The 58,446-nt window shown below is 44.2% G+C and overlaps 3 protein-coding genes across 3 annotated transcripts; all 3 read right to left on the bottom strand.

Annotated features, from left to right (window-relative positions):
* Nucleotides 1-5,073: 5,073 nt before the first annotated feature.
* Nucleotides 5,074-15,445, bottom strand: LOC129326632 (matrix metalloproteinase-27-like). The gene is made up of 11 exons (XM_054974897.1): nucleotides 15,388-15,445; nucleotides 14,076-14,311; nucleotides 13,550-13,698; nucleotides 13,331-13,459; nucleotides 12,771-12,800; nucleotides 12,449-12,610; nucleotides 11,452-11,572; nucleotides 9,495-9,625; nucleotides 8,575-8,734; nucleotides 7,485-7,588; nucleotides 5,074-5,974 (listed from the first exon to the last, which is right to left on the bottom strand). Exons 2-11 carry the CDS (start codon nucleotides 14,270-14,272, stop codon nucleotides 5,874-5,876), a joined length of 1,284 nt encoding a protein of 427 aa, XP_054830872.1. The 5' UTR covers nucleotides 14,273-14,311; nucleotides 15,388-15,445; the 3' UTR covers nucleotides 5,074-5,873.
* Nucleotides 15,446-26,699: 11,254 nt separating this feature from the next.
* LOC129326633 (interstitial collagenase-like) lies at nucleotides 26,700-39,747 on the bottom strand. The gene is made up of 10 exons (XM_054974898.1): nucleotides 39,643-39,747; nucleotides 36,817-37,061; nucleotides 35,856-36,004; nucleotides 35,625-35,753; nucleotides 33,549-33,710; nucleotides 31,755-31,872; nucleotides 30,513-30,646; nucleotides 27,824-27,983; nucleotides 27,164-27,267; nucleotides 26,700-26,925 (listed from the first exon to the last, which is right to left on the bottom strand). Exons 1-10 carry the CDS (start codon nucleotides 39,745-39,747, stop codon nucleotides 26,822-26,824), a joined length of 1,410 nt encoding a protein of 469 aa, XP_054830873.1. The 3' UTR covers nucleotides 26,700-26,821.
* A 4,091-nt stretch (nucleotides 39,748-43,838) lies between these two features.
* LOC129325647 (interstitial collagenase-like) lies at nucleotides 43,839-57,559 on the bottom strand. The gene is made up of 10 exons (XM_054973449.1): nucleotides 57,455-57,559; nucleotides 55,546-55,790; nucleotides 54,997-55,145; nucleotides 54,783-54,911; nucleotides 52,567-52,728; nucleotides 51,192-51,309; nucleotides 49,208-49,341; nucleotides 47,002-47,161; nucleotides 46,172-46,275; nucleotides 43,839-43,942 (listed from the first exon to the last, which is right to left on the bottom strand). Exons 1-10 carry the CDS (start codon nucleotides 57,557-57,559, stop codon nucleotides 43,839-43,841), a joined length of 1,410 nt encoding a protein of 469 aa, XP_054829424.1.
* Nucleotides 57,560-58,446: the final 887 nt, after the last annotated feature.

The following is a 58,446-nucleotide window of genomic DNA, read 5'->3' as shown; positions in this document are numbered from 1 at the left end:
AAAAGTTTATCAGTCCTGAACAGCTGGGTAACTCTCTCTAGCCTTTGAAATAATATACCCATAATATTCTGGTGAAGGGAAAGAGAGAGAGATCACTCAAAGTGCTTGAATTTGAAAGAGAAAGACACAGCAAGAGCTACCTAAAACTGGGATGTAACTGATATGTGCACATGCAGCTACTGCTATTTAGTAAATTAGTGCAGGATGAGCAATTGTGCTGTTTGCTTTGAGAGCCTCGTTTGCTTCTAATATCCTTTACTGTATATTCCTAAATACAGACCATCTGGTGTTCTTTTCTATTACACAAAGGTAAATTTTGACCTGGATGGCTCAGACTAGCCAGATCTCATCAGATCTCAGAAGCAAAGCAGGGTCAAGTTGTGGTTAGCACTAGGATGGGAGACCACCAAGGAAATTATGCACTACTATGCAGAGGCCAGAAATGGCAAACCACCTTGGTTCGTCTCTTTCCTTGAAAACCGTATGAAGTCGCCATGAGCCAGCTGTGATGTGATGGCACCCACACATTTCCATCTGACTTTGTCCCTGACAGGTTGGCTGAATACATATTTGATGCATTTTTTCACTTAACTGCACTCACCCTGAGACACACAAAACTTTATGCATAGAGATCATCTTTCAGTTTTATGTATTTATTTTACAGAATTTATACCCTGCATTTCTGCCCACACAAGGGCAACCAAGGTGGCTGACAAATTAAAAACATACATAGTAATATCAAATAACAACATCAGATCTCAAAAACCATTAAAACCAACCAACACATAATTAAAGCAATTAAAACCTAAAATACACATAGAAAGAACGTAAGAGCAACAATTAAAACATTGAGCAAGAAGCAGGGATCGCTCAGGGAATACCAACAATTTTTTTTCACCCATTGGTGGATGATGGCAACAGAAGGGGGCAGGTGAATCTCCCTGGGGAGAGGGTTCCAGAGTTTTTGTACAACTACTGAGAAGGGCCTCTCATGAGTTACCACCCACCTAATCTCAGAAAGCAGGGGCACTCAAAGCAAGACCTTCAAAGATGATTGTAGCAGACAGGTAGGTTCATTAGGGAGTAGGTGGTACCTTGAATTATGCCAGAAATAGCTTAGGGCAAAGATAACTTCACTCCCTGTGCTACTAAAAGGGGCATCAGCATGCCTCAGTCATGCTCTAGCATTTGGGCAAAACTCTATGGTTAAACCACAGAATTTTGCCCAAATGTTAAAGTGATCCTGGTGATGTGCTGATGTCAGGTCTGGTCACATGGAGAGTGACATCAGCATATCCTTGGTGATGTCATTATGTCACCAGTGAGGCCCCTCCATCCAGTGAGTGTCCTGCAAATTGCCAGCTATGTGCTGGCAACCTTATACTGTTACCAGAACTGCTATTTTATGGGGAAATTAGCGCACAGACTGGGTTTAATTAGTGTGGATCTTAACCAACTATACCAGAGTCTGTCTTCCAGATTGCTCGTGCAATAAAGAGGCAATGGCTAATAAGTATAAAACGTGTTTCACTAAGAATGCTGAGTATGCCTACAATAGCACATTCACGCAGAGTACATACAAGAACTAGGAAATAAAGACTAGGAACAATAGAGCCGTTTGCGTTAGCAGGGAAACCACTTGAGATCGAAGAAGCGGGGTGATACATACCTGGTCATGGCGAGAGGCAAAGACGTAGCAGCGAAGTGGGGCGATATCTAATGCCTGCACTAGACACGCAGAGTGACGGCTGGGGTTCAAGATAGGAATGGCTCGCCCGGTCGGGGTTGGGAGAGAAATGACGTGCTCCTCGTGGCAGGCAGAGCCTGCTTAAGTACCCAAAAATGTACCCTGAGGCAAGGGCCTTCCATGTGGTTCTCAGGGGGGAAACAAAAGCTTGATGGTTCTACAACTACAGCTAATGGGCCACTTTAGGGTCTGAATGTATGAGTGTGACACCTTAAGAAGAGGGGACAAAGGAGGGGAAGGGAGCGCTGGGCGGGTTGATTGAATCTGCCAGGAAGCTGGAGTTGTCCTGATGGCATCAGCTCTGGAATGTGGTGGTTGTATTGACATGCGTCCATTAGGTGTTCTGGGCAGCCGGCACATAGCTTCCATCTCAGGGCGGCTTCCAGAGATATGCACAGCAGGGTGAGGCTGGGCTCCGTGAACGTGACAGGAGCCTGGTTTTGCAATGGCAGTTTCGGATCGAACTGTCTTTGCTGCCTGGGAACATGGCTTCTCTCCTGGCACTCTTCACGGGCTGGCTAGCAGGCTGCCCAGTGGTGAGGGCAGGCCCAGTGACTGTCCTGCAAGGGGCTCCCCATGGGAACTGACCAGGGGGTGCCTGGCCAGGCTCGTGGAGGGTCCCTCCGGCTGGCACTGTGCTGCTAGTGGCATGGCTCTGGGCCCAGGTGAGGTAGGTGTCCAAGGGGGCAGGAAACAGGCATAGGTAACACAGTCCATAACAGCAGAGAGGCAGGAAGCAGGCATGGGCACTGCTGCCCCTAACAGAGTCTTTTGGCAAAGTCCCAAACAGCAAGGCAGGAAACTGGCACAGTTCAGAGTGGGTGCCAGAACAGGAAAAAAAGGGGGAGGGAGGTCCCTGGCAACAACACCACGGTGCCCTGGTAGTTTCTACTTAGGAAGTGTTGCAGCTGGCTAATCAGATGAAGCTGGCAAAGGCACTCTTGGCCATAGCTGCCATCTGCTTATCCAGCGGTAGTCCCAAGTCCAAGAACATTCCCAGACTACAGACCTGTTTCTTTTAGACAGAGGATGTGTTTGGCTAATCAAACACAGTGCTTGGGTTGGAGCTGGAACAGTCTTTCCAAATGCCTCCTCCCACTTGAAAGCCTTATAGGTGAAAATGTCTAGGATTGAGCCTGGGACCTTCTAGATGCAAAGCACTGTGCTCCAGCCCCTCCTTGAGCCGCATCAGCTGAGAAACCTCTACATGTCTGCCATGGAACCTGCAGAGTAGTCTGTCCACTACACTGTTGCGGCCCAAAGGTCTTAGGGAGAGAAGAGTATTTCTCAGTACCTGCTCTTCCTACCTGGCAATGGCAGGGATTGAACTTGGGGCCTTCTGTATGCAAAGGAAATGCTCCACCCTGATTCATGCCCCCCCAAGCCATGTTAAGCAATATATAGCTGCTTGTCCCCATTTTTAGACTGTAATCTGATTTGAGCATCCTGCTTGAATAGAAAGGTGAAGTTGCTGTAGCATAGTGGTTAAGTGGCTGGGATGCGAATCAGCACTCTGCTAGTTCAAATCCCAACACTGCCATGAGCTCAGCAGGCAGCCTTGGGTCAACCTCTCCTCCCAGCCCTAGCACCCCAGCTTTACTGTGGGGATAATAATGACACCGACTTTGTTTACTTCTCTGAGTGGGGCACAAATCTGTCTAGAAGACTGGTATATAAGTGCAGTTATTATTATCTGAATACATACAAAATGTGAAAACAGGAAAACTGGTGCAAACCCTTTAGACAGCTATGAGTACGTGTGAGTGGGTTCCCACAAACATGTATATCGTACTCCAATCACTTATTTTGGCTGCGATGGTTCCAAACTATGCCTTCACTGTTCCTCTTCCTTTTCCTTTGGTCTCCTCTTCCTCTCTAATGCAACTTCTCTGATATCTTTTTCATTCTTCCCCTTTCTTAATGCCCCCTCCCCCCAGAATGTTTCTTATTATACAATTCTTGTAATCTGTGTTGGATGTGTAACACACAAGGAATTGCTTCATAAATTGTTCTGCATTGAAATCAGAGTTGCTTTAGTGCCCCACCTTAAAAGCTCTCAAGAACAGTTATTATCACAGGAAGAAGGTTGTATTGCAAATATTCTTTCAAGAGCATTCATTTAACATATATTCCAAAGAAGATGCAGAAGAGGTATGCTGCTGTTACCCTCCTGCGTTGGCATTTTGTCCAGCTTATTGAGACCCGGATCGACAGAATTTTGTGTACCTCGTCTCTCACTGCCCTTAGCCACATGGCTGAAGCTCTTAGCTCCAGTTTTACTTTTGTGTATACAAGCTGGGGCTCTGCAAGGAATAAGTGAAGGGGGCAATCTGAAGACCTCAACCCACCTCCTAAGATTTCTTCCCTCTTCTTTTTTCTTTATCTGCTACTCAACATCCCACCCCTTATGGAGCATTTTTCATTTTCATCAGTGTCTTAATTTTTTTAGTATGTTTATATGCCACTTTTCTCCTGTGACACAGGATTCAAAGAGGCTTATAAACATTAAACGTCTAGAAAAACAGTCAGCATCAGTGCATGGTGAGGCAGGGCAGCTGCTGGGGCCTGGGGCTTCTGCTGGGGCCCACAGCTGCTGGCTCCCTACTCACGCATCTCCTCTGATGCCTGCATGCACCCCCTTCCCCTGCCTCTTTGTGCATGCTTTGTCACCTCTGCTCCCAGCAGCATATGCTGCCTAGTGCAGCTGAACAAGGGCATGTGGGTGGTGCACAAAGCATCAATGTTCCTGGTGGCCATGGCACTGGCACTCCTAGCTGCATCCACCACCCAGCACCATTGTGGAAAGGGTGTGCAGGCTATGTGGGCAGCTGTGACTGCAGGTGGTAGGAGAGTTCGCAAGTGGGCAAAGGAAAGATGCACAGGCAGGTGGGGGCAGGTGGGTGGGAGGGCACAAAGGGGAGTCCAGTAGGGCACACTGAGGGGCAAGCACTCCCTGTCCAGGGTCCCCCAGAACCTGGATCTTGCCTGTTTGATAATTGACAGTTTTGTTTTTGACCATTCCCGGGAGTGCCCTGAGCACACACAGCCCCCACCATGTCTACAGGTGGCATTTTTTTTGTGACTTTCACAAAAATAGCTAGTTTGCTATTAGTGGATCCAACCAGCTTTTTTGCTGTTGAAAAAAAGAGGAAGGGTCTCCTTTGGTCACTCAAAAAGATAATAAGAAGAGGAACTGAGCAACACCAAGTGAAACATTCGGTTGGATCCATGCCAGCGATATTCTGAATATTAAAAGTAATTTCAGTCTGACAAGGGGAGAAATGTATGAATATATAATCAAATATTTAATTGCTAAAATAGTTTGTAGATATGGAAACATTGATAAAATTAGGGATAAGTAGAAATGATTGCTTTATTAATCAGTTACATAAAGAGATAAGATGAAATAGTGCAGCAATAATGGAATGAGGAGTTTTTCCTTTTTGATTATTAATTTTTGTACTATTAAGTATGGGGAAGGAGGTGGGAGGTGCTAAGTATGCGTAGTATATAGTAATGGGACTTAATAGTTGCAATTTTATTGCTATGTGGATAAATATTGGAAATGATTAGGTTTTTGTGCACTCTGTATTCTAAGAACTCTTGTAGCGATAAGTTGAATTTTTTTTGTCTTTATTAACTTTTCCCTCCCCCCTTCTTTCTTTGTGTATCCCTGTTTAAGTTTTAGAAATCTGAATAAGATTGTATACTGATACATTGCTAAATATTGAATACAAGGCTATGAAAAGATGGAAATGGTCAAATATTAATGATGAGGTAGATTGCATGACGTATTTAGTTTGTGAAGGTAAATGTGAAAATACACAGTAGCTGGAATGGTATATGTATTCTTCACTTTAACATTGATTAACTCTGATTAAGATATGCTTTGTATACTCTGTATTTTAATAACTCTTGTAGTGCAAAATCTTACTGTTCCTTTGACTCTGTATCTCCCCCTCTTCATTCTGTACCTCTCTTATTCTGAAAATAATAATAATAATAAAAAAGTAATTTCAGCTATTCCTATTTTTAAAGCATTTTGTTTTGCAGCTAGGGTACATTAAATAGGTCCTTTAAAATGCACCCTCGGAATACTTTTCTTTCCATATTAAATACCGAGTTGCTAACAATTAAGCCAGCTGTTGCTCTTCGTTACACGAGTCACCCGTTTATCATTTAGGTCAAACTCCCACTGCTTTGACCCATGGAAAAAATAGAAGAATCCTAGAAATAAAGGAAAAGAGATTATTATGGTATATAATGGAGGATCATTGTCAAAGTGTCATCCTACCATGTGTCATCTTACCAAGTACACTTTTGGGAATCCCTTCGATCAACAATTTATTCAGGCAAGATCTAGCCTCCTGTGCTGGCAAGGGAGGAAGTGAAGAAGATCCCGCTGCCTAGCAGCAAGAACATCTAGCTGAGTTTGTTTCTCCTCTGCTTCAGGTATTTAAGGCCCAGCCATGCCCAGAGACAGGAACTGAAGGGCTAGAACCAAAGTGCTCTTGTCCTTTGGCTGTTGTCGGGGCTTTTTTTCAGGATAAAGAGGTGGTGGAACTCAGTGGGTTGCCCTCGGAGAAAATGGTCACATGGCTGGTGGCCCTGCCCCCTGATCTCCAGACAGAGGGGAGTTTAGATTGCCCTTCACGCCACTCAGCAGTGTGGAGGGCAATCTCAACTTCCCTCTGTCTGGAGATCAAGGGGCGGGGCCACCGGCCATGTGACCATTTTCAAGAGGTTCCGGAACTCCGTTCCAGTGCGTTCCTGCTGAAAAAAAGCCCTGGCTGTTATCCTGAGGGTTGTACTCTAGTGTGGAGAGGAAGATCTGCCCACAGAAAGAGAGAGTGCAGGAGACCTGCTCTGCTTTTTGAAGCCATTTAGCCTCTTCTCCTGTTTGTCTTTTTTATTGTACTTTTCTTGGACTATATATATTTATGAGCTGTTTTGGCTCTTCATGGTGAGAAAAGCAGGATATAAATAAATGCACATGCACACAAAGGGGTTACTACAGGACTTAAGAAGACTAAGGCTGATTCCGCACACATTGGATAATGCACTTTCAATGAACTTTATCAATCGTTTGAGGTGGATTTTTTGTTCCACACACGAAAAAATCCATTCCAAATGATCTATAAAGAGGATTGGAAGTGCATTATCCAACGTGTGCAGAATCACTCTAAGTAGATCTACTCAGATGCAAGTCTTGTCCCACTCCCACCCTGTCTCTTTTCCCCCTCTATGTGTAATGTGAAAGATGAAAGATCTGTGCACAGCTTCCACATCTCTGTCCAACCATTTGTCTATACTTTGAAACTTACATGGCTTGAAAGATCAGTGATAATAGACAGGGGAGGTGTGAACATTTCCCATCATTATATAATCATGCAAATGACTGCTTTTAGCAGAGTTGTAAAAATCTAAAGCTATCTCTAGATGGTTGCAACAAAGAAGAATATCAATGCATTTACAATTCCATTTTTTTCCTTCTTCCTTGAATAGTCATGTTTGTACCCACCATGTGAAGGAGTCCAGTCTTAATGGATTTTGATTCCACCGGGTTAAAGCCTATCACACATTGGGGTTTTTCAGAGGATATGGATCTTACCAAACAATATCTTAGATGTTGTGACCCAGTGAGTACGTGTGTGTGTGTGTGTGTGTGGATCATGTGATTCTGTGCTCCAGGTCTTAACAAGTATAAGGTCATGTAGAAAACTCCATTTGCCCTCACCATTATGCTGAAAAGCAGCATCAACCTTTTGGCCAATTCCAGGAAAATCTGCTCTTGTTTTCCTTGGATACTCCTTGTCCATGGCTCGGCTGTTTTCATCGTACCTGAATGATGTAAAGTGATGAGAGGAATTCATTCCCATCAGACACTGGAGCTGCAGAGACTTTTTAAATTGTGAGTTCAGCCCATAGCCCTAAACACTTCCAATGGAAGATACATCTTGTGATGTTTTGGCACGGAGCATCTTGTCTACCTTGTTCATGTTTTGCATCAATAGGAATAAATGGAGAATTCACAGGAATTTTGGGAATAATTGCCTGCTAGAGAGATACTGTTACCAGTAGGTTGCATTCTGAGATGTAATGCAGGATTCCAAAAATCATCCCTTTCACTAGAATCAGACTTGGTAGTGTGACGCTTGTTTGGGAAACAGAAATACATTAGTTCTAGATTACAGAATGTGTTCTAGAACATTAGTTCTAGAGCACAGAATATACAGATATACATATTGGCACATATCTTTCCTCTCTGCTCAGCAGCCTTTGAAGCCTGCTACTCTTTGTGTCTCCCACCTACTCAGTATGAATGGAAAACTCCTTCCACTGGGTCTTGTTTTACACTACCTCCCTTTGTAGAAACCCCACTCCCCTCTGTTGTACTCTTCACTCATCTGAAGAAGTGAGCTCCGACTCATAAAAGCTTTTGCTGAAACAAATTTTGCAAGTCCTGTGTAATTTTTCTCCATCTTAAGCATCTCTTCACCCAGCAGAAAAGCCACTGAATTTGGAGGAAGTCTTGTTAAGGCTGGGGGAAAGCCTTGAACTTTACTGAGCAGCATGGTAGGATACAGGCCAACATACCTCTCAAAATTTCTCAGAACACAAAAAACCCAATTTCTCAGCAAAAACACATACACAGATGATTACCATGAGGTCCAGCGAATCCCTATTTGTCCCCCCATCCATGCTTATATGGGAACATGTGCAACCATTTCACCATGATGGTTCAGTTACTAATATTCACATATCAACATGTTGTGATGATGACTGCGTTTGTTCTCTTGAGAACTAGCATTTCCCAGAGACCTTACCTCCAGTATTGGTTACCAACAAAGAAATATGTTTTCCCAGTATTCTTATCAAAAGCAGCAGCATCAATTTTCTTAATATTCTGTGGGAAACCCAAATGGTCAATAGTTTTGGGGTAGCCAGGCTCCATCTGCAAACCACTTAGAACCCAGAAGCGATTATCTGTTCAAAGGGGGGAAAGGTTTTGTAAAAAAAGTTTTGAGTTCATCTAACACACAGTGAATAGATTAGATTGCTTTATTGCAGTGAAGTTAGACCTAATCCAGTATAAGGTTTTCATCAACCATAGCAATAGTTTTAAAAAAATTCCCTTCAGTGACCACTTTCCACATAGACTAGTTTGAGGAACCTGCTGCAAAGCCACAATATGTTGCAGAGGAATCTGGGATAATAACTTCTAGGGACCGCACACTCAATCACCTCTATCATCCCCTGGAACCAGGGCTTTTTTTCTGAGAAAAGAGGTGGTGGAACTCAGTGGGTTGCCCTTGGAGAAAATGGTCACATGGCTGGTGGCCCCGCCCACTGATCTCCAGACAGAGGGGAGCTTAGATTGTTCTCTGTGCCACCAGCACGGAGGGCAGTCTAAACTCCCCTCTGTCTGGAGATCAGGGGGCAGGGCCACCGGCCATGTGACCATTTTCAAGAGGTTCCAGAACTCTGTTCCATTGCGTTCCAGCTGAAAAAAAGCCCTGCCTAGAACATACCCAGCTATGCATTAGAGGAATATCTTGATGAGGAACTAATTTTCAGAAAAGTTTCTCCATCATTACTGGTCTTCCCTTTGAAGGACTCGAATAAGTTTCTGAGGAACTCCATGTCACCTAAAACACAGCTAAAAGCCAGTGCGGGCACAGAAGTGACCTCTAAAACCCTCTTTATGTCAAATAATACAAGTAAGGATAATACAAAGATGTCTAACCTTTGAAAAAGAGAACTTGATCATTCATGTTTTCATAAGCTGCTTGGATGTTAGATGGTAGAGAAGGCCAAAAGGTGGAAATTAATTCATGACTAACTTCAGAAAGACTAGGATATACTCTCCAGTAGTATCTGAAATTAGTATATTATTATTTGTGTTACAACTTACTAATAAAATTGTCACTGAAATTATTAGAAAAGAGACAGACACTACAATTGCAGAGCTGGAGCAATTAGAGGCCCCAATCCAATGAGGGCAATGTATGCTGAAACAGGTTTTCATGAATATGTCTTCACCTGAATGCAAAGCGTATCACTGAATCAAATTAACCTGAGAGGCACCAGAAAAGCTGTTGGTGGGCACTATTATGCTCACGGGTGCCATGTTGGGGACCTCTGATGCAGGACATTTTCTGAGCTAAAAAATGGAAGTTTTTCTAGAGTTGTGTTAAGCAGAATTATATCCTTCTAAGGATGAGATTCCTAAGTGGTTAAATGTGTGCCAAGAAGTCCTCCCTCAACCTCGAATCCACTTGTCACCATCTGCTCTTCAACAGCCTGCCGTACAGGGAAAATAAAGTTCCTAATACTAGGCTATCTATCCACAAATTTTGGCATGGCTGTCAACTACTATTTTCTACTAGTTGGCTGTAAAATCCATTCTCACTAGGGTTGCCAGTCCCCCATTTGGGGTGGGGAATGCCCCACTCCTACTCTTCAACCCCTCGTCCCGCTTACCTGGCTGGTGTGGGGGGGGAAACGGGGAAACGCCTCCTGGAGCACCCTCCCAGGTGGTGCAGCATGCTCCCACATGCTGTAGTGGGCTGATTTCAACCCCAAATGGCCCTGATTCAGCCCCAAACAGGCCTGATTCAACCCCAAATGGGCCAAAAATGACTCGCTGTGGAGTGCAAGAGCACTCCGGGGCCTATCGCGATGCTCCAGCAGTGCTCCATAGTGGCCCAATTCAGCTCCAAACCGGCCTGATTCAACCCCAAACCAGCCCAATCCAGCCTCTTTTAGGCTGAAATTAGCCTGCTGCGGAGCACAGGAGCACTCCCAGAGGCAGCACATGGCTTGCGTGATGGTGTCACTTACCGGAAGTGACATCATTGTGTAGCCCAGGAGCATGCAGGCACAAGGACAACACTCAGGTGAGTAATAGGTCTCCCACTTCCCACCTGGAAGGTAAGGGGACCTGGCAATCCTAATTCTCACCATAATATTCCCTTCTGACAAAGGGAGCTCTGACTCTCAAAACCTCATTCCCTGGAAATCTAGTTGGTCTTTGAATTGCTACTGGACTTGAATCTTGCTCTCATAATATCGCTTGTAACAGTAAGATAATTCTCAGGCTAATTGTACTTCATTCTTTGTTAATTAACGGAAAAACAGTTCTTTAAACTTAATTTGTATTTGGTAAAGAACAGAACTAGTGACTTTTCTGTTACTGAAAAAGAGAAAAAAAGATGGAGAGTGTCCCCTTTGATCACCCAAAAGGCTATGCTGGGGATTATGGGCCTTGCATGGGCAAAAGTCACATGGGATGGAGGCTGTAGTAAGGTGAGATTGTGCAAAAGAGCTGGCTGGAACCAATCCATAGTATCATCTGGCTCTGGGGGATTTTCTCGCCAGGATGAAAAACTCCCTTGTTACTGACTAGTGTATAAGCAAGTGCTTTTCTAGAAAACTGTGATCATAAAACAGAGAACAGGAATTACTGTGATTACAGGCAGTGAAGAAAATGTAAACCTCCCCTTTTCACAGATATTATTTATTTAAATATTTATATATTACTTTCCGTTGTGGCTCAAGGCAGCTTACAACCTAACTTTAAAACATAGTACAATAAAACCCCAACTAAAAGCCCCTCTACAAACATTCCTTCAGTTGTAGCAAATAAACATTTTAATGTATTAAAATAATAAAGAAATAATAAACCAATCATTTGTGTTTACCTGCCCTTTAGGAACATGACTTCCCTTCTCAGTGTGGTGACAGCATCAAATGATATCTTTGGGTCACAGGCCTTAGGCAATGTTGGTTTAGCTGGCTTCTTTGGTGGGGTAAGTGAAGGTCCTAAAACAAGTTGGGAGGAGGTACATTTCATATTGAATGTGTTCAACAATCAAATTAACCCTATTCGATATCAGATGTGAGCTGATTGCTGGGTCTGTTTGCTTTGGCACTGAATGACTCAAATGTCCATGGAACAGGTTTGCACTGATTTATTTCTACAAAGTTCACATGGGTGAAACCACTGCCTAACAGACTGGCAGCCATTAAGTTCACCAAGGATTGTTTAATATGTACACCGGATGGTAGGATTCCTCTTTTAAAATTCAGCATTTATTTAGGACTGATTTATATGATTTGTTACCAATTTACTTGTCTATTTAAACAGCTACTTGCTGAATAAAGCAGAGGTTCAGGAAGCAGCAGAGTAGTAGAAATCAATTTGACTGTGTGAAAATGTGCGTGCATGAGAAGCTGGTTGTGCTATATCGCACTGTTAGGAAGAAATACAGGGCCAAACTACAAGTGATGCCTGACACAGGTTGGACACTTGTCAGCTTCCCTCAAGTTTTGATGGGAAATGTAGGTGTCCTGGTCTTGCAGCTTGGCTCTCCGACAGCTGTCCAATGCACTTTTCATCTGTCACTTGTTCAACATTCCACCAAGCTGCCTACATTTCCCATCAAAACTTGAGGGAAGCTGACAAGTGTCCAACCTGTGTCAGGCGTCACTTGTAGTTTGGCCCACAGTGTATTAACCTGCTGAACAGCCACACATGTTGATGAACAAATAAATAATCTGTTAAAAATGGTTCCCTGTTCACCAGTGGCCAAACTGGTGAAAGTTTGGGTATCCCTAAAGATAAGCGAAGTAACAGGAAGATTTTAACCTTGATTATTACTTGGTTACCATTCCTTTTAAGAGCTTATTTCTCCTTACCGTAGATGGCTTGAATCCCATCAATATCATCTTGGGTGAGAGGAAAATCAAGAGAGATAGTGGGCTTATAATATGGGAACATCAGTGCTAGTGGGTCACTAGAATGTGCAAGTCCAAGCGCATGGCCAATCTCATGTGCAGCGACAAGGAACAAGTTGAATCCTGAAAAAAATTATACATAAATATAAATATTAAGTAGAAATTAGATAGATAGCCTGTTTCTAATTAAATCCCTGAAGGAAATTCTACTGAATTCCATTGGGATTACTTTTGAGTTAAGTATCGACAAATAAATGACTTACCAACGACATTATTTACTTACTTATTAGATGTGGTGCATCATTCGCTTCCACTGGGGGGGGAAAAACACATCCAAGTTAAATTGCAAAATGTCAGTATATTCAAAAGATTATAAATGGCAATTATTTTATTTATATTGTAAAGCAAGATTATGGAGGTGAGTTGACTGATGGAGAACGCTTCATGATCACAAAGGCAAAAGAGCCAGATTAAGTGGGTAAGGGCTGGACTAAAAATTTTAAGTTGTATTGTGTGGAAAAGTGTCATGAATGATTACTACATGTTAATCTTTGCACAGTGTGGTGTAGTGGTTAACAGTGGCAGGACTGTAATCTGGAGAACTAGGTTTGATTCCCCACTCCTCCACTTGCCCCACCCACCTCCCAGGGTGATTGTCATAAGGATAATAATAATACACTGTAAATCACTCTGAGTGGATTTTAAGTTGTCCTGAAGGGCAGTATATAAATCGAATGTTGTTGTTGTTGTTGTTACTTGTGTGATCAAACATGCTATCTTTTAAAAAATGAAGCCCACATTGAAGTATCATTTCCACAAAGAATATTCCCTCCCCCAACTTACTGACTGAGTCATCAATCCAGTTGTCATCCTCATTGAAGTGGACGTTTCCACGGAAGGGATTGCCTGGTGGGAAAGCATGTGCAATAGCTTTCAGGGGCCCATTAAAGGGCCGAGGACAGCGGCCATGTACTGAGGAAAAGAAAAACCATTCTTGTATGCAGTGTTATAACACACCAGGATGTTAATTAATCTCATTGTGGTGTAGCATTAATATACTACCTCCAGTTGCAAACGCAATCTTTATGTCTGCTGTCCCTTCATGAATCCTTGTGAATGTCAGGGGAGTCACTGAACTCCAGACATTAAATGCCCTTTCAATGGCTGTGTCCACATCAGCTGCCTTCATGTCAGGTGTGTAATTCAAGATCCTAGAATGATAAAATGCAGAAAAATCTTTATCACCATCATCATTATCATCAGGCCAAATTTATGTATTTATTTAGAATTTTATTTATTTATTTAGAATTCCTCATTGAAACTTTCATCATAAGCTGGAATATTTAGGTTCCTGTGTTCTGTGCCTGCACCCAGCAATCATAAATACCCAAAGCATCCATTGGCTGGGCTCTTGCTTTGCGCAAATTCATTCTGACCATGACCATTAATTCATCGCGTCATATATAGTTGTGCAGGTGAATAACATGCAGAAAGAAAAGTTTCTGGGAGCTCTTTTAAACCCACCCTGCAAACATTTTGAACAGAACCCTCTGATTCAACACATTTAATTTTGCACCAAATTATTTACCTGTATGTAAGTTTGGTTTTACTCCATCCAGGAAGAGCCAAAACGAAGCTAGCAATATCAGGCACACCGCATCTTGGTTGCTGCATGAGAGCTAATGTGTCAGCATCTGCTTTTCCAGTCACATTTAGCCCCAAAAATTCTTGCATTTGTTGGATTTTGTCCACTAAGGGATCGCTGCTTTTCCTGGCACGTGGCATCAGTTCATTTTCTAGCTCATAAAATTCTTTTAGGTACTCCTAATTTTTTTTTAAAAAGAGAGAGAGATACATGTAATACAGGATTTAGGGGAGTTTTATAATTAAAAGAAAAACTTCCCTAGGTCTTCCATTGGACTCTGTGTTGCCTTAATGCCCTGACAGAAGTGGCAATAAAAGACTCTGTTAAGAGCTTGCACTGTTCACTTATTGCATCCAAATGTGCATTTCTGCTTGTGTGAGACATGGGCTAAGAATCAGCACTCTGCTGGTTTGAATCCTACTACTGCCACGAGTTTCCAGAGTGTTAGTTGTCAGCAGGGCTTTTTTTCTGGGAAAAGAGGTGGTGGAACTCAGTGGGTTGCCCTTGGAGAAAATGGTCACATGGCTGGTGACCCTGCCCCCTGATCTCCAGACAGAGGGGAGTTTAGATTGCCCTCCATGCCACCAGCACAGAGGGAAATCTAAACTCCCCTCTGTCTGGAGATCAGGGGGCGGGGCCACCGGCCATGTGACCATTTTCAAGAGGTTCCGGAACTCCGTCCTACCACGTTCCAGCTGAAAAAAAGCCCTGGTTGTCAGGTTGGCATCATGTCTGTGTTTTTGCCTGGACATGAAATTGAAGTATTGTACAATGTCACATCTGCCTCTTGCTCCACTTCCAAAGTTCCTTGGGGTACCAGGTAATTGGCCACCTCAAGGCCACCTCTGAGCTCATGGCAGCGGTGGGATTTGAATCAGCAGAGCACTGATTCACAACCCAACTGCTTAAACATTATGCTACACAGCTGATACTCAGGATTTTTGCTGCCTTGGGGGCCCAAACTCCCCAGCCAAAAGAGATGCCGGTACAGCAGAAAGAGGTGTTGATACCGAGGATGGAGGTGGTGGCACGGTATACTCCCAGAGAAAAAGTCCTGCCATGTATACATACATTTAAAACCAGTCATTAAACAAAGCTCCTGCTCACCCAGAAGATTCTTTCCCCTTCCAACAAAAGTCCTCAGAAAAATCTATAGGCTTAGGCTTTACCTGTGGAGAATGGCTCTTGGTCTTAAACACATGCAGACACACAATAAAAGGCTTCAACGTTTTTCAACAAGAATCACTTGAGTTACCTGTACAAGCTGCGTATTTTGTTCTTCACTTCTTTTTTCTGACAGTACCGGGAAGGCGTAAGAAAAGCCAGCAGACAGTAGCAAGAAGAGAAGGCTCTTCATCATAAACCCGAGTTTTCTGTTTTTAAGAGAGGGGATGAGCGAGGAAGACTCTCTGTCTTCTTTCTAAATAATGTTGTTTTCAATCTTCCTTATGTTTTATATTTCATGGAACCAGCTGTTGGTTGACTCATAGTTTATCATGCTCTGATAAGCAAAAGCAGACAGACTCACCAGTGGAAGCTGACACAATAGAAGTGAATGCAAACCCTTGATTTTGTAATAGTTTGCAGCCAATAAATAACATTCTTTAAAAAATACTCTTTAGCTGACTTTTTAAAATGGCCTCTAATTTTGCTTCTCTGCTGTAACTTCAGACCACTTTAAAATAAACAGTGAGGGCTTCTGGTATAGACTGAAATAATTTCTTCCTGTTTGGAAGTGTTAACAAGTGAGCTTATCATTCACATCACTGATAAGCAGTGACAGGTCTAAGTTAACACACTCTCTCCAACATTTTACAGATGAAAACACAGACCTGTCTATGATGCAGAGGAGTTAGCCGTGTTAGTCTGTGGTAGCAAAATCAAAAAGAGTCCAGTAGCACCTTTAAGACTAACCAATTTTATTGTAGCATAAGCTTTCGAGAATCAAGTTCTCTTCGTATCAGGCATCTGACGAAGAGAACTTGATTCTCGAAAGCTTATGCTACAATAAAATTGGTTAGTCTTAAAGGTGCTACTGGACTCTTTTTGATTTTGCAGACCTGTCTATGAATGTGAAAGGAGTGTGAACACACGGCCCCAGTGTTAGCAGTCATACCTCTTCTCTTTACTGAAAGGACAGCATGTGAATATGAACTATCATAAGCCTCTTCCACTTGTGCCTTAAGCCAGGCAGGACAGATGCCAACCCACACTGGAGTTGGCCAAGTGCACCTCTGCCACAGCTGGCTGCTCTCATCCCTTTGAGGTGCCTGCATCTCACAGAGCCCAGGTTCTAGCCTGTGAACATGGGCCGTACTTCCCTCCAGGCTTGCCCCTCCCAGGCTTTTCCAGCTCCTGGCCTGAAGCTGTTGCTGGCTGCCTCTTCCCCCTTGTCTCCAGATTCTTCCCTTCAGGCTCTTTCTGCCTCTTGCTCTCGCTCTCCGCATGTTCCACACTTTCTGCCTCTGCCCACCCTGTTGCAGGCTGCACATCTGCCTTTTGAAGTGCGAGCCTCCTGGCCCTGCCCCTTGTGTGGGGCACCAGGTGCCACTGCATCACACCTTCCTCATCCGTCTTCCCAATCAGGCCTATTCAGGGATCTGAAAAGCCCTTGCCATCTAGCAACTGTGGGACATCAAGCACCCTTCTCACCTATATCCTCCCAGATAAGTACAATCAAGCTTTTCCCACTTTACTGTTTCACCTCCAGACAAGCCATCAAACTATTGTTTCAGAAGCAGAAGATGTAATTCTGCCCCAGGATACATTTTGCCTTACACCTGGGCTGCCCACAGCCATATACTGTGTGTGTGTGTCTTTGGATCCGATGCATGCCCTCAGACATGCGTCTGAACCTCCTTCTTCCTGCTGAGTAGTGCTGGTCACTCAAGTGGCTGTCTCTATGGGCATCCCCTTTCTCTCTCCTAGAATGGTAAATATCACCCTACCCTCTTCCACACTGACTTCCCAGTTAGCCTTGTGCGTATGCAGTGTGTGATTTTCTGTGTGCTTGCCTTTTCTGCTCCATTCTGTTGAACAGCCACCTAGTCCATTCTGAGAGTTCTCTAAGGGAACAATCCTGGTATACAATGATGGAGATATCTCGATTACCCCGTCTCACTGCATCTCCTTGAAATCATACCTGAGGACCATATGCAAACTGAATGGTAATTTAAGAGAAACCCCCAAAATTCTGTCCTATAGACTACACAAGAATACAATGCATAGGAAAGCTGCAAAATTAGAACCTTTTAATTACAATTAGTAACTAGAGTCTAATCCTCTGACTAAACTCCCTTTTAAAACCATCCACTGGTGGTGAATCTCACACTTTAATTGTGATGGGAAGTGCTATCAATTCATAGCTGACTTATGGTGACTGCTGCTAGTTTTTTCAAGGAAAGAGACATCAGAAGTAGTTTGCCATTGCCTGCCTCTGCAAAGTGATCCTTGTCTTTCTTGGAAGTCTCCCATCAAATTACCAATCCTGTTTAGCTTCTGAGATTGGACTTGCCTGGGCTATCCAAGTCAGGAATAATTTAATTACTCAGTAAAGAAGTATTTCCTTCTGTCAGTACCTGTACCTGTTCACTGGGTGCCCCCAAGTGCTAGTGTTATAGAACACGAAGAAAACATTCCCTCCACACACCTTCTTCACCCTGTGAATCTCTATATGTAAAGACAAGTGTCCTGAATGACTCATCAATGCCCAGCACAAACTCCTGGACCTAGAAACATGAAATTTGGGGAGAATATTCCTTTCATGATGTAAACACTCAGTAAGAAGGGATTTTAAGAAATTCACCCCCTAAGGGGTAAAAAGGGGTAAAATGTGTTTTCTCAAAGGGATAGAGCTTCCCTGTGTGGCTAGCAGGCTGCTACCTGCTTGTGCCCCCACCCATTGCCAGCTTGACCACTTGTCCCTGATTAGGCCAGCCTTTCAAGGTCATTTGCATATGCAAATGGTGCTCATAACATTCCACACCTCATCCCCCCCCCCTCCCGAGACAGTTGAAACATAGAGGTAATTTGCATATGCAGCCTGATTGGTCCTCACCCCCTACATTCTAAACAGTATGCAGTTGCTACTGGGAGTCACTGAATGTGCCCTGAAGTAAAATGCACCTCCCAGTCTTCCCCTAAAAGTTCTCTAGGGTTGCTAACTCAAAAAAAACCCCCACAATCCAAAAAATGTTACTTACCCATAAGGATTATAACTGAATTTAGTCATTAAATAGCGTAGCGAGGCATGGGTGTCAAGCTAATAATTGTATAAACCTGTATCATATCTCCCCGATTAGCCTTCATAGCCAACATTTATTGTCTCTGGATAGGCACTTAGGAGGGACTACTGTCAATCAAATTTTGTTCTATTCCCACCCCTCCACCTCTGAAATCAGGACATTGCTTTCCTGCCTTGTTTTTCTTATATCTGTCTTGTGAGGTAGGAGAGGCTTAGGGAGAATAACTGGTCTGAAGTTGCCCAGCAAGTTTCATGGATGAGCAGGGACTTAAATGTCACTTTCAGTCCTAATCTGACACTCTAAGAACTATACCACATTGATTCTCTTCTGTGCTCATCTGTGTGTTTATGTAGACCTGCATTACAATCAAGATATATTTGCCCCCCACTTTCAGAGATTTTCAGTACAATTCTATTCAAATTTACTCAGAATTAAATTTCATTGTAGTCAGTGGGGTTTTCTCCCATATAAATGTGCATAAAATTGCAGTGATAACTCCAAAGGTTTACTTAGTTTTTGTAGCAAAATTAAACAGAAGCCTAGTAGCCCTTTAAAATCCAACACTATTTATTCCAGAAGAATATATATATTTCAAATCTGTAAAGTGCCACTAGACTTCTGGTTAGGATTTCACTGCTACAGTGCAATGGACTTAGACTGGGGTGATGCTGCATAGAATTGCACTGTTGGTTTATGGAAGGAGAAAAGAATCTAAAACCAGAAGAAGTTCATATTGGGAAAATTGCTGAAGGCATCCTCCTAAATCATCTCAAAAGGCAATTAGAGACCAACCTCAGTAAATAGGAAGAATTACAGTTTTGTTATTGTTGTGGAAACTTAACCAGTTTTTTAAGTTTATCCTGGGAACACATCTGAGAATTTCTAATTTGCTCAGAGGAGAGAGAGAGAGAGAGAGAGAGAGAGAGAGAGAGAGAGAGAGAGAGAGAAGGGGACAAAGAGAGAAAACAGAACAGATAAAATAGAGAAAGCAAAATCTGTAAACTTCCGTCATTAACCACAAGAGGATGATATTTCCTCTATTGAGCAACCTTGCAGAATAAGTTTTAGAAATCGTGTACCAGGAATAAAATATTGTCAACAGGATGCATCAGATCCTGTAAGGACCGGGTGCTCTCTGAGTGCTAACAGCATTATGAGGGAAAGAGGACCCTCAGAACCAAAAATGGACAGGAAAAGATTAGAAGAGAGTTCATCCTTTGCAACACAGCCTGTTACAAAACATCCTGGCTCTCTAGGCAGCTTTCATCACTGTGAGGCAATACTTGTTTTTTTTTTTTTAAGTTTTATTTGCCTGGTTGCATGTAATAGGCGAGACTCCACCCCCACTCCCATTTAGCTCTTGTAGCGTAACCATGCAAAACGACAGCCCAACACACTGCTGGTCCAGAACAGAAGGCCTTTCCTTGTCCTGTGGTTTCTCCTTTCTCTCTCTAGCCGAGGTCTTCTCTTAACTGCGCCCCAGACATTTCCTTTTGGTGAATTTCTACCCTTGAGGGGAAAGAGCTACAGATACTCCCTGTGTAAGAATATATCATCCAGTTGCAAGTTCTTCAGATCTGTCTCAGATCAATGATGGCCACTGGTAGGGAAGGGCTAACTCCTAGTGTGGATGAGGCCATATCGTGTGGTCAATGTTTCTATATATGGCCACTTAAGTAGTTTGGTGGGGATTACACCCCCAAATTTTGTTTTGTTCTGGTTTTAGATTTTTCTGCAAGCCTGGGTGGGGGGGCTCCCCAAATATGGAGAAATATCTCCCTTGTGTCAAGTTGCCCCCAATCCATGGATTTAAGTATTCACAGATCAGGGCCACTTGGCTATTAGTGCATAAGAAAAGTAGGGACCTGCAAGGATTTGTCAGGGGCAGCTCATTTTTCCCTCTCCCACCATGTTTTCGTTCCCTTCCCTGCCTCCCCATAGCCTCTTTCCCCTTTCCTGCTTCCTTCCCATCCACCTTTGTCTGTCCCCCGTCTTCACCTTTCCTTCCTCCTCCTTCCAGCAGCTTCTCCCTTATGGCCCAGTTTTGTGGTACCAGTTGAGCTAGGCCCAGTTGCATGATGGGGAAGCTACAAGAACTTGCAGAGGATACTTCACTTTTCCCTATATTTTCTTCCCCATGCTATTTCCTCTTTCCTTCCTCCTGGCATCCTCCATATGCACATTTTTCTCTATGTCCTTCTGTCCTTCAAACCCACTAAACAATTTACCTTTTATCTGCCCCCCATCTTCACATATTTCTTAATTTATTTATTTCACTCCACAAAGCAGTTTACATCATTCTCCTTGCCTATGTATTATCTTCCCAACAACCCTGAGAAGCAGGTTAGGCTGAGAGTGTGTGACTGGATCAAAGTCACCCAATGAGCTTCCACATCACAGTAGGGATTTGAACCCAAGTGTCCCAGATTCTACCATTCTAACCACTTCACCACACTGGATTGAGGCGGGGCTGCTGTTGACCAGTAGCAAGCAGCCATGCAAGTCATGTGCTATCAAGTTACCCAGTGGTTGCTGCCAGGCCTGGCCCCAATTAGCCCCCCCTCAAAGGCCCAAACAGCCCTGAAAAATGCCCTGCCCTCCTGCACTGCCTTTTATTGACAGAAACTAACCCTGGAATTTTGGCTAAATTGTTATGGGTGCCTTGCAACAGTGACTGAGGGCATTTGGTTAAAGCTATGGGCACTCCTTTTATCATTTTGGGTTTTGTTTAACCCCACAAAGTATTTTTTATAGATCTCAGATTTTTCTGCAAACCTGGGGCATTTTTTAGTTGTGTAGGAAGATCTATCTTGTCTGTTTATGGCTCCAGTTTCTGCATTTAAGTATCCTCAGATCAGGGCCAGTTGTCTATTAGTATAAAAGATGATAACCTTGTCTGCTCATGAGAACCAAGAAGGAGATCAGAGGTAACAAAAAATAAAAACTTTATTTACTTCCCTTGAAGAGGAAAGAATTGTTTAGATGTTAAATATTAAACAATATAATATACATTTGTAACTGTGTGCAAAACTTAGAAATAGTTTCACTTAAGAATATTTCATTTCAGAGCGAAAGAGCTAGCCAGAACCTAGTAGTCTACTGTATGAGAGTTGATCAGTCAAGTTTTCCTCATGTTTCCCAAACCTTAGTTAAAGATTACTGGAACTAATAACATATATGCTTCAAGCTGCCGCTTAGCTTCCTACTGCCTAGACAGATTCAGGGCCCATCTAGATGTAACAAGCATCCCCAGGTTTGCCTTAAGGACATGCTGCCATTTCAAAAAGTGGCTTCCCAGTCAGGAACACATTTAAACTTTGTTGTGGATGGCTGATTCTGGTTAGGACCACCATAGCATGGGGAAGGAGGATATCCTGCCTCCTCCCATGCTGTTTTTCTTCTCTGAAATAGCACTGGTGGTCACAGCAGAGCTTGTAACCATGGAATCCTTCTCCAACAGGGGACATGACAGTGGAGGGAGACAGGAACATTTTCAGGAATGTTTTGGCCTCTCAATCTACCACTGCTCCCCCCAATGGCTTTGCTTTACAGAAATCAAGGATTAGAGGGCTTTGCAGTATTTTTGTGGTTGCCTAGCAACCTCCAAAATGGCTGTGAGAGCTCTGAGGTCTTTAGGGCTTCCAAGTTCCTGCTATAGACAGAGAATCTCTTGCCCTCAGTGAGCTGTTCCTACAACAGCTCAGATGAGTGGTGAGAGAAAAGTAAGAGGGAAAGGGGTAAACTAGTGCCAGTATCCTGATGCGCTGACTTCACTTCCAGAGTTACCAGAAATGACATCAGTGTGTTGCCAGTGACATTCTTGCATTCAGTGAAAATTCTATAACCATAGACTTTTGGCTGAATGCTAGAGCATCAGTGATGATGCATTGACATAACTCCAGGTTGTGCCAGAAGTAATGCTAGCACATTGCCAGTGAAATCATTACACATGCACATGGGCACTGAAAGAACCACATGGCTGCTCCAAATGACCCAGTCACCATAAAACATGGCTGGGTTGAAAATGGCACTCCACCACTGTAGGAGGAGCAGGACCCATCCTGGGTGTCAGCTGTCACCTTTCCCCACACTAGGCAGTACAGTGGCAAACTGCCCCAGGCCCAGCTGCAGCAATGGCACAGTGGTGAGCTACCTCAGGCTGGGCTGTGGCAGTGATCCGCCCCAGACTGCAGCAGCAAGCTGTCCCAGTCTTGATGAGCAGCCCTGCTTCTGCCCTTTAAGCTGCTACTGAACACAAATCTTGAGGGCCAAAGAAAGTTGGGGGTAGGGTTGCCAACTCCAGATGCGGGAATTCCTGGAGATTTGAAAGCAGATCCTGTGGATAGACCACAGGGGTATAATGCCACAGAGTTCACCCTCCAATTAGGGTTGCCAGTCCCCCGCCAGGGGCGGGGGATCCCCTGCTCCCACCCTCCACCCCACCCCTGCTTACCTGGCCAGTGGGGAAACATGCCCCCCAGGTTCACTCCTGGGTGGTGCGGTGCACTCCCACACACTGCAGCAGCCTGATTCAGGCTGGATTCAGCCTGATTTGGCCCAAATTCGGCCATATCAGGCTGCTGCGGAGAGCGGCAGCACTCCTGCGCTCTGCAGTGGTCTGAATCGGGTTGGATTCAGGCTGAATTAGGCCTCTGCAGAGCATGGGAGCACTCCCACACTGCATAGTGGTCCAATCTGGCCTGAACTGAGCTGGATTCAGGCTGAATCAGGCGTGAATTGGACCACCGTGGAGTGCAGCAGTTCTCTAATGCTCTGCAGCAGCCTGATCTGGCCCGAAGGGGAGGCTCCTGCTCTGCGTGATGATGTCACTTCCAGGGGAAGAGAAGAGTTAGGGCCAGGTCTCCCACTTCCTGTCGGGAGGGTAGGGAGACCTGGCAATGCTACCGCCAATGCTGCAATTTTCTGCAAGGGTACTGATCTCTAGAGTTTGGAGATCAGTTGTAGGTTTTGGGTGCCTTGTCGAAATCTGAGCATACTTAAATATGGACAATGGAGTTGTGAATGGACAAGCCAGATCTTTCTACAAACATGAAAAATTTCCCAGGTTGGTAGAAAAATCTGAAATATATTTTAAAAAACCCATAGGGTGGGGGTGATTAAAACTCTCCGAAATGATAAAAGGAATGCCTGCAGCTTTACAAAGCATATGCCCACACTGTCCATTGCTAAGCAACCACAACCATATTGTCAAGCCTTGGTTTCTGCCAGGAAGAGGCAGGGGGAGGGTAAGGATCCTTTCTGGGGCTGTCTTGGCTTTGAAGGATGACTCATTGGAACCAGGCCTGGCACTAGGGATGTGCACTTCGGGTTTCAGAAACCCAAAGCAAATCTGAATCAACCCCGATTTGAGTTGATCTGTGATTCCTAAATTTGGGAAACCTGAAGCAGAACAATCAAAAGTGATTTGGGTTGATTCGGGTTGCTCTGTGAAGCCTTTCCCCCTTGTCGCGGCAAGAGGAAAAAAGCTTCAAAGAGCTCTCTTCACGTGGCTTTCAATTGATGGGAGGGGGAAGAGAGGAGTGAGAGAGGCAAGAGAGGAAGGGGGAGAGGGGGATGATCAGGGAAGGGAGATTGGCTAAGGGAAAGAGCCAGTTGCTGAAGCAACAAGCAGCTCTTCCCTCCCCAATTGGGGGATTCTCTGGGAGGACAATATATTTTTTTTTAAAAAAATGTTTCAAGGTGGGACTGTGATTTGAATGTGCTATTATATTAATGCTGTTCCCAGAAATCCAAGAAATGAAATTTTTTTAAAAAATATTTTTGGTGTGTGATTCTCTGGTGAGATGTTAGAAGATGTTTCAAAGTGGGGGACTGTATGTTGTGATTTGAATGTGCTGTTAATGCTGTTCCCAGAAATCCAAGAAATAAAATTTTAAAAAATATGTTTTTGGTGCGTTTTTGGTTCTCTGGTGTGATGGTGGGGTTGATTTAATCTAGAACTGTACGTTCTGATTTAACCGTGATGTGATGTTTTTAATGTATTGCTGTTACAAAGAAATAATTTTTTTAATTGATTTGTGTGTGGGTGTGAATCTCTGTTGAAATGGTTGGCCCCATAGGGAAGCATGGAGAATGGCTGGCCAGCCAACTCTTTGGTTTTGTTGGGCTGTTGGGGGGTTTATTGAGGGGTTTCTGCCTGTGGCCATGGATGCCACATTCCATGTGTTTCTATTGTGGGAGTCTGGATTTTCCCACCATAGAAAGTGGGGTGGCTGGGGTGGTGGTCAACCTTCTTTGGGGAACCAGTACATGGCCCTTCGAAGTCCAATCTCCCTGATGCTTGGGTAATCTCCAGAGGGCCAGTAGGAGTAGGTCCCCTGCAAGTTTGGTGCACTTTGCTTGCAAAATGCCACCCCAGCCTCCTAGAACAGCCCACTAGTTTTCAACACATGATTCAGTTTGGTTTTAGTTGAATTCAATGGATGATTCTCTGGAGTGAAGTTGATCCCCTTTCATCAGTTTGGCTGCACTGAAGGAGGTTGTTCATTAGTTCACTTCTAGTTGCTCACTCACTTGCTTCATATGGTTTTGTTGTGTATTTTTAATCAATTTTTTCTTATTGTGATTCTCTGGTGTGAAGTTAGTCCTCATAGGGAATAATGCAGCTGGGGGGACCTTCTTTGGGAGGCCATAACTTGCCCCTCCCTGAAGTCCAATCTCCCTGAAACTTGGGTGGCCATGAGAGGAGGGTTAAGAGAGGGTCCCCCCAAAATTTGGTTTCATTAGGGAAGAAAATGACCCCCCAGCCCCCCGGATAGCCAGGAGCAGTGTCTCCCATTGGAAACAATGGCTGAATCTTCCCTAATAATCCCGAATCAGCTTACATACACGAACCCTAAGGGGCTTGCTGCTTTGGGTTTACCCATTTTTTCTCCTTCTCAGGGTAAACCAGAAGCAGGAAACCCGAATCTTTTGGGGTTGCACACCCCTAGGCACCAACTACTGGGAGACTTGGTACCATGTGACTTGCATGACGCACCCAGGTCTGGCTGCTTATTACTGTTCAACAGCATATTTCCCATGAAAATCAGTGTGTGTATAGTGGTTAGAGCTTCAGTTAGGACCTTGAATCCTCATTGTGCTTTGGTAACCCAGTGGGTGGCCTGTGGCCAGTTACACATTCTGAGTCAACTTAACCCCACAAGCATTTTGTGAAGATAATGATGTAAGCTGCTCTGAGTATCCATTGTGGAGAAAGACAGAGTATAAATGAAGTAAATAAATAATAGTTGAAGATGGGTAGGTAGGTTGGTGGATGGGTGGGTGGTGGGAAGGGGAAAACGAAACAAGGAAAGGTGATTATATGGTGGCAGCCAGGATGAACGAAAGAGGAAATAGTGTGAGGAAAGGGATATAGGGGAAAGTGAGGTGCCCTGCACAAGTCCTTGGCCATTCTCTACCATGTGACTGGACCTGACCCAGCAGGCACCACTTAACTGGGCCATAGTTTTCTTTGGGAGAGGCTGCCAGGAGGAGGGAAGGAAGAAAAGCTGAAGACTGGGCAGCCAGATATAGGTAGATTGGCACTTGGCCAGTAGGTGGGAAGGAGAGAAGGAAGCAGGAAAAGGAGAAAAGCTATGGGGTTTTCAGGAAAGGGAAACAGGAAATAGAGGGGGAGAGGGAAAAGAGATGCCCCCTCAAGTCCTTGCAGGTTCTTGCTTGTTACTTCTTAATTGCCAGTGCAGGGAAGAGGTGAAGTATACCTCTACAGAACACCTGAGGAAGGTGAAGAATGTGTTTCTAAGTAGTAGTATAATTTATCTCACAGATAGCTATTCTACAGAGAAGTTGCCAAGTACTTTTATGCCCATTAAATAATTCTGTAGCCATGATTATTTGAGTTTACCCTGTCACGGAGGAGTTTGGGATGAGAATCGGTCCTCTAATATCCACCTACCTACCAAAAAGAGAATGCTGGGATTTATTAAGTGTAGTGCATTCACACAAAATAAGAAGTCCTTCATGGGCTTTTCCTACCTGCAAATATACCACACTGAGAGACTTTCAGCTAAGATACCCAGTACATATTTGCAGCTAAGAGTTATCCTACAATACAAAAAGGATTCATGAGAATTCAAATGATGGACAAAGACTGTCAAAAGAGTGAATTTATTCAATTCTTTCTCTGTATCCATAAGGATTTCCTGGGGGAGGTTGTAGAGTGGTACAGTTCGGGCTGTATAGCAATGCTAGCAGTTCGTCCTAAAAAAACACATAGAGCTTTCCCTAAAAAGTACTTCATGGCAACAGCAGAATGAACCCTGTTACAACACAGCATTTTAGAGCACCAAGTCTGAAAAAAATTGCTGTAACTCAGGATGAGAGAAGAACACCAGGCATGATCTTCGAACGCCGAATAAAAGAGGAAGAACCATGCCTCCAAAGCAACATTAGGCCTATGATGTTGTACTGAACAGAGGAAAGTTAACAATTCAGCCAAGAATTGCTTCTTTGATCATCTCGAACAATCCTTTTGCTGTTAAGGTCAAACTGGATCTGTTTCGTTCCGTGGAAAAAATAGGTGTACCCTGGAAGAGAAATAGCAATAAATAAACATTTTAAAAGGTCTCTTTTTCCTGGCTAATCATACTTAGGAAAGAAAACCAAAGCCTTTGCTAGGCAGATGGACACTCTGATTGTTATATAGAGTTACACCATGTGGAGAAACTTAAAATGCTAACGTGATTCCTTAAAGCATGTCCACTTCCGTTGTATAATACAGATTGTAGCAATCATTTCTGCCCCCATCTCCCACCCCAAACATACCATCATGCCTCAAAGCAGCATCAATTTTGGGGCCAACTCCTGTGAAGTCTTGGGCTACATATCTGGGATAGCCTTTTTCCATGGATTGACTGTATTCATCATATCTGAAAAAGAGGACATACTACAATATGAAAAAAGTTTTATCCAGTTAGCCTTCGACAATACATCTTTTATCCAGTTACCTCAAAGAGAATGAAGCCAAATGAAAATCTGAAAATGGTAAAAGTCAGACTCAGAACCATCATAAACAGTTTTGTAAAATAATACCAAATGGTAATTACATGTTTTAATTTTATTTATTTATCTTCTCGCTGAGACTACAACAAAGAAGTTTATATTTTAGATCATTACTTGTTCAAGAGGCAATTTCCCCAGGAATATATATGGTTATCTCTTAACTTTATTAAAGGATTTGATTTTATATTGCAATATTAAATAAAAAAAATTAATTTGAAAAACTAAAGGTACAGTCCTATATCTGGAACTTCAGCTTGTCTGATTTAGTTCAGCTTGACCAGGGCTAAAATTAAGGCACAGCCATATCATTTTGAATAAATATCTTAAAATATCTATGAAGGAAAAATAAGTTGCTCTGTCTTGAATGTATAATAATCAATAAGAAAGCTGAAGACATTATGAGTGCAGAATATTTCACTGTACCTCCAGTACTTGCTACCAATGAAGAAATATGTCTTCCCAGTCTCTGGAACACTGAATGCAGCATCAATTTGCTTAATGTATTTTGGGAACCCCAGATGAGTGATTCTTTTAGGATAGCCACGCACAATATCATAAGCGTTTAGAGCCCAATATCGGTTTCCTGAAAAGAAGCACAGAATTAAATGTTTTCTGCCGGTTGTGCCTCCTATTGTGTGAGAGGTGGGTTGGCAGGAAAGGTCCACTAGAAAATCCACCAGCAATATACAGAGTGAGCCTTGGCAAAATTACTCCACTGAAATCAAAGGGCTTAGACTGGAATAACTCTGCTTAAAATTGCACGGTTAGTCTTCTTTCCCTTGAGAGGGATGGAATGGATGGGTCCAGAACAACGTTGAAGAAGTCTTCTCTACTGGGTAGAAGTATGTAGGAAACCACAGTTTCCTCCCTGCCAACTAGGAGATGAAAACAACACTGCAATGGATTTCTTTGTTGCTAAAGGGAACGCGGAGGGATGCCAGCACAAAAAGAGTTTACTTGTTTGCTACCTTTATCAATAAGGATGCCAGGAGTGAAGCAGGCAATTTCTCCCCACCCCGGCCCAGCTTCTCTGGCCTTGCACTGAGAGTGACTGCTAGTTAGGGATCCCCCACTCCCACCCTCCACCTGCTGCACCACTCACCTGGCTGGCAGGAGGGAAAGATGGGGGAATAGGCCTCCTGGGCATGCTCCTAGGGCAGCTTGACAGGAGCACTTCCACACTTCACAGTGGGAGACCTCCTGGCCCCTTCGTGAAAATGTCACTTCCCAGAAGTGATGTCATCATGTCCCCCCCCCCCCCGGGAGCACGTGTGTGAGAAGTGCATGGGTGAAGTCATCTAAAAAGGTGATTTCTGGGTCCCCCCTCCCACTGGGAGATAAGAGGACCTGGCAATCCTACTGCTATTGGTGGCAATAGCCCGGCCTTAAAGGCCTTAAAGGCCCTGAACTACAGCATGGACATGGGGGCAGGCATGCTCTTCTGTGATTCTAGATGGCTGGGTTGCCAGGTTTTTTGCTGTGACGGGAGCTCTCTCACTGGCAATTTGTGTTTCCTGCTGCCACTCCAAATTGTGCTGAGAGGTGGAAAAAACCTTTGGAATGACAGATTATGTGACATCGCTTCTGGGGAAAACCTGGAAGTAATATCACATTGTTCTAGGAATCGGCAGAAACTCTATGGTTTTACCTGGGGGTGCCAACTTTCAGGCAGGGACTGGAAATCTGGAATTATAGCTGATCTGCAGATGACAAAGATTGGTTCCCCTGGAGAAAATAATTGCTTTGGAGGATGGGATCTATGACATTATACACTGCTGAGGTCACTCCCCACTCCACCACCCCACCTCAAATCTCCAGGATTTTTCCAACCCAGATTTTGCAACCTTAATGTAATTATTTTAAGTGTGTCTGTGTCTTTAAATGTTTGGTGTGGTACACATGAAAAATAGGGGTGGAAGAGCAGGATGAGTGAGATAGATGATTGGTTGATGACTGAGATGGTGGGCGGAATGAACTGCTGTTTTTAGTTACTGAGCAGAGAGAAAAAGAGGCTTTCTGGTTTAGACAGGCCGGCTGTGTGCAGCCTGAACTCTGTGTGTCTGAGGGTAACATTCATTCTATTTGAAGCAGGCAAACTGTGCGCACGCCTGAGAGAGAGAAAGTCTATGTGCATTGGAGTGAGTGATTGATCTATCTGAAGCAGACAAACTGTGTGTGCACCTAAGAGAGAAAGTTTATGTATATCTGTGTGACTGAGCCTATGTAAAGAAACTTTAAGAACTGAGAACTATCTTCGAAACCATCATGCTTAAGTAATAGTACGAAACCGATACACTTCTTGTAAAAATAAAAATTTATTTTGGTTTTTTTTTCATCCCAGAGTATATGTTATTCCTATATCTCATTCCTTTCCTGAGGGCCACATAGTCCCACGAAGAAGCCTGATGCTTGGGCACATTATTAAAGGGGAAATATAAATTAACTATTTTGAATATAATTCCTGGTGGCAGCAATCTACCCAAAGGGTGTAAGAAGAAGAGGGTTAAAGGCAGGGATTTTTTTTCTGGGAAAAGAGGTGGTGGAACTCAGTGGGTTGCCCTTGGAGAAAATGGTCACATGCCTGGTGGCCCCGCCCCCTGATCTCCAGACAGAGGGGAGTTTAGATTACCCTATGCACTGCCGAACGGCACGTAGGGCAATCTAAACTCCCCTCTGTCTGGAGATCAGGGGGTGGGGCCACCAGCCATGTGACCATTTTCAAGAGGTTCCAGAACTCCGTTCCACCGCATTCCAGCTGAAAAAAAGCCCTGGTTAAAGGCAAAAACTAACTTAGAAATAACGGGGGCTCGTAACACCTAGTTTTAAGATAGAATTTCTGGCAATTCCTAGAGCAACATGATGCCACTTCTGCTTTTCTCCAGAAGTGATGATGACACTGCGCACACAATGCCACCCCCATGCCCCTGCCCCCAAACTCCTGGCATGGCCTGGCAATCCTACCAGAGGGTGATGAAGTGAGTTCAGGGCTGAGCCTAGCTTCAGGGAGAGACCCCATCCTGGTCACTTAGAACAGTGGCTTGCCTACTTTGTATCAGACCTTAAATCAAGAAGTTTTATACGGGAGAAAAACTTAAGAATTGCCAGTGATTACCTTTAAAAAGAAGAACTTGGTCATTTTCATAACTTTCATAGGCAGCATCTACTCCAGAAGACAAACTTGGCCAGTTGAGGGAAATGGCATTGAGTTCTATATCTGGTAAGTGAGGGGATTTGCGCCAGAAAAACCTGATTTAAAATTAGAGATGGCATGTTAGAAATGGTGTGGCATCTTCCATAGGCAAGCAACTTAGCAGCTATTTAGGCAACCAATAGATTTGGTAATTGGAATGATGAAGCCCTCAGAGAGAGGTGCATTTTGTCCATCTTTCTTATTTTTATCTCCCTCTCTTCCATCCTCAATTTTATTCTCAGAACAACTCTATGAGGTGGATTATGCTGAAAGAGTGTGATTGACTGACGATTATGTGACTTTTTGTATATTTGTGTGTGTCTAAGACAGAAAACTTATCATTTGGTTCCTTTAACACACCCCAGCTTCTACTCTAAAGAGGATTTCAGATAATGGAGGATGGCAGAACCATAGCCAGACTTCCTCACTAGATGGAGCTGCCACATCACCTGAAAAGACTGGGGGGGGGGGGGGAGGAATTTTCTCATAATTCATAAAAGGTCAAGAATTCCTTTCAGCAGCTCTTATCTATGTGCTTTTATTTCAATGCCTTGTTTTTATGCATTTAATCGTATAAGTTATTTATAAGTTTAGATACTTTTATTTAGATGGGGCACCTTTACAGGAATCACTGTTTGTTCCTTTCAAGGATCTTTCTGTTCTCACCGCTATAAAGTTGGAATGCTCCTTTAAAGGACCATTTATTCTTGCAGCCATTATAGCTATAGAGGGAATGTCTCATCTCCCTATATCATGTAAGCATTGTAGAAGATGATGATGAAAAATCCACCTCAAGCCATGGAGAATGATAGATGAGTGGTGCTATGCAAGTCAGATTGGTAGAGTTCAGAGCACTATTACCACCAGCCACAACTGATTAAAAAAATTAGAAACCTCACATTCTAAAAAAATAATAATCACCCATTATTTCAATGGAAGTTGCAAGATCAATGAACCTACACCCTCACTTCAGTGGGGAAAATCATTAGGTTTGCTATTTACTTACCCGAGGCCCCTGGCCAAAGCTCTAGATGATTTGTGGAATAGGACAAAAAATGAAGGGGAAATAGCTTTAGGAACTCTCCAAATCTCTGTGGTAAAGATCATAGAGATTGTAGGGCTTCCTAGAGTGTCACCTCTAAGTGATGTCACATCCCAAGTTACCTGTCTTTAAAGAACATGATTTCTCCCCGTAAAGTGGTGACAGCATCAAAAGTTGTTCTGGAGCTACAAGCTTTTGGTGTGACTGGTCCAGTTGGTTGTTGTGGGTTCTGAGATTTTCCTTTTAAAAAAAAAGTACAGATTATGTGGAAAGAGGACACTAAATATGATCATAAGTGTGGGATTTCAGATCTGAAACTAATATTCATTTGAACAAAGGCCACATATGTGGGGAAAGGATAGAAGACATATCAGCTACTATTTAAACAGTTATTAAGTTATTCCTCCTTTATTTAAATTATTTCCATTCAGAAATATATGGGCACAAAGTATCAGGTAGTTTTTTTATATTAACCTGTTACATTTTTACTCTGCTCTTACTCCAAGGAACTCAGGGCAGCATATGTAGTTCTTCCCTCTCCATTTTATTCTTACTGATTCCCAACATGGAGCCTGTAGGTTTGTTGGCTTCCTGATCCTTCTTTTCCAAAACAAAGAGTCATTCTGGCTCTCTTCCACCTCACTGGTATTTTAGAAGAGCCCAGGAGGTAACACCCTTTTGACGGCAGGGAGCATCTGTTGGAAACAGCTACCTCCATTGCAGGAATACACTTGGACTGGAATATCCCAGTGTTTTCTATTTGGACCCAGGCCCCATCTCAGCCATTTTGTAATTGGCTGAATATCACATGGAAGCCATTTTGTGGTGTTGCCAAAACATTTCCCCCAAAGTGTCAAAAATAATGGGGTTATGGTGGGGATAGAAGGAGAGACTGATTAATTGTTTTAGGTGGGTAGCCATGTTGGTCTGCAGTAGAACAGAAGGATTTGAGTCCAGAGGCACCTTAGCGACCAATAAAATTTTCAATGTGTAAGCTTTCAAGAGTCAGAGTTGAAGAAGAAGGAAGCTTACACCCTGAACATCTTGTTGCTCTCTAAGGTGCCACTGTACTCAAATCCTGCTGATCCATTGTTGAATGAGAATTTGAATTCAGGTCTTGCCAGGGCCAAATTAAACATGACTGCTGCCACAAGTCAGGTTGGGGTTGCGCAACCCAACTCACAGATAGATGTAACACCAGTGATTCAATATACCCAAGCAAAGTGGAATCGGATTCAGCTCAGGAACATAGCATGTGAGAGATGAGGGGCTTGAGTCTTCTACCCTGCAGCATTTTCTCAAGGTGAATTGGCTGCACAGGTGACCGCTTTGGCCCACTCTGGGGCTCCATGTGTGTCAGTGGACATGGAACCACAAAGCAAATAGGACTCCCAAGGCCATTTTGACTTGGGAAAACTGTACCTGGAAGTGTGGCTAAAGCCCCTTCTCTCCCCATTGCACTCTTGAGTTGAACTATGCCTCCCCAAACACACTTGGAGAGCCAGTTTGGTGTAGTGGTTAACATCAGCGGGACTCTAATATGGAGAACCGGGTTGGATTCTCCACTCCTCCACTTAACACCAGCTGGGTGACCTTGGGTCAATCACAGCTTCTCAGAGCTCTCTTGGGCACACCCATCTCACAGGGTGATTGTTGTGGGGATAATAACAACATACTTTGTGAACCACTCTGAGTGGGCATTAAGTTGTCCTCCTGAAGGGAAGTATAAAAATTGAAAGTTATTATTATTCAAATGGTATTAGTTATCTGACATTATATTTATGAGCAGCAATGGACTATATCCATTTCCTTGAAAGATTAAATTGCAAGCAAGTGAACTATAGTGACATTCCACAAGCAATGTCTTTTAACGTGTCCCTAACCAAATTCATTAAAAAAAATTGGGGTGCCTTTACCGTAGATGGTCTGAATGCCATTGATATCATCTTGAGGAAGTTTAAACAAGCTCGGTTCTATGTAAGCATAGGTGGGGTACATCAGTGCTCCGGCTTCCGAGGAGTGAGATAGACCCAGTGAATGTCCAAACTCATGGGCAGCAACTATAAACAGGTTGGTGCCTGAAAGCAAGATAAAGAAATCACATCTTTATTTGAAGGAACAGTGAACAGCTTCAATATCAAAATAAGATGCAGTGTTCCAGTATTTGACTCGGGGCCATTGCATAGAGGCAGAAAATATACTTGGCATGTAGAAGTTCCAGGGCATGGTCCAAGGAAAGGTGGAAGTTATTTGGAATTCATAAATTAGTTGGACTTGAATTAGTCTCTGGTCCTGCTTCCGTTGCTTTCAAAGGTTTCAATCCTATGAGCACTTCCTCTGAAGGAACAGCATTTCTGCATGGAGAGAAGGGACAGGCAATTTTCACTGATCTTCTCTCCCTGCTGCAGACTCCCCCCTTTCCCCACACCATTCTTGGGGGTTCAGGGATCAATAGGAGCACAGTTTTGCTGGCACAGAAGTCTGCATTGTGGGGGGAGAGGCCAGGAATTGATTTCCTCAAGAATGACTCTCATACCATTGCTTCAGATTCAAGTCCATAAGACTAAGTTGAAACTAACTCTTGTTGGATTAAGCCAGCAGGGGTTGACATTGGCATCTTTTATGAAGGAACCTCAGAAAGGAAGGCTAGGACCACTGCCTAAGACCATAGATGGTCAGTGTAGACAATATCTAAAGCAATAGAACAGATTGTCTCACTTCTGTTCTCCTTCCTAGGATGCATGGAAATCACTGCTGATGGCCTCTAGCTTAGATTGTTACTTTATCTTTTAAAAGTGGATTATTTAGGATTAAGCTTTCCAATTAGAGCCCCGTGGTGAAAAGTGGTAAGCTGCAGTACTGCAGTCCAAGCTCTGCTCACAACCTGAGTTCGATCCCAGCGGAAGCTGGGTTCAGGTAGCCAGTTCAAGGTTGACTCAGCCTTCCATCCTTCTGAGGTCGGTAAAATGAGTACCCAGTTTCCTGGGGGTAAAGTGTAGATGACTGGGGAAGGCAATGGCAAACCACCCTGTAAAAAGTCTGCCAAGAAAACATCGTGATGTGATGTCCCCCCATGGGTCAGTAATGATTCGGTGCTTGCACAGGGGACTACCCTTACCTTTACCTTTAAGCTTTCCAATTACCCACTGATAGTGTGCAAATGCCTGCCGGCACCCACCCCTTCCTTGCATTTGGACTTCTGAGGAGGTGGAGAAAAATTGGGGGGAGGACTTACACCGCTGATGCCATGTCATCACTTCTGGGCAGCCATTTCTAGTGACAATGCCAGCTCCCTAGTGATCTCCCAGAAGGAACTTCACAGCATCTGTGATGTTCTTCGCTCCTCAGGCTCTGCCCGCCTAAGCTCCTAGAGGTTGCAGCCACAGGGCTGTCCATCCTAGTTATAAGAGCTTTGCAACAGTGATAGAGTAAACAGACTTATGCAGATTCAGTACATCAATGGCTGATATCCTCTGCTGCCACTAGCGAATGCCACCATCTTGGCCTGCAAGACTATTGGCTTCTCATTTCATCTTCAGTGCTGTAACTATGCTCCTTGCTAGGGATGATATAAAGACTTTGTCGCTGGGACTGGGAAGGGAGAGTCTACTACCACCTTAATCTGGAGGTTGCCAGCTTTTTAAAATGTTTGTCTCTGTAGATGCTGTTTTTGTTGTTGCTGGTATAGTATTTCTCTCCATCTTTCAGTTTTCCAGGAGGAGTGTGAAGAATGGATCTTTTGACGTATTAGGATTTTGAGTAGTTATATTTTTATTTTTGATTCTCTATGACTTTTGAGTATGTAAGTGGCTTTAAGTGCTGCATTACAGGAGAAAAAGTGGCATGTAAATATGTTAATAAATAGTAAACAAATCCTCGATGGCTGAATGGATCTTAGAGGAAAGGTCAGCATCAATCTAAGGCAAGTAACATCCTTGAGTCATTGGTGTGGAACTTTTAAAGATATCAGTTAATACGTTCTGCAGACCTACCTCTTGGGCCTTGATCTCCCCAATTTTCATCATCATCAAAATGTGCATCTCCACCTATGAGTCTCCCAGGCTGAAATGCATGTGCCAATATCCCACTGGGTCCATCAAAGGGTGAGTTATCACCATGATCTGAATGAAGTAGAATGAATAAATTCAGTCACAAATAATCTTTTACTTAGGGAAAACTTTAATGGATGACATCTAATGTTGATAGAAACAGAGATAGGTTACCTCCTCTGTTAAAGGAGATCATTATATCTGTAATGCCTTCAGTCTCTTCTTTGAACGTCAAGGGTGACACATCACTCCAGACTTTGAGTGCTTTCTCAATAGCTCTCCTCACTTCAGATCCCCCCAATTTCCGTGTGTATTTTTCAATCCTTTAAAATTATATATGAAAAAAAGTCAATCCTATGATTGTGTCAGCTGTATAAACTGACCCCCCCCCCTTAAGTCGTTGTAGAAGATATGCTGGAGCGCAAGTTTACATAGCATTATTAGAGAAAGCCTGAGTTCTGTTCAGCTGGAACCCCTCATGTGTGGCAGTACAGACTGTGGCCACTGACCGTTTGTTTATACATTATGAAGTACCTAGGGATGCTCAAGTGAACTTCATTTCACGTGTGCCCCCCTCCAACTTCCCATGCACTCGCTCGCACAGCCACACTTCAGTGTGCTCCCTGTGAGTACGTTCTCGTGTTCAGTATCAGTTCCTCCTCAACTGCTAAAAGTATCCCAGTTTCCCGCATTTCCATTCATTGAAATGCAGATCTTGACAGTTTCTCACACCTTAAAGAAATGCAAATTGGCAAGTCAAAAGAGCCTGGGAGCAAAAACACAGCTGGACTCACTTGAAGATACGATCACACAAAGGGAGCTCCCGTGAAAGTGGCATGCGCATGCACTGAGCAAGAACAGCCTGCATGTGAATTGAGGACCTCACATAAAATCCTGCACTTAACCATCCCTAGGTAATTCACAATGTGTAGAGAGACTGTGAGTGTCCTCCTAAAACAGGTATAGCTTGATCCTCTGAAATGAGCTTAGTTAAACACAGAATTGGATACGAGTGCAGGCTATAAGTATTAATGGGACTCCCTCCTAAACTTGAACATTGAGAACTAGAGCCTTTAAACCCCCTAGTGCACAAGACTGCCCGAAGCCTCTAATTCCTGACAAAAATCCACATTACCTGTATGTCAGATTGGTTTTGTCCCATTTAGGGTTCCCTTCAGTGAGGGTAAAGCCACCCAAATCAGGTACTCCACACCTGGGCTGCTTCATTACATCCAATGTTTCAGCATCCACCTTCCCAGTCACTTCCAGCCCAAAAAACTTTTGCATTTTTTTCAGCTTTTCCGTCACAGAGTTAAAGCTTCTTGACTTTGACCGGGGAACCTCCTCCCCTTCAGGACTGTAGAAATTTTCTAAATATTTCTAGAAAAGAAATAAGCAAACAAATACTGGATATCAATAGTGCTATACTATATATCAATAGATATATAATATATCTATGATTCTGTATTTCTTCCCAATTAACCTAAGAGTTGTTGTTGCTGTTGAGGTTGCAGCATTTTCCACCACTAAGATGTCTGCCAAGGTATCCCCTACAGAGGATTCTGGAGCATGTTTTATGGTCCTAGTTTACCCAATGAGTAGGCCAGGCCTATTTTGCAGCAGAACATAAAATGTATATGAATTGATTATGGCCCTCCAGTATACCCAACACCATCCCAGTAAACATCACAAGCTTGGAAACCTGTCTGCTATTATTTATCTTCTATTTGAGGAACTCCTGATAAACTTTCAAGGACCCACAAGGCTCTGCAGGACACACTTTGAAAGTCACTAAAACTAAGCTCCACCTGCAGAATGCCAAAAGGGAGCTTCCAGTTTGGTGTAGTGGTTAAGAGCAATGGAACTCTAATCTGGATAGCCAGGTTGAGTCCCCACTCCTCCGCTTGAAGCCAGCTGGGTGACCTTGGATCACTCAAAGCTCTCCAGAGCTCTCTCAACTCCATGCACCTCACAGGGTGATTGTTGTGGGGATAATAATAAATAGTTTGTAAACTGGTTTGAGTGAATGTTAAGTTGTCCTGAAGGCTTTGCAACCTTCAACCAGGCTTTGCAACCTCCAACATTCAATTTATATACAATTGAATGTAGAAGGTTGCAAAGATATTTGCTTTACATGAAGCTTTGTGATGGGAAGTCATATTAACTAGATGAATGACTGCTTCAAAGTATACTTGGAAGCCAGGAGAAGATATCACTGGCCATTGTTCAAAGCAGAATTAAATATGTATTCCAAGAGAGGGATGTATCTGATGGGGCAGGCAGCAAACTGAGTGGCACTGCACCTGTTACACTTCTCTGTGATTTCCTATAACCTGCATCACTATTTTTCTTATTGGGTTTAACAAATTCAGGTTCAAACCTCCCTTGTGGACCTCAGGCATCTCAAGCTAAGTATCATCATCTGCTGCTGATGGCCATGGTGGTAACAGGAAGGGAAGGGTGGAGTTAGCATCATTCTTTCTTTCATACTTCCCTTCCCTTCCCTCAATATCTTCAATAGCACTCTGCTATGTTCCTGACCCATAAAACCCAAGAAAATATATTTCCTGCAGGTTCTGGTATCTGGGATGGTGTTCAAAGCACGGATGCAAGTGAGATAAGAAATAGACTTCTGCTTTCTTTTTGTCACACTGAGGGAGAGATGACAGGGACAGAATAGGTTTGCCAGCCCAGCACTTGTAACCTCTGGAGGACCTGGTGAGGGGGGTTATTCTTGAGGATCAAAGTCATGCCAGCATCATAACATCACTTCTGGTGCAAACCCAGAAGTGGCATCACCATAGTGAGGTGATGCTCTAGGATTTACGGGGGAATCACCCAACACAAATGTCTCCTCTTCCAGCAGAAGAGCTGACTAAGTGGAAGGCTTCTTATACTGGAGGAATTTCTCCTCCCTAATGGAGGATACAATTTATAATAATTAGAGTGCTTAAAAAGAAAACATTGAGATACCCAAGGGCTTTTTGGCCAGCTAGGCAACTGCCCTCACACACACCCTTCTATGCTGTGGGGAAGCCACCCCTACGAGGCCATGCTCTTCTTGGCTGTGCTTGCCCACAGATAGGTACTGCTCTGGGGCGGGCAGGCAGTCCTGCTTCATTAGTAGTGACAATGTGGTTTGGGGGCACACTGGGAGGGAACAACACTCCTTCCTCCCCAAAGAAGGAAGAGAAGACGGATGAGTGAGCCTGCCAGTGAGCCAGCCTACCTGCCAAGCCAGCCTGCTAGACACCACTTGGTCAGGTGTGGGCACCCCCTCTCCAAGGGAGGGTCAGTGAGCCATCTGGGCATCGGCCCCACCTTTCCAAGGAAGCAATGGCCAGCCAGCCAGCCTTTCTAGCTAGGCAGCCTGTCATGGCGGCTTTATTACAGGTGGGCAAGTGGGCCCCGCCTCCACAAAAGAGGGAGGGCAAGCCAGCCACCCTGCCAAGCCAGCCTACTGTGTGCAGCTCAGCTGAGCTCACTCCCTCCTTCCTGAGGGAAGCAGTCTGGGAGCAGCGGCACCCTTCTCTTTCTGCTAGGTGGGGTGTTGCTTGCTGAAGGGGAGGGATGGTTTATGCCCTTCCATCTGCAGTGATGGTCTGGTGGGCTGACTGCCTTCTTGAAAAAGCCATGCTTTATTTTTTTATCATATTCTTTCATTTTTAAAAATTTATTTAAGATGTTTCTAAACCCATCTGGGCTATTGGGACCAGATATGGATAACAGATTAAAAACTATAAATCACAGAAAGCTTCAGAGACCAAACTAGCAGAGCAGCCGGCAGAGACCTTGTCAATAGCACCTGGAAGACATCTCCGCCTCTAAGACCCAACAGACTAGTGAAGCCATCATTAGACTGAAGAGTCTCTCTTAAAAGTTCAGGTGTGGAATGAAAGGGTTGCACAGGAGAATGCCTTTTGTTCCACTTGAATTCCAGCAAATCAGATTTAATATTTACCTCAACCAACTGCATGTCTCCACCATTGCTGCCAGTGTCCACAGGGAACGCGGTGGAATACGTGGAACTTAGTAGCAGAAGCAGTAGAAGCTGAGGACTTTTCATCTTCGCGCTCAGTGACAGGTTCCGCTGCTTCTGCGATGTTTATTCCTTCTCTCGACTTGCCTTTAGTTCATCCTCTGCTTATATAGCATTTGAATGCTTCAGTCTGGCCTGACTCATCACCTAGACCCTCTGATTAGCCCTGAGAGCACAAGAAAGATTTCCTCATTGAGCAATGACAAGAGAGCAGCTCTTTTTCACAATCTTCTAGGGTTTTTTTTTAAAGAAAGGAAGAAGTAATAGTAATAATTTGAGATGCTTGCAAAATTCTTCCCTGCCAGATTTCTTCCCCAAACTGAGCGTTTAAGACTATTTGAATGTACATGTTCAGTTTCTCCCAGAGGCATCCCTGGGGAAACTCAAAAGCCACGTTCAGGGAGGACTGTGCTTCCCAGGTATGCAGGGCCCAATGTGGACTGAGGGCCAAGCTACACATGACGAATGACACTTGAACGACAAGTGTATTTCTCCCTGTTCACTTGCCCTCCACTCAATCCACTTGCCGTTCAAGTGTCATTCGTCATGTGTAGCTTGGCCCTAAGACTGCAGTGCCAGAAGGGAGGGCTCTCAGCAGCAGCCCCTGACCCCTGCTGTCGCTCAGTAGGGTAGCTGGGGGAAAGTGCACCAAAATCACTGTCACCATGATGGCTTGCCAACACTTCCAGGATGAAGCTGGCAGGGATTGCATTATATTGGTGCAATGCTCTGATGATGCCTCCCATGTCCCTATCACTCTGGTCTCCTATAAGGAGGGATTGCTGATACTTCCCCCCATGTCTGATTCCTGGCATGCCCGTTATGCTGCCATTTGCTCCATTGTGGAAACTGATGTGTGGCCAAATCAGTATGATGGGATTTCTTGGGCCCTTTCAGGTTGTGAAAATGGTGGAGGGGCAAGGACTAATCTCGCAATCCCCGCACACTTGAATCATGCCTTCATGCACCTGGAAAGCATGGATCCCTGAGCAGGAGTGGATAAGAACATCTATAATAACAGGATCAGTCTGTCCATCCGCCTGCCTATCTGTGGCAGGCATAACCTTGTGTTATTTGCAATGGAAGCTAAGGTTTCTGTGGCTGGCATAACTCATTAACAAATATGGCTAGGAGTTCCCATATTGACCACCATCTTCAGGATGATAGCTGGACTCTCATTTCCAAAAATGAAAAGGATTGGAATGTCTTGACACAGATTAGCTCCAGAACAGCCCTCTGGTATTTGCAATGGAAGCAAAAGTTTGCCCCACAGAGGCAAGGGACAAGCAGCACGTACAGAGAGGGCGGGGGGGGGAAGTGTCCTTCTGTAACAAATAGGGTTTCCAGGTCCAGGCTGGGAAATTCCTGGAGATTTGGGGTGAGGAGCCTGGAGAGGGTGGGGTTTGGGGAGGGTAGGGGCCTCAATGGGGTATAATGCCATTGAGTTCACTCTTCATAGCAACCATTTTCTTCAGGAGAACTGATCTCTGCTGCCTGGAGATCTGTTGTAATTCTGGGAGATTTCCAGCTACCATCTGGAGGCTGGCAACCCTAGTAACAAAGCAAAGGGGGGTTAACAATTTCCTTGCTCTGTCCAAGCCAGTGTGCTGTAGTGTTTAGAGTGTCTGACTAGGGCCGATTCCAGACGACTAACTGGAAGGCGCTTCATGCCGCCATGTTCCAGATCGCGACAGGGAAAACGCGAAATATCGCGTTTTCTCACGCGAGTTTGGTGCGATGTCGCACCAAACTCACATGAGAAAATGCAATATTTCGCGTTTTCCCCATCACGATCCGGAACATGGCGGCATGAAGCGCCTTCTGGTTAGTTGTCTGGAATCGGCCAAGGACCTGTGTAATAGTTCCATAAGCACACATGCCAGAAGGATTGAAAGTTTTCTTGGAACAAAACTAGGGCCGTTCCCGGCTTCTGCTGAGCAGAAACAAACAGCCAACAACCCAAAGGGAAAGTGAAACTGAAACTACAGCACAGGCTTTTGGCCCTAAGGGATCAGGGGGAAAAGTTCAACAAGGGAACATCACCACATTCACAACTTGCCACCTGAGTGCCCCAGGTTGAAATATTCGATTTGCCATAGAAGCTTGCTGGGTGACCTTGGCTCAGTCACACTCTCTTAGCCTAATGCACTGGTACTCAACCTTTTTCGTTTGGTGTCCCACAAGTTCAGATTTACTTGGTATGGTGAACTTTTGATCTATGGCCACATGAGTTTTGGACAATAGGTTTTTGGCAGCCATCATTTCATGCACGGTAACAGCAAGTTTGCTCAATATCCATTGGGAAAAATGGGAGATATCTGAAGGTGCACTGGTTATGATGGGAGCCAGGAATGCCAATTAACTTGCATGACCTCTATTTTAGTACACAAATGTTGCAAAGAAATGTGGAATGGATTTTGAGAAACCTGCTCTGAGCCTAAAATGACAACCTCTAGAGTAGGATGATATATTACAAGAACATGGAGGATGGGAGGGAAACAGATCTGACAAGATGTATACTTGTCAACAGTGCAGAATGAGGCTGCTGATACCAACTTCATGACCCTAGAAGGAAATGAACAGCTGATAAGCAGGATAACGGATGAGGCCGAGCTGATTCGGGGACCATTGTACAAACTCCAGAAACGTTAATTAAAATGTAACATATTTCATTCCACTCTAAGATTTGTGATTCTAGTTGCAAAGAACTGATTCGAATCCCAGCAACCCTCATTCCAACTTGAAGGCTGTCATTCCAGTCCCAGAGCACTGTTTCCATTCTCAAGGGCTGTCAATCCACTTTGGGGACTGTCATTCCAGGCCTCACAGAAGCAGGATTCTGTAAATCCATTTAACGTTTTCTTTGCAATTGCTTCGGCTAGGCACCAGAAATAGGCTTGCCATTCCCCCCGCCGGGGGTGGGGAATCCCCTGCTCCACCTTCTCCCCCTACCCCCACTTACCTGAACAGACACGGGCACACCCCCGGGAAGCACAGTGTGCCCCCGCACTCCACTGTAGCGTGCTCCCGTGCCTTGCAACAGGTCCATTTGGGGCCGAATTGGGCCTGCGGGGGGCGGGGGGGGGGGCGATTCAGCCCTTTGGGGAGCATGCACATGCTTCTGGGCCACCTTTGACCTCCTTGATGACATCACTTCCCAGAAGTGATGGCATCATGCATGCCAGAAGCACACGTGTGTGCCGCACCCGCATGCAATAGATAAGTACATAGCCGGCGCAGGGTAAGTGCCAGTGTCCCAGTCTCCCACTGGGGGACTTTTGGCACCTGGCAACCCTAACCAGGCAAGGAGGGAAAGGGAATGGCCACCATAAGTCTACAAGAGCCTTCAACCCACTTCCTCAGACTTTATGATCCAATTTTGGGTTGCAACCCACAGGTTGGGAAATACTGGCCTAGTATACCACACAGGGTTGTTGATGTGAGAATAAAATGGAGGTCAGGCAAATAATGTAAGCTGCTATTGTACAGAGAATGATGTAAGCTGGCTAGTGTACTGAAGTACTTTTAGGGCCATTAAATAATTATTTGTGTTTTCCCTGTTGTGGAGGAGTGTGGGATGTGAGACAGTCCTCTAAATATCCATCTACCTACCCAAAAGAGAATGCTGGGCTTTATTAAATGTAGCACATACACACAAAATAAGAAGTCCTTCATGGTTTCTCCCACCTGCAAATATACCATACTGAGAGATTTTCAGCTAAGAGATCCAGTACATACTTTCAGCTAAGAGTTATTCATTAACACAGAGAGTCATAAGAATTCAAATGATGGACAAAGACTGTAAAAATAGTGAATTTATTCAATTCTTTCTCTGTATCCATAAGGATTGCCTGGGAGAGACTGTGGAGTGATCACAGTCTTGGTTGTATAGCAATGCTATCACATCTTCATAAAAGAAGCACATAGAGCTTTCCTCTTCATGGAAACAGCAGAATGAACCCTGTTACAACATAATATATTACCAAAGCATTTTAGAGCCCCAGTTCAGCCAAAACTTGCTGATTGCCAGGTATAATCTTTGAATGCTCAATAAAAGAGGAAGAACCGTGCCTCCAAAGCAAGATTAGGCATATGAGGTTGTACTGAACAGAGGAATCTTAACAGCCTAGCCAGGCATTGCTTCTTTGATCATCTCGAACAATCCTTTTGCTGTTAAGGTCAAACTGGATCTGTTTTGTTCCTTGGAAAAAATAGGTGTACCCTGGAAGAGAAATAGCAATAAATGAACATTTTAAAAGGTCTCTTTCTCCTGACTGATCATATTTGGAAAAGAAAACAAAAGCTTCAGCTATGCAGAGGGATACTCTGACTGTTACGTAGAGTTAGGACATGTGGAGAAATACGGTTTGCAATGAAGCAACTAATCTCTTCTACTTCACTGCTCTCCAAGTTGCAGTAACATTGTAGAAGTAGACCTGATCTTAGTATAGATTAGTCTTCAAGTGTGTTTGCAATACTGAAGAGCGATCAATGTACTGTAGTGGAGTTGGACTAAAGCCAAGATGTCAGTTCAACTCTCCACTCTGCAATTAAGATGTCTCATGAGAAGCCTGATGCATGGAGGACACTCGTCATTTTCTCGCAAGATTGCTAGGGAGAAGAGGGAGGGAATCCGTCTTCTCCCTGGTAGAGATTCTTTCTCTAGGCATCTTGTCTAGTTTGCACCGCTCCCTCTTGCTGCTGCCAGCTCCCCTTGCTCCTCTAAAAGCACTCTGCAGACAGAGGGAGCTGCGCATGTGGACAGCGGCAAGCGGGAGCTGATTGCGCCCGCAACAGTCAGAGGGAGTTGGCAGCGGTGATAGGCTCCTCGTCCCTTTTGCCCCCACCAGCGCACTCGGCTTGGCTCCCTCTGGCTGCTGAATGCATTTAGGGGAGCAAGGGGAGTGCACTGGCAGGGGCAAGAGGGACAAGGAGCCTATCGCCGCTGTCAGCTTCCTCTGACCACTGCTGGCGCAATCAGCTCCTGTTTGCCACCGTTCGCACGCTCAGCTCCCTCTGTCTGCAGAGTATTTTTAGAGGAGCAAGGGGAGCTGGCAGCAGCAAGAGGGAGCTGTGCAAACTAGACGAGATGCCTAGAGAAAGAATCTTTACCAGGGAGAAGAGGGATTCTCTCCCTCTTCCCCCTAGCAGGGGTTCTTTCTCACTACACTTCCCGTGGAACCTTGTGAGAAGCCTACAAGTGTCCTCCACGCATCAGGCGTCTCGTCTGTTTTGGCTGTGGGTGACGTTGGAGCATTTAGTCTCTCAGTCTGTGCCTCACAGTAATATGGGGAGGGATGATCAATTCCTTAGATAAACAGCAGCATGTGAAGAAACAGCGGCTGTTTCCACATGTCTTACCTGCCTGTGGAACATCGCACGAAAGACCCGAAAGACAGAGCCTTCTCACGCGAAATCGCACTACGAAGACACTGTTTTATGGGAGTTTGTGCTGATTAATGGAAACGGCCAGTATCTCTGTACATTGAAAACAGCCAGTATCTCTGTACATTGAGGCATTCTATACAACAGGTAGCTTTGACATGCGCAGTGAGTTGTGTTTTCAAACACACCCAAACCTCTTCTCTACATTAGGCTACATCTCGTATGCCACACTTCTACTGTTGGCCTTTGCTCTTTTCTCTCCTTGTCTCCTGCCCGGGTTGCCATCCTACAGGTGGGGCCTGTAGGTCTCCCAGAATTATAACTGATTTGCAATCAATTCCCTTGAAGAAAATTGCTGCATTGTAAAGTAGCCTTTATTGCATTATATCCCCTAAGATCTATCTGCAGGAACCACAGATTGTTTTTCCCAATCTGGAGTTGGCAGCTCTACCACCAACTCTCTTTGACCCTCAAGATTCAAGTCCAGCAGCACCTTAAAGACCAACAAGATTTTCAGGGTATAAGCTTTCGAGAGTCAAAGCTCCCTTCTTCAGATACAAGCTATCAGAAGTGGGATTTGACTTGTACCCTGAAAATCTTGTTGGTCTTTACAGTGGTACTGGACTCTAATCTTGCTTTTCTTCTACAGACCAACGGTCTTCTTGACCCTTCTCCCCTTTCAGAGCTCCCAAGATACATGGCTATTGTATGTTTTCCAAGTATCTGGACAGTCACACATTTTCTTTATACTTTACATGTACAAGTACTGAAAAACATACAAGCAACAATTGGTGGTCTGGATGGGCTTGATGTGGTTTTTGAAGCTGAATTTTGGGGTTCAGACTGGAGGTTTCTTCAACTCTCTGCCAATATTTTTTGCACTCTGAGAAAGCCCACTGAAAAAAAAGGTTGGCCTTTCCACTATTCGTAGTTTACATTCCCTACTGCTTTTCTAAACTGAAATTAAAAATGTTAATAATGTGATTCTTTAAAGCATGTTGAATTCCATTATCAATCCCCATTGTGTAATGCAGATTGTAACAATCATCCCCTCTCCAAAACATACCATTATGCCTCAAAGCTGCATCAATTTTGGGGCCAACTCCTCTGAAGTCACGGGCTACATATCTGGGATAGCCTTTTTCCATGGATTGACTGTATTCATCATATCTGAAAAAGAGGACATATAACAATGTGAAAAAAAAGTTTTATTAAGTTACCTCAAAGAGGATAAGCTTCTGAGAACCACAGTTCTCTTTGTCAGTTGTTGCATCTGACAAAGAGAACTGTGGTTCTCAAAAGCTTATGATACAAATAAGTTGGTTAGTTTTAAAGGTGCCACTGGACTCTTTACTATTTTGCGACTACAGACTAACACGGCTAACTCCTCTGGCTCAAAGAGGATGAAGCCACATGAAAATCTGATTGTTATCACAACAGTTAGAGCCACCAAAAACAAAATAATCTAAAATGATTCAGTAAGATACTTAAAATCATACTAAAAGATTATTACATATTTTATTTTTTAAAAAATTTATATCCTCACTGAGACGGCAACAAAGAAGTTTATATTTTAGATCATTTCTTCTTCTCCAAGCAATTTCCTCAGGAATATATTCCCAGGGAACATAACGCTCTTGATCAAAGAATTTGATTTAAAATTGCATAATTAAATAAAAACATTATATTGAAAAATTAAAGATACAATCCTGTACTGGGAACTTCAGCTTGTCTGATTTGGTTCAGCTTGACCGGGGCTAAAATTAAGGCACAAGCACACCATTTTGAATAAATATCTATGAATATATATGAAAGAAAAACCAGTGCTCTGCCCTGAATGTATAATAATCAGTTAGAAAGCTGAAGATATTATGAGTGCAGAATATTTCACTGTACCTCCAGTACTTGCTACCAATGAAGAAATATGTCTTCCCAGTCTCTGGAACACTGAATGCAGCATCAATTTGCTTAATGTATTGGGGGAACCCCAGATGAGTGATTCTTTTAGGATAGCCACGCACAATATCCTGACCATTTAGAGCCCAATATTTGTTTCCTAAAAAGAAACACACAATTAAATGTTTTCTGCCGGTTGTGCCTCCTATTGTATGAGAGGTAGGTTGGTAGGAAATGTCCACTAGAAAATCCATCAGTAATATACACTGCAATCCCAAGCAAAATTACTCCAGCCTAAGCCCATTGGAATCATTGGGTTTAGAGTGGAGTAACTGGATTGCACTGTTAGTCTTGTTTCCCCTGGAAGGAACAGAATTGATGATTCCAGAACAAAGTTGAAGAATTCTTCCTTACTGGGTAGAAGTATGTAGGAAAACGAAGTTTCCTCCCTTCCAAAGAGGAGATGGAAACAACATCACAATAGAGCTTTTGCTGGCAAAAGGAATGCAGAGAGATGCAAGCACAGAAGTGGTTTACTTGCTTGCGATCTTCATCAATAAGGAGGGCAGAAATGAAGCAGGCAGTTCCCCTCAGCCCATCCCAGCTTCCATGGCCTTGCACTGGTAATGGCACTGGTAATGTAGGCAGCAGCAAGGCCTGCTTGCAGGGAGAGCGGACAACAAGTAGAACAAAGGCCCAGAGCCACAGCATGGCAATTGGGACAGGCATGCTGTTCTTGCATTCCGGATGGTGGGTTTCCTGTTGTGGTGGGAGCTCTTTCACTGTCAGACCTTATTGCCTGCTGCCACTCTGAGAGCTGAACTAGACATGATGCCTGACATGTGGAGGACACGCGTCAGTTTCCCACAAGTTTCCACATGTAGTGAGAAAGAACTTCTGCCAGGGAGAAGAAGGAGAGAATCCCTCTTCCCCCTGGCAGACATTCTTTCTCTAGGCATCTGGTCTAGTCCTTGCTCCCCTAAATGCACTCCTCTGGCTGTGGAGTGCATTTCAGGGAGCAAAGGGAGCGCACTAGCGGCGTTGAGAGAGAGCCGCTCACTGCTGTCAGCTCCCTCTGACTGCCGCCGGCATGATCAGCTCCCTCTCGCAGCTGCCAGTGTGCTCCCCTTGCTCATCTGAATGCACTTGGGAGACGAGTCCACTGATGACGGTGAGAGGGAGCCAATCGTGCCAGTGGCCGTCAGAGGGAGCTGGCAGCGGTAAGCAGCTCCCTTTCCCTCTGGCCGTCACCAGCACGTTCGGCTCCCGAGTGCATTCAGGAGAGCAAGGGGAGCAAGGCGGCAAGAGGGAGAGGGAGTTGCTCACTGCTGCCAGCTCCCTCTGACTGCTGCTGGCACAATTGGCTCCCTCTCGCAGCTGCCAGTGCGCTCCCCTTGCTCCACTAAGTGCACTCCACAGCCAGAGGAGTACATTTAGGAGAGCAAGGACTAAACCAGATGCCTAGTGAAGGAATCTCTGCCAGGGAGAAGAGAGATTCTCTTCCTCTTCTCCCTAGCAGAAGTTCTTTCTCGTGACATTTCCCATGGAAACTTACGGGAAACCAACGCGTGTCCTCCACATGTTAGGTGTCATGTCTAGTTTGGCTCTAAATGGTGGTTGAAGGGGGGGGAGCACTGGCACTGCAGATGTTATGAAATCACTTCCAGGGAAAACCTGGAAGTGATGTCACATTGTTCTGGAAATCAGCAGAAAATCTGTGGCTTTACCTAGAGTTGCCAGCCTCCAGGTGCGGCCTGGAAATCTGGAATTACAGCTGATCTTCAGATGGCAAAGATTGGTTCCCCTGGAGAAAATGACTGCTTTCACAGGTGGGATCTATGGCATTATACTTTGCTGAGGTCAGTTCCCCCACCCCAACCCAAATTTCCAGGAATTTTCCAACCCAGAGTTGGCAATCTTAGTTTGAAAATAGAATTTCTGGTCATTCCTAGAGCAACATGACATCATTTGTGTTTTTTTCCTGAAGTGATATAATGGTACATACGTTGCCACCCCCATGCTCCTGCCCCCAAACTCCTGGCCTGGCAATCCTACCAGAGGGTGATGAAGTGAGTTCAGGGCTGAGTCTGACTAGAGGGAGAGACTCCACCCTGGTCACTTAGAACGGTGGCTTGCCTACTTTGTATCAGACCTTAAATCCAGAAGTTTTATATGGGAGAAAAACTTAAGAATTGCCAGTGATTACCTTTAAAAAGAAGAACTTGGTCATTTTCATAACTTTCATAGGCAGCATCTACTCCGGAAGACAAACTTGGCCAGTAGCCGGAAATGAACTGGAATTCTATATCTGGAAAGCGATGGGATTTGTGCCAGAGAAACCTAATTTTAAGTTAGAGAATGCATATTAGAAATGGTCTGGCATCTTACATAGGCAAGTAACTTAGTGGCTCTTCAGGCAACCGATTGATTTGATAAATGAGATGATGAAGCCCTGAGAGAGAGGTGCATTTTGTCCATCTCTCTCATTATTATCTCCCTCCCTTCCCTCCTCTATTTTATTCTCAGAACAACTCTGTGAGGTAGGTTATGCTGAAAGAGCGTGATCGGCTAAGATGGTGACTTTTTAGTTATGTGTATCATATGGATCTTTTGGTTTCTTTAACATGCCCCAGCATCTATGATATTTGTATTATCCCTGGTCTTTTCTGTAAAGTGAAATCGAGTCACACAACTGACTTATGGCAACCCCAGCAAGGCGTTGTCAAGGCAAATGAGCAGAGGTGGTTTGTCATTGTCTTCCTTTACAGAGTCTTCCTTGGTAGTCTCCCATCCAAGTACTGACCCTGCTTAGCTTCTGATATCTAATGAGATAGGGCAATACCATGCTGCCTTCCCTCCTGTCTTCCTGTAGAGGAATTTAGAGTGTTTTAGATAATGGAGGATGGCAGAACCATAGCCAGACTTCCTCACTAGGTGGAGCTGCTGCATTTCCTGGAAATGCCTGGAAAATAAGCAATTTCTTAGTAATTCATAAAAGGTCAAGAATTCCTTTCAGCAGCTCTTATCTATGTGCCTTTATTTTAATGTCCTGTTTGTATGATTTAAATGATATCAGTTATTTGTAAGTTTAGATATTTTTATTTAGAAGGAGCATCTTTACAGACATTATTCTTTGCTCCTTTCACAACTGTAAAGCAGTACAAGCATTTCATTTTCACAGCCATTGCAGCTACAGAGGGGAATTTCTATGTAAGCATTGTAAAATATGATTGTGAAAAATTCAGCCTCAAGCTACAGAGAATTTTAGATGAGTGGAGCTAGGTAATCAGATAGGTAGCATCTGGAGCAGTACTACCATTAACTACAATTGATTTTTTTTTAAAAAAACAGAAGCTTCAAATTCTGAAAACCACCTTATGTTATTTTAATGACAGTTGCAAGTTCATCATTTAATAACCATTCCCCTCAAACTTAGGTGGGGTCAGAGGCATAGCATGGGGGGTCCAGGGGTGTGGCCATTCCGAGCATAAAATTTTGAGGGGGCACCATGTCCACGCCCCACCCCCGGAGTGTCCCTTCACCGCTGCTGCCTGGCTTGGTGCCCAGCGAGCTGGATGTTCCAGGGGTGTGGCAGGTGGCCTGCCTCCCCGCTCACCTCCCTGCCCCTTCACTGGCCTCGGCAACCAGTGAGCTGAGCACTCAGATGGCACGGCAGGTGGGGAAGCAAGCAGGGAGGCAGCCCGCCTCCCTGCACCTTCGCCACTGCTGCCTGCCTCAGCAGCCGGGTTCTCGGGCAGTGTGGCAGGCAGGGAGGCAAGCCTTCCCACCCCTTACCTCTTTGCTGCAGCTGCCCATGCTGCTATTGTCAGCTTGGCGCCCAGTGGTGGCATGGGCAGCTGCGGTGAAGCAGAAAGGAATGGGGAGTGTCCCGAACCAGGTAAGGGGGGGCGCTCCTGCACGATGACATCACAAAGGTGAGGGGTGAGGATCACCACCACCTGCCCCTGGCGTCCATGGACCACGCTATACTGCTGGGTAGAGTGAATCGATAGGCTTGTTGTTTTCCTACTCAAAGCCACAATCAACGGCTCTTGATGATTTCCGTAATAGGACAAAAAATGAAGGGGGGAATAGCGTTAGGAATTCCCCAGATCTCTGTGGTAAAGAACATAGAAATTGTCAGGATTCCAAGAGAGTCACCTGGAAGTGATGTCACGTTCTCAAGTTACCTGTCTTTAAAGAACATGATTTCTCCACGTAAGGTGGTAACAGCATCAAAAGTTGTTCTAGGGCTACAAGCTTTTGGTGTGATGGGTCCAGTTGGTTGTTGTGGGTTCTGCGATTTTCCTAAAGAGAAGAAAAAGTACAAATCATGTGGAAAGTGGACACTAAGTATGATCTTAGAGATGGGACTTCATGTCTGAAATTGGATTCAGTTGAACAAAGGCCAAGTATGTGGGGAAGGGATGAGAGATATATCAGGTACTATATGAACAGTTATTAAGTTATTCCTCTTTTATTTAAATTATTTCCATTCAGAAATACATGGGCACAAAGTGTCAGGTAGTTTTCTTATATTAACCCGTTACATTTTTACTCTGCTTTTACTCCAAGGAACTCAGGGCAGCATATGTAGTTCTTCCCTCTCCATTTTATCCTCACTGATCCCCAACATGGAGCCTGTAGGTTTGTTGGCTTCCAGATCCTTCTTTTCCAAAACAAAGAGTCATTCTGGCTCTCTTCCACCTCACTGGTGCTTCAGAAAAGCCCCAGGAGAAAACATCTCTGTATCTGCAGGGAGCATCTGTTTGGTAAATGGCTACCTCCATTGCAAGAGGATTCATGGATGGGTGTCTCCCAATATTTGCTATTTGGCCCCAGGCCTCATCACAGCCATTTTGTGATTGGCTGCATGCCCCACGACAGCCATTTTCTTGTGTTCCTCACCCATGTTTTCAAAATTCCAAAATTTCCAAAAGGTTCCAAAAATTTGAGTTAGGGAGAAGGGGCGGGGGAGTGAGAAAGACACATTGTAGAGTGGGAATTTGTACTCGGGTCTTGCCAGGGCCAAATTAAACATGACACCTGCCATGAGTTTTATGTTGGGATTTCACAACCCAATTCATAGATAAATGTGACATCAGTGATCCAAAGAACCCAAGTATGGTGGAACTTGGCGTGTGGAAGACGAGAGGCATCACTCATTCCCCCTGCACCATTTTCCTAAGCTGAAATGCCTATACCAATGGGCTTATTTGCCCCACTCTGGGATGTAATGCACTTCAGTCAGAGCCCATGAAATCAAAAATCAAATAGAGCTTCTGTGGCCATTTTGGCTTGGGAAAACAGCAATGGGGGTGGGGGATGGGGTGAAGCCCCTTCTCCCCTCCACATCACACTCTATGCCATTTCCAAACACACGTGGTAATGTTATCTGATATCATGTTCGTGTGTAAGTAGGGTCAGGAAGAGCAGCAATGGACTATATCCATTTCCGGGAAACATTAAATTGCAAGCAAGTAAACTATAGTGATGTTCTACAAGTAATAACTTTTAAAGTGTCCATAACCAAATTCATTAAAAGAAAATATGGTGTGCCTTTACCATAGATGGCCTGAATGCCATTGATATCATCCTGAGAAAGTTGAAATGAGCTCGGTTCTACGTAAGTATAGGTGGGGTACATCAGTGCTCCAAGGTCAGAGGAGTGGGACAGACCCAGTGAATGTCCAAACTCATGGGCAGCAATTAGAAACAGGTTGGTGCCTGAAAGCAAGATAAAAAATCGTGTCTTTATTCAAAAGAACAATGAGCAGCTTCAATGTCAAAATAAGATGTACTATTCTAGTATTCAACTTGGGGCCACTGCATAGAGGCAGAAAATATAATCGGCAGGTAGAAGTTCCAGAGCACAGTCCAAGGAAAAGTGGACGTTACTGGGAATCCTTAAATTAATTGGACTTGATTCAGTCTCATGTCCTATTTCCATTGCTCTCAAAGGTTTCAATCCTTTGTGCGCTTCCCCTGAAGGATCAGCATTATAACAAGCAACACATTAACATATAAACCAATTAGTCAACATCTGTCCAGTTAAACTGAGTAATAATATAAACAAGAATATACAATAATTGCCTTGGAGACTTATACAATTTGGTTAGGAGCGACCTTACAAACTGAGTAGAACATCAAAATAGTCTTTAGGTTTAACAAGTTTTTAAATATAATCATCTGTTGTCAACAATTCCAAAATCGGGAGCCAAAATTCAATGAATTGCAATTTGTAGTCTGGGTTCTCATGCTCTTTAATTTAATCTGTTTGCTTTGCCAAAATAAATTGGTCCCAGACCCTTAGTAACCAATTAGAAATAGTTGGGCTTTGTTTACTCTTCCAGGCTGCAGCAATAACAGATTTACCCACTGCCAACAGTTATGCTATTAAAGATTTCCTTTCTTTCGGGATGGGAATATGATGCCAATCATTTAATAAAATCACCTCAGGTTGGAGAGGTAAGTAACAGTCATTCTGTTGATATATAGAAGCACTTCTAGGGGCAAGCAGTTTTCACTGATCTTCTCTCCCAGCTGCAGACTTCCCCCCTTTTCCCCACACCATTCCTGGGGGTTCAGGGACCAATAGGAGCACAGTTTTGCTGGCGCAGAAGTCTGCAGTGGGAGGGGAGAAGCAAGGAATTGCTTTCCTCAAGAACAACTCATGGCTTATCTCATGGCTTGGGATTCAAGATTAAGCCAGCGAGGGTTGGCATTGGCATTTTTTTAACGAAGGAACCAAAGAAAGGAAGGCTAGGACCACTGCCTAAGACTATGGACACCCCATGAAGGGCAGGCTGTAGAATAGACTTTCCCACTTCAGTTCTCCTTCATAGGATCCATCATTAATACATGGAAATCACTGGTGATGGCCACTAGCTTAGATTGTTACTCTACGTTTTAAAGTGGATTATTTAGGATTAAGCTTTCCAATTATCCACCAATAGCAGGCAAACTCCTGCATCTTCCCCTCAACCCATTCCTTGCATTTGGACTATTGAGGAGCTGGAGAAAAATGTGTGTGTAGGGGGGTGACACCTCTGACGCCATGACATCACTTCCATTTCCAGTCATTTCCAGTGATATTACTTCCAAGAAATCCTCTCTGGCATTTACCTTAGAATTGGGGAGGGGGGAGGGGGAGGATTCCTACAGTGTTGTCGACAGAGCAATGCCAACTCCCTGGTGATCTCCAAGAAGTAACATCACAAAGGGGTTCATCCTAGTTACAAGGGTTTTACAAGAATGATAGAGCAAATACATCAGTGGCTGATATCTGTTGCTGCTGCCATTGACTGCCACCATCTTGGCCAGCAAACTCTTAGGTCCTCAGTCCACCTTCAGTGCTGCAACTCGGCCTTTGGCTAGGGATGATATAAAGACGTTGTGCCTGGGACTGGGAAGGAAGAGGCTGCTACCATTTTAATCTGCAGGTTGCCAGCTTTTTAAAATGTTTGTCTCTCTATATTGGTTTTTTTTTTGCTAGTATAGTATTTCCCTCCATTTTTGAGTCTTGTAGTAGGAATATTAAGAATGGGTCTTTTGATGTATTAGGATTTTGAGTAGTTATATTTTTTTATTTTCTATGACTTTTGCGTAAGCGGTTTTGAATGCTGCATTACTCAAGAAAAAGTGACATGTTAATAAATAATAAATCCACAATGGCTAAACAGAGCCTAGAGGAGGGGCCAGCATCAGTCTAAAACAAATAATATCCCTGAGTCATCAATGTGAAACTTTTAAAGATCTCAGTTAATGTTTTGTAGGCATACCTCTTGGGCCTTTATCTCCCCATGGTTCATCATCATCAAAATGCGCATCTCCACCTATGAATTCCCCAGGCGGAAACGCATGAGCCAATGTCCAACCTGGTCCATCAAAGGGGGAGTTATCCTGATGATCTGAACAAAGTAGAATGAATTCAGTCACAAGTAATCTTTTACTTAGGGAAAGCATCTTAAGTCAATAGAAACACAGATAGGTTACCTCCTCTGTAAAAAGAGATCATTATATCTGCAGTGCCTTCAGTCTCTTCTTTGAACGTCAGGGGTGACACATCGCTCCAGAGTTTGAATGCTTTCTTGATAGCTCTCCTCACTTCAGATTCCCCCAGTTTTTGTGTGTATTTTTCAATCCTTTAAAATTATATATAACATAAAAGTCAATCACATGATTGTGTCAGCTGTATAAACTGATCCCCCAGAAGTAGTTGCAGAAGATATGCTGGAGTGCATGTTTACATAGTACTATTAGACAAAGTCAGAAGTTCTGCTCAGATGGAACCCCTCAGGTGTGGCAATCCAGACTGTGGCAGCTGAGTGTCCTCCTAAAACAGGTACAGCTCAGTCCTCTGAAGAGTTAAGCATGTATAACCCCACTGAAATGAATGGGCTTAGGTAGACCTGTATAGAAGAATAGTTTTAAAATATTATTGGAACTTCCTGCCAAGCTTGAACATTGAGAACGAAAGCCTTTAAACCCCCGAATGCAAAAGAGTGCCCGAAGCCTCTAATTCCTGACAAAAATCCACTTTACCTGTAAGTCAGATTGGTTTTGTCCCATTTAGGGTTCCCTTCGGTGAGGGTAAAGCCTCCCAAATCAGGTACCCCACACCTGGGCTGCTTCATTACACCCAATGTTTCAGCATCCACCTTCCCAGTCACTTCCAGCCCAAAAAACTTTTGCATTTTTTTCAGCTTTTCCGTCACAGAGTTAAAGCTTCTTGACTTTGACCGGGGAACCTCCTCCCCTTCAGGACTGTAGAACTTTTCTAAATATTTCTAGAAGAAAAACAAATACTGGATATCAATAGTGACATAACTGTAACGTAAATCTACAATTCTGTATCTCTTCCCAATTAAATGAAGAACTTGATACTGAGCACTTGCTGCAGAATGTTTTAGGGCACTTAGGGTGAAGCTACAAGTGACGAATGACACTTGAACAGCAAGTGTGTTTCTCCCTGTTCACTTGCGCTCCACTCAATCCACTTGCCGTTCAAGTGTCATTTGTCACTTGTAGCTTGGCCCTTAGTTTACCTAATGAGCAGGCCAGGCCAAATGTACAGACCATAAAAATGATACACTCAGGAAACATCGTAAGCGGGGAAGTCTATCTGCTATTATTTTTCTTCTAATAATAACATGACATCATAACATTCTATTTATATACCGCCCTTCAGGACAACTTAATGTCCACTCAGAGCAGTTTACAAAGTATGTTATTATTATCCCCAAAACAATCAGCCCGTGAGGTGGGTGGGGCTGAGAGCCAAGCTACACATGATGAATGACACTTGAACGGCAAGTGGATTGAGTGGAGGGCAAGTGAACAGGGAGAAATACACTTGCTGTTCAAGTGTCATTCGTCATGTGTAGCTTGGCCCTGAGAGAGCTCTGAGGAACTTCTAGTAACAGAGGAACTTCCAATAAACTTCCAGGGACCTACAGGGGTCTGCAGACACACAAGCTCCACTTGCAGGATGCCAAAAGGGAGCTGCTGAAATTATTTAGTGATAGTGGCGGTTGCAAGACCTGGAGATATTGGCTTTACATGAAGCTTTGTGATGGGATGTCATATTCACTAGATGAATGACTGCTTCAAAGTATACTTGGAAGCCAGGAGAAGATCTCACTGGCCATTGTTCAAAGCAGAATTATATATTCCAAGAGAGGGATGCATCTGGTGGGGCAGGTAGAAACCTGGGTGGCAAAGCACCTGTTACACCTCTCTGTGGTTTCCTATGACCTGCATCAATATTCTTCTTATTGGGCTTAACTGATTCAGGTTCAGCCCCTCCTTGTGGACCTCAGGCATCTCAAGCCAAGTATTATCTGCTGCTGAGTCTGTGAATGCAGCTGCTGTGCTATAGCCATGGTGGTAACAGGGAGGGAAAGGTGGTGTCAGCATCATTCCCTCTCTCATACAACCCTTCTCTTCCCTTCCCTTTCCCCAGCCTAAGAATACCACTTAAAAATTAAATAAGGCTGTTTACAAAGAAAACATTGAGATCCCCAAGGGTTTTTGGCCTGCAAGGTGATTGACCTCACACACCCCCTTCTGCGCTGTGGGGAAGCCGTCCCTAACAGTCCAACCTCTTCTCCACTGGACAGTAGTGACACCCGGGGCTGCCGTGCCTGCCCTCAAACAGGTACTGCTCTGGGGCAGTAGGCAGTCCAGCTTCATTGCAGTGTGGTTTTGGGGCACACTGGAAGGGCATATTTCCTCCCCCCAAAAGGAAGGGAAGGTGGGTGGGTGAGTGAGCCTGCTAGTCTGCCAGCCCACTTGCCAAGCCAGCCTGTTGTACACCACTTGGTCAGGTGTGGGCACTACCACTCCAAGAGAGAGTTAGTGAGCCAGCTGGGCATCAGTGAAATGCAAAGGGTTGCACAGGAAAATGCCTTTTGTTCTGCTTGGATTCCAGCAATTCAAAGTTCATATTTACCTCAACTAACTGCATGTCTCCACCATGGCTGCCCGTGTCCACAGGGAAGGCGATGGAATACGTGGAACTTAGTAGCAGGAGCAGTAGAAGCTGAGGATTTTCCATCTCTGCGCTCAGTGACAGGTCCTGCTGCTTCTGCAATCTTTATTCCCTTGCTTGACCTGCCTTTAGTTCATCCTCTGCTTATATAGTATTTGAAGGCTTCATCCAGGCCTGACTCATCCTGCGATTAACTATGAGAGGACAAGAAAGATTACCTCATTGAGCAATGGCAATAGAATGGCTCTTTTTCACAATCTTCTAGAGTTTTTTCCCCCTTAAGAAAGGAAGAGGTTTTATATCATGCAAAAGCAGATAATAATCATTTAGGACTCTTGCCAAATTCCTCCCTGCCAGATTTCTTCCCAGATTTGGGGGTTTCAGACTTTTTGAAGGTACATGTTCAGTTTCTCCCAGGGGCATCCCTGGGGAAACTCAAAAGCCACGTTCAGGGAGGTCTGTGCTTCTCAGGTATGCAGGGCCCAATGCGGACTGAGACTGCAGTGCCAGAAGGGAGGGCTCTCAGCAGCAGCCCAGCCCCTGACCCCCACTGCCACTCAATAGTATGGCTGGAGAGGACATCCCAAAGTCGCTTTCACCATGATGGTGTGCCAGCACTTCCAGAAAGAACTGGTAGTGATTCCATAATGCTCCGATGGTGCCCCCATGTCCCTATCCCTCCAGTCTCCAATAAGAAGGGATTGCTGAGACTTCCCCCCCACATCTTTTTCCTGGCATGCCCATTATGCTGCCATTTGCTCCATTGTGGAAACTGACGTGTAGCCAAATCAGTATAACGGGATTCCTTGGGCCATTTCAGGTTGAGAAAATGGTTGTGGGGGAAGGACTAAGCTCCCTCTCCCTTCACACCAATGTTCCCACCTGAATCATGCCTCCATGCACTTGGGAAGCATGGCTTTCTGAGAAGAAGAGGATAGGAACATCTATAATAA

Source organism: Eublepharis macularius, chromosome 3, assembly GCF_028583425.1.
Source record: "Eublepharis macularius isolate TG4126 chromosome 3, MPM_Emac_v1.0, whole genome shotgun sequence".
NCBI lineage: Eukaryota > Metazoa > Chordata > Lepidosauria > Squamata > Eublepharidae > Eublepharis > Eublepharis macularius.
This window is presented reverse-complemented; position numbering and strand designations above follow the sequence as displayed.

What these genes read in the sequence shown, in the direction of transcription:
- LOC129326632 (XM_054974897.1), bottom strand. Translation starts at nt 14,272, where the DNA reads ATGCCACGTGCCAGGAAAAGCAGCGATCCCTTAGTGGACAAAATCCAA. An exon ending in TGATGCACCACATCTAATAA is followed by an intron (nt 12,611 to 12,770) that starts GTAAGTAAATAA and finishes AATTTTTTTCAG; the next exon opens with GATTCAACTTGTTCCTTGTC. An exon ending in TGCTGCTTTTCAGCATAATG is followed by an intron (nt 5,975 to 7,484) that starts GTGAGGGCAAAT and finishes CTTTATTTCTAG; the next exon opens with GATTCTTCTATTTTTTCCAT.
- LOC129325647 (XM_054973449.1), bottom strand. Translation starts at nt 57,559, where the DNA reads ATGGAAAATCCTCAGCTTCTACTGCTCCTGCTACTAAGTTCCACGTAT. An exon ending in GAGACATGCAGTTAGTTGAG is followed by an intron (nt 55,791 to 57,454) that starts GTAAATATGAAC and finishes TTTTTCTTCTAG; the next exon opens with AAATATTTAGAAAAGTTCTA. An exon ending in ATCATGTTCTTTAAAGACAG is followed by an intron (nt 49,342 to 51,191) that starts GTAACTTGAGAA and finishes ACTTAAAATTAG; the next exon opens with GTTTCTCTGGCACAAATCCC.
- LOC129326633 (XM_054974898.1), bottom strand. Translation starts at nt 39,747, where the DNA reads ATGAAAAGTCCTCAGCTTCTACTGCTTCTGCTACTAAGTTCCACGTAT. An exon ending in GGGAGATCAAGGCCCAAGAG is followed by an intron (nt 33,711 to 35,624) that starts GTAGGTCTGCAG and finishes TCTTGCTTTCAG; the next exon opens with GCACCAACCTGTTTATAGTT. An exon ending in CCAAGTTCTTCTTTTTAAAG is followed by an intron (nt 27,984 to 30,512) that starts GTAATCACTGGC and finishes GCTTCTTTTCAG; the next exon opens with GAAACCGATATTGGGCTCTA.